Source organism: Oenanthe melanoleuca, chromosome Z (assembly GCF_029582105.1).
Source record: "Oenanthe melanoleuca isolate GR-GAL-2019-014 chromosome Z, OMel1.0, whole genome shotgun sequence".
In the NCBI taxonomy this organism is placed as follows: domain Eukaryota; kingdom Metazoa; phylum Chordata; class Aves; order Passeriformes; family Muscicapidae; genus Oenanthe; species Oenanthe melanoleuca.
Genome location: NC_079362.1, coordinates 546,664 through 618,041, shown reverse-complemented (window position 1 = coordinate 618,041; position 71,378 = coordinate 546,664). Strand labels below are relative to the sequence as shown.

The window sequence follows — 71,378 nt, the reverse complement described above, 5'->3', positions numbered from 1 at the left end:
TGAAACATTCTCCTGCTGCTTATTGAATAAGTTGTCCACCTCTTTGTCCTGGTTGGGTGGATGATAACAGACTCCCAGTAGGATGTCGGCCCTCTTGGCCATTCCCTTAATTCTTACCCACAGGCTTTCATCTTCATCATCTTTCGTTGCAATTTCCATGGCATCAAAATCTTCCCTAATATAAAGAGCCACCCCTTCACTTCTTCCCCATTTCCTGTCTCCTATGAAGAGCTTGTGGCCATCCAGTGCAGTGCTCCAGCTGTGTCAGTTGTCCCACTACATTTCCATGATAGTGACTGCATCACAGCTTTGCTGTGGCACCACAGCCTCCAGCTCTTCTTGTTTGTTACCCATGCTGTGTGCATTGGTGTATATGCACCTCAGCTGGGCTACTGATTTCATCTCTAGCTCAGGCTTACCACCCTTGTGTCTGCTTCCAGGCATCCCAGCTGCATTCCCTTCCTCTTCAAACCTAGTTTACAGCACTCTCAAGGAGTTCTGCCAGTTCATGAGCTACAAATCCTTCTGCTCTTAACAGAGAAATGGAGCCCATGCGATTCCATCAGGCCAGGGGCCTCCTAGGTGCATCTCCCTTTGTGATGCACAGATTCCTTGCTCGCAAATGTAACGATACTTAATTTTAAACATAATGGAGCAGTAAATTTAGTGCAAACAGAAATGTTCTGAGACTTTTTTCAGAAGAGAAAGGAAATGGGAAACGCTAACATTTTTCTCTTTGTTTTTTTTCTACTAAAGGCATATACTTTTCTTTCTCTTATAAATCATTAACATTTTTATAATAGCCTTTCCTTGCAAACACAACCATTTCAGTCCTGTGCATTTCCTTGCTTACAACATTGTCCTTGCCTGAAGTAAGTTTCCTCTTTCATGCAGAACCACAGTGAAGAATTTCCATGGGTTTACTGAAGATGCTGGGGTAATTCTACCATTCTCCAGTTCCTATAAATTGTGGCATGAAGTTCAGTGTCCTCGTTGAAGCCCTGGCATGAAAAACTCCCAGTATGTTTAGAGGCCTGGAGACCAATCAGAATCAGTCATCAGAATGATTTTACCCATCTTTGCAAGGGATCATTTGTTCAGGAAAGTGTTTTCATTATTTTCCTGCTCTGGCAGAGGGCAGCAGTGTGATGTCATTCCAATGTCAGCTGAGGAAAGGCAGAAGTTGTCCTTCTTGCTGCAGAGGAAGATTGCAGCTGCAGTGTTTCCCTGGGCTGTACTCCAGGTAATCTCAGTCCCTGTGTCACCTGCAAGGCTCAGTCCTGGCAGCTCCAGGCAGATTTGCTCTGAGGAATTCTCCAGTGGCCCCAGGCCTTGCAGGTGGGCTTTGAGCCCCCAGTCCTGTCACTGTTTGAGGGTTTCTTGTGCCTAAGACCACTTAGATGGACATAGGATGGTGGTTTAAGGCTCAGGGTATTCTTGAAGCTGCCGAAGAAAGGCTGCAGGAGACAATTGTCCGGTCTTAAGGTTTGTTTTTTATTTTTTATTGATACAGTGTTTACGCTTGCGAGCAGCAGTTTGATTAGCACCGCGTCCAGGACGAAAGTTTGCCCACGAAAGGCAGGACTTATTTTTTGTACCTTAAACTACGTATTTTATGTTTACACTATTTTTCCAATACTACAATACCTTATTACTATGTCTAGTTTTGTCCCTAACCAATTTGTGATTCCCAGCATCCCTCACCAACATGGAGAACAAGAAGAAGAAAAAGAAAGAAGACACCACACCCCAAATTCTCCATCTTGGCTTCGTGGCTGCTAATATAAACAATCCTAAAAACTACCTTTTCTACATGCTAACTATCTAATTCACACTTTAGATTCACTTAACGGTTGCATTTCTTCTCTGAGAGAAGGCAGATGTTCCCATGGTGCAGGACCCAGTTTTCTGACCCCCCTGGCTTTATTTGGGGTTTTTTTAGGGGTTTGACAGGGGGGTTTTCTCACCCACAGAGGGTTCAGAGGGACTTTCTGGACCCCCACATCTCCCCCCTCTGTTTGCACCAAAAACACATTTTTTATAGTTGTGTCCAAAGCCTTCCGAATACAGTGAAAAATGCAAGGTAAGATAATTAAGAATAGAATAAAGAAAATAGCAATCTCCACTAAAATGTAAAACCCTACTTTTAGAATTTTTCTCCAGAAGGAAGAAAGATTAAAAAAGTCAAACAGACCATCCATCCAAGATTCAGTAGATTGTCCAATTTTCGCCACTTCTTGCCTTAACTGTTTAATATCTTTATGAATCGATTTAGAATGGTTCAAGAGGTTTATGCAACACATTCCTTTAAACTTGAGACACCCATGCCCATGAGTTAGCAACAGATAATCAATTGCTGCCCTGTTCTGAAGGGTTGCTCTTCTCACACTGCTGACATTTGTTAACATGTCACTCAGTGCGTCAGAGATAGGTTTGGTGTTTTTGCTCAACCAGCAACCCAAACGATCCAACTGAGTCAAGGCCATCCCCAATGCTACTTGGGGAGAGAATATAGCTGCAGAAATTCTCTGGGCCTTGTTCAATGTATAAAAGCTGTCATCGCAGTTTGGATCGTATTTTTTGATGTCTCTTTTTTCTCTATTTCTCAGTTTTGTCAACATTTTCTTATTAGGTGATAACAACGAAAGTCTCCCAATGCTGCATGGACCTCTAGTGATGTTTGCAGGGATAGCAGGCCAAATTCTGTCCCCACAAATGAAAAAGATTCCCCGTGGCAATTTTGCATGAACTTGGAAGGATGGTTTGCTTGAAACCACCGTGTGATTACACCAAAAAGAACTATTTTTGTAAACCTCATGATTTGGAGTAACATTTAGAGTTTTGTTCTTTGTCACTCCTGGAAAACTGAATTTAATACAAAAATTTATTCTTGTTGAACCTAGAATCTTCAATTCCTTTGGTTTAACTGAAGTCACGGGGAGAAATTTGACTCACACATGCTATCCGTCCACAGGAGTTGTCATAGCTTGCAACACCTTTGGAGGGATGTTTTTCGGAATTGGCCATTTTCTCACGGGCAGTCCGACCAAACATGTTGAAAATGGTTTCCTTGGTTTGGAATGTGTCAGACAGATTGTGTCCAACCCCGCTGCGTGAGCCAAATTTTTCCACACGTTTGCTCTTGGTTGCATTATTGGTAATTTTGTTTCGATACCTAACATAACTGACAAAAAGATAGAATACAAAATTACATAGAAAAACATGGTGAATTTTAAATCTTTAAGTTCTTGTCGTTTTGTCTGAAGACGAATTCGCATCGCCTGCTTGTGACTCGGTCTGTGCGTTTCGTTCTTCACTCCCTGAGATCAGTCTCTGCTTGCGTTGTTGTTGGGGCCCGATATGGTTTGACACACTTTGCAGGCACCCACTTCAATCCTACATCTGTGGAGACACAAGCAAAACCCTTTCCTCAAGTGATTAATTTGAACGGTCTCTTAATTTTTCCCTGATTCTAAATTTTTTGTCATCACTAAAGGATTTTCCTTTAGCTTAGCTCTTTTATTATTCATAAAATGTCTTATGATCGGCGGAGTCGGTTTTGAGAATGAGCCATTTAGAAAGTTTAACACATACAACGCTTTGTTCAATCGCATGTGAGGCGTAGCCTCTGGCTCCCCCTTTTTTTGTTTTTCAAGGAGCGTTTTTAAAGTGTGATGTGTTCTTTCTATAATTGCCTGTCCTGTTGATGAATGAGGAATGCCAAAAGTATGTTTGACACCCCACCTTTTTAGAAACTTGTCTAAAACCTTACCTATGTAAGTTGGACCATTGTCTGTTTTGATCTCTTGAGGCACGCCTAAAGATGCAAATGCCTGTAGAAAATGTCTACACGCATGCTGTGCCATCTGTCCTGTATGCAAGGAGGCAAAAATTGCACCTGAAAAGGTGTTAACTGAAACATGAATATTTTTTAGTTTTCCAAAAGGTGGGTACTTTGTAACATTCGCCTGCCATAATTGAAGGCTTTCCAATCCCCGTGGGTTAACTGCTCCCATGGAGATTGGTGGTTGCACCATCTGACAATCAGGGCACGTTTGTACGTTTTAGCTTGTGTTTTGGAGAGTTGGAAGGATTTCATCAATGCTTGTGCATTTTGATGGAAAAATGCATGACTGATCTTTGCTTGTTGGAAAATGTCTGGTAAAGTTTGCAAGACAGTCATGGTTAGCTTATTTGCTCGTGCATTTCCTTTTGCTAGAAATCCTGGAAGTGAGGAATGCGCTCTGATATGTTTAATAAAATATTTTTCTGTCCTGCTTTCCAACAATGTTTTCATGCATGACAAATATGAATATAGAATATCGTTGTTGGTCTTTCTTAAAAGTGATCTTTCCAATCTCTTGACCACATTAGCTACATATTGTGAATCTGTAATTAAATTCAAGGGTTGTTGAAATAATTTAAAAACTGACTACTGCAGCCAATTTAACAATTTGCGGTGATCTCTGCACTATTTGTACATCTGATTTCCAATTTCCTGTAACTGAATTTTGCTACGTGATTGCTGACTTTTCTGTCTTTCCTGAACCATCAGTGAATACCGTGATCCCCTCCAATGGTTTTTCACTTGCCCTTGGTTTCTCTCTAATTTTTAACTTCACTTTCAACAATCTGTGACTCGGATAATGAATCGAACATTTACCTGTGTAATTTAACAATGCTATTGCCAAATCTTGTGACTTTTGAAATGCCCAATCAAAATAATCTTTTTTTAAAGGTATATAAATTATTGAAAAGTCTCTGCCCGTCATTGTCATTAGCCTTGCTTTTGCCTTCATGATTATTTGTGTCGTCATCTCCAAGGTTGTAAGAATTGTTCTTGGAGGCCTGTAAGGTAGAAAAACCCATTCTATAATTAACAGAGGGTCCTTCTTGTTTTCATCCCATTGAAAAATCAAACTATACAGCTGTGTTTCTTCTCCCAACACTGCCAAATGGAATGATAAAGAGTCTACATATCGGTGTGCTTGTCTTTCCTGTATAATTTTCGCAATCTTCTGTAAGTCTTCTTGTGCCTTTGGTGTAAGAGTTTTGGGTGATTTGATGTCACTGTCTCCTCTCAGGAGATTCAAACAAGGACGAAAGTTCCTCATTGGTGATTCCTAAAATTGGTCTCATCTAGTCAATTTCTCCAATGAGTCGTTGTAGATCTTGTAAATTGCAAACTCTAGAGCTGATTTCTAGTTTTTGTGGTTTGATCGTTTGTTTTGTGATCTTCCATTTAAGGTATTTCCAAGGCGCAATTTCCTGAATCTTCGAAACACTGATTTTAAGTCTTGCTTTTTTTACTTCTTCTGTTACACAAGCGCAGACCTTTTGCAGTTCTTCCTTTGTTGATGCTGCAATGAGTAAATCATCCATGTAATGGATTATTTTTGCTTCAGGATATTTTTCTCTTGCTGGAGCCAAAGCTTGCGCCACATACCACTGACAAATTGTTGGTGAGTTTTTTAGTCCTTGTGGTAAAACAGTCCAATGATACCTTTTCATTGGCTCTTCTCTATTCAAACTTGGAACAGAGAACGCTATTCGATAGGCATCATCTTCATGAAGTGGTATTTTGAAGAAACAATCTTTGAGATTGATGATCACAAGAGGCCACTCTCTGGGAATCATCGTGAGTGATGGAAGTCCTTGCTGCAGAGGTCCCATTTCTTCCAGAATTTTATTCAGCCTTCTAAGATCATGAAGCAATTTCCACGATCCAGAAGTCTTCTTCCGAATGACAAACACTGGAAAATTTCATGGGCTGTTGGTTGGCTTGATGTGTTCTTTCTGCAATTGCTCTTTCACCAAGGTTTTCAAAGCACTCAATTTCCTTTTTTTCAAGGCCCACTGATCCACCTAAAGAGGTGTGTCAGTTTTCCATGTCATTTTTGGAGTGGTGAGTGCCGCAGTGAGCCCCACTAAAAATCCACTTGAAAACTCATGTTCCATTGAGAAAGGAGATCCCTTCCCCAGACTGTAAATTGCTTCTGCACTATGAATGGACGAGTGAGAGCTATTTTTCCTCTGGGTCCTTCAAAGATGACCGCTTCTTCACTTTGCAGGCATACTGAACTTCCTCCGATGCCTGTGATCCTGCCCAGAGGTACTATTAAATTCCAGTCTCTCGGCCAGAAGATGTATGAAATGAGTGTGACATTTGCTCCCGTGTCCAACATGCCTGAAATTACTATTTTTCTGTCTCTGTGTGATAATTCACAAGTGATGATTGGCTTTTCTTGAGTTATATGTTTCAACCACAGGGCATGCACTTGTACATGATCATTAAAACATGGATGATCTTCACCCATTGCTGGCATGACTTGATGTTTTAGTGGATGAGATGGCAAAGCTATTGCTTTGGCCAGCTGGGTATTTTGGGGAATTGTCAACGGTGGTTGAAGAGCCTTTGCTAAAATTGTCAGCTCCTCAAAACAGTCTGCAGAAACAACAGTTGGAAATATTATCAAACCGAAAATGCTGCATCGGTCTCTGCCTATAATTAGGAAATTTTGTCTCTTCCGACAAGGTGCTTTGAACCCTGTTGGTATGGAAGCCGATTCTTCATTTAAAAAACAAGTTATTTTTGAAGCCGCTAAAATAAATTGTGTTCCCGGTGTCAATAGCTCTCTGTCACAAAGGATGTCCCCTAGTGCCCTGCTGAGGGAATCAGATTGACGCTCCCCGACAACTGTCGTGCTTGAGTCGGTGTTGTTCCCTGTGTCACCGCCATCACTTTTGTCGTTGCGCGGTGGGGTGTTGCCGCGCTCCCCTTGGGGTTTTTTGGAACTGGAAGTGGTTTTCCATCAACATCTGTTCGAGAATAACATTCACTTGCCAGATGTCTTCCTCTTCGACATCTTGGGCAAAGCCCTGATGGCTTGTAAGTATTTTTTGGATGAGGACAGTCTCTTTTAAAATGCCCAGTTCCTCCACAATTATAACATTGTCCTTTAGATGACTTATCTTTCTTTTTAAAATTTGCAAAAACCCTCTCAATATTTTCATTCTGTGCTTGAAGGGCTTCAGCCACCTGTTCTTTGACTAGTGATGCTATGTGTTGTGAAGACACAATTTTGCTGCATGCTTCAACCATTTCTGTCAGTGTTGGCTGACCAGGAAGAGCACTGATGATCCTCTTGCATTCTGAATTTGCATTTGCAAATGCAAGGCTTTGCAGCAAGAATGGTCTGACTGTTTCTTCCATGACTTGTCTGTCCACTGCCTGTGTGAGTCTATCTACAAATGCTGGAAAAGGTTCAGACACTCCTTGCTTTATTTCTGAATAAACATCTTGTGTTCCTGCTGGGGCTACTTGCAGAATTGCTCTATGTGCTGCATCCTTGATTTCTGCCAGTACATTTCTTGGAAGTCTGGTGGCTTGCTGTCTTGGATTGTCATTTGGAGGATCCCCTGCTACTTCTGCTATTGTGAGGTTTGCACTTGCTCCTCCTTGATATCTGTTTCGCAGCTCTTGTAAAGCTCTTCTCCACCTGTTGTCCCAGATGAGCACTTGTGTGTCTGTGAGGATCAGTGACACAAGTGATCTCACATCATGTGGAGTCAAGTCATATTCTGTAAAAACTCCTTTTAAAAGTTGTTTGAAATATGAAGATCTCAAACCATAATCTCTGATTGCTTTGATTAAATCTTTCACTATCTGGTGATTTAGCTTTTGCTATTTTAGGTTCTGTCCCTGTGGATTATAATTGACTAGCATTGCAATATTACCTGTGCCAATTGCAGAATATTCTCTGCTTCTGGATAATTGCATTCTGATATTTGACCAATCGACTTCAGTTTCTTGTCCTTCAGCAAATTGCATCCTTGTGGGACTTTGTTTGTCATAGGAAACCATTTATTGTGATGAAGACAGGGATGCTGCTTCATCCATTTTCTGATCCATGGGTGCTGGCTGAGGCATGGGCTGTTGCTTGTTAGGAGCCTTCTGAGAAGCTTGTGGAAATTCTGTTCCCTTTAAATGCTGAATAAAAGCATCCACAAGATCTTTGGGGATAAGAACCATAGGACTTTCACTATTTCCCGGATCTATTGTGTATGTTGGAATGCTTTCTGAAGCTGTAATACATATTGTATCTTCTTTTTGCTGTGGTGGTTGAGGTGGTTGAACTTTTTTTCCTGTATTGGTTTGTTTTTTGTATCTGACTGCGAAATAGTCTTGCAATGTTGCTTTTTTTTGCCGCTAGGTGGCGCTGTAGCTCTAGTTCGAGACGTCTTGGTTTGTTGTTGTGGTTGCTGTGGAGACGGCCTGGGTTCCGGTGTCCGGGTACGCCCCCCAGAGGCGTGGTCACTCCTCCCCTGGCCATGCCCCTGACTGACGCGAGCGGACCCTGCCCTGCTCTCTGCACTTTCCTCGCTTTCAGGATCGCTGTCACTCCCACTCAGTCCCTGTCCCTCCGGGCCAGAGCCTTCTCCCTCTGAACTAATTCTGTGTCTCACAGCCCGCCTAGCTGAGTCCTTTGGTGGGTCTCCCTTCTGCTCTCCTGACACTTCCGGGTTAAGGCTGTCTGCGTGCCACATGACACTGCCTGAGCATGCTCCCTGCGTTTTGGCCGCACCACGCATGCGTTGTCAGACACTTCCGGGTCTGACCGGCCTGGCTGGCCCCGTCCCGGGTCCCTCTTATCTTCCCCGGGTTTGTGAGCCGCCGCAGCCTCGAGTGCCCCCGCGCCCGCCGCTTCTGCCGCCTGCCCCGATGCGAGTGATTGAGCCGCTGCCGCAGTTTCAGGAGCCCCAGGCACTGCGCTGGCACCGCGGACGGGTAAAACTGTCTCCGCCCCCTCCCGAGGGGTGGCTCCCCCCTCTTCTTGGTCTCTGGCCACCGGCACGGCTGCGTTGTATTTTGAAACTGTCCCGTGCACTAGGATTTTGACTGGGGTTCCTATTTTTCTTCCCCCATTCCCCGTGACCGCGGAACGCGTTCCCGAAGTCAGAGATGATGTCACAGGCACCAGCTCGGTTATCTCACACCCCGAGGGCGTGGAAAACAGCCTCCCCTTGCCAATTTCACCCTTAATCGGGGTTATTGTCTGCTCTGCCATCCCAGAAGTATATGGTAGAGTGCGACCTGTGTCATTCTGTCCATCCCTCCCTCCTCTTTCTACCGTTCCTGGAGTAGAATGCAACTGCCTTCCCCCTGGTGGTGAGATTGCTTTTGAGGGATTATAAAAGTAGAAATCCAGATCATCAAAATTCTTTGGAAAAATTTCTGCCTTAACTTTTTCTGGTGTTGGTGTTGATGTAGGTAGATCTAAATATTTTGGTAAATCAGATGAATTTGTATTATCTGAAGCTGAACTGCTTTGTTTTACTATTGATTGTTGATTAGAAACTTCTTCCCCAGTCTTTGACAACCCCTCTATAGCATTCAGAGGACTGGATTTTTGCAATGTTCTTGAAGATAAAACTTCAAACATTATTTTAGCTGCGGTCAAAAGATCTTTGGCCTTCATATCTTTTTTTGTGGCTGCAATATACATATTTCTATTTACCTGTTCCCAGAATTCTGGCGTATATATTTTATTTGTTTCTGCATGAGGGTATTTAAGTCTTACCCATACCAATAAATCTCTGAGTTCACTCTTCGATAAAGTAATCGGATGTGTAGAAGCTATATATGTCATTGTGGACAATATTTTTGCTTGTTCTTGGCTGAATGCACCACCCATTTTGCTATGTGTGTGTCCCTATGTGTGTCTGAGATCTCAACCAGTCTTACCAAAAACTGAGATGCCGGGACCAAACTGGATTTCTCCTGGGCTTCCGACCAGCAGATGCACAGGGAGAGGGATTCCGCGGTTCCTCCCGTCCGAGACGAGCCTGGCAGCTGGTTTTTGGCCGCTGTTCAAGGTCTCTTCTTTGCAGTTCTCTTTCTTCAGGTAGCTTCTTTCTTCAGGGAGTTTTCTGGATCGGAGCTCTTCTGTATCTACCTTTATAGATCACAGCAGGAGCCTGGACGTCTGGGGCCGACGCCCACCCAGGGACGCCAGATGTCACTGTTTGAGGGTTTCTTGTGCCTAAGACCACTTAGATGGACATAGGATGGTGGTTTAAGGCTCAGGGTATTCTTGAAGCTGCCGAAGAAAGGCTGCAGGAGACAATTGTCCGGTCTTAAGGTTTGTTTTTTATTTTTTATTGATACAGTGTTTACGCTTGCGAGCAGCAGTTTGATTAGCACCGCGTCCAGGACGAAAGTTTGCCCATGAAAGGCAGGACTTATTTTTTGTACCTTAAACTACGTATTTTATGTTTACACTATTTTTCCAATACTACAATACCTTATTACTATGTCTAGTTTTGTCCCTAACCAATTTGTGATTCCCAGCATCCCTCACCAACATGGAGAACAAGAAGAAGAAAAAGAAAGAAGACACCACACCCCAAATTCTCCATCTTGGCTTCGTGGCTGCTAATATAAACAATCCTAAAAACTACCTTTTCTACATGCTAACTATCTAATTCACACTTTAGATTCACTTAACGGTTGCATTTCTTCTCTGAGAGAAGGCAGATGTTCCCATGGTGCAGGACCCAGTTTTCTGACCCCCCTGGCTTTATTTGGGGTTTTTTTAGGGGTTTGACAGGGGGGTTTTCTCACCCACAGAGGGTTCAGAGGGACTTTCTGGACCCCCACACAGTCCCAGCCCTTTGGAATCAGTAGAGCTGGTCCTTAGGGACCTGATTCAGGCACTGCTGGACATTGGCTTTTGGTGCACGCAGCTCCTGATGGACATGGATGGTTTTGGTGGGAGGAGTTAGATATCACCCACACCAAGGTAGGCTCACCTGCAGATGTGCAGGACCAGGTGGAACATTTTGAGGAACAAAGTGGAGCCTCTTATTGCCCAGAGACGCTCAGAGCATAACTACAAGACTAAGGAAAGGGATGAAAAAGCGTCTGGTGAAATGCAAAATAAAATCAGCTGTTTGGGACCCTGAGCAAGGAAGGCAAGGAAGCAGAAGATTGTATCCTAGAAACATTCTTGTTTCTTAAGGCTATACTTTTATCCTACAGGATATACAAGTCAGAGAGAGATTAATTATTTTCTAATAAAACACTTTTACCATTTGCTTACATCTTAAAAAAAAATTTCATCTTGAATTTCAGCAGTGGTCAGTGATGTTTAAACTGCCTTTTTGCAGCTGAAAATCTGGCTGATGAGATCAAACCCAAAGGCATCTTCTCCCATACCAGCACCTGCGACAGTGATGACAGCAGGCTAGCAAGCAGGGCATGTTTTCTAGCAAAGAAACTAGTCCTTTCCTCTCATGCACCAGGGAGATTGAAGTCAGGGTTAAATGTCTCTAAAATCCTTGGCTGCAACACAGGTTTAGTCCCCCAAAGCAATAGAGAGTAATGGAGTTATTAAGGAAGTGGTTTTGCTGTCAGCAGTAAGGTTTAAGGCTAAAACCTCCCCATCATTTTCTGCTTGGAGTAACAACCCTGAAATCTCCAGGCTTTCTGTTCCAATTCTCCTCCTGTCTCTAATTTTGCACTGTCCATGCCTCAGGTGCTGATGAATTGAGAGTAAACTGATGAATACTTCAAAACTCAGCTTCCTAGGATGAATATTAACTTGTCCAATTTATAACTAACATGCTTTCATGAGGATTTCTCTTCCCATTAGCTAACTGGTTGAGAACAAAACAAATAACTTTTATTTCTGCAGAATTCAGAGTGGCCTGTGGAAGAAGATGATTTTTTCTGGCACACTTTCTTTTTGAAGGAGATACTCAGTGTGATAGGGCCTGTGATTACTGGGCTCTAGAGTAATGGTGAGCTGCCACAAACAGATCTGCTGACTTCCAAATCCTCTGTAGCTGGGTCCTGTTGTGGAAACAAAACCTCCCCTATTTTGTATGCAAGAGTGGCTGTGCAGTTGCTCTTTAGTTTATTCTTCCTTATTTGCACCTGTAATTAATAGTGGCATTCTTCTCTTCCGGTATACAAAACTTCCATAGGCTTCTAATTCTTCTTATTTATGAACCTGTGGCGATCTCCAGAACATTAGCAGGCAATTTAAAAAAGGATTTAGAGAATGCAATGAATAGGACCAGGCAAAAAGGAGCGTGGTATGGCTGAGTCCCTTCTACTGCCAGCTGTGTGCTTATGTCTTCCCAATGAGACTCTCGCCAGGCCAGGTCAACATCCACAAATCCATGAAACAGGAAATCGGGAGCCTAAATAATGAGGAGGAGAACAACCAAGATGAAGCAAGACTGAGGAAAAGAAGAATCAAAGGCCTGGTTTATGTATTCTGAGGAGCTGTGATTGCAGTTTTGGCAGCTAAAAGGCTTAAAGCTTTAGCCCAGTCTTCTTGTTCCCCTTTGTCCTGGACAAGGGGCTTAAAAAAGAGGTGCTGGATTTCGAGTGTTTGTAGGAGAATCCAAACACAGGCATAAGCTGCCAGTTTGTGAAGAGGAAGAAACTGACTGCTTTGAAGCACTCAGCTGGTTTCCCAGTTAATTTCCATGTTGAAATAACCAGTTCCATGACTGAACTGCAGAATAGTTTTAACAAACCAAAGTCCTGGCTTTGTGAACACTTTCAAATAGGTGCAGCCAGAAACTTCTTTTCAGAATTATGGACAAGCTGAATGTAATAATGGAGACAGTTCCACTGGCTCACAGCAGGTGCACCACTGATCTGGAGAAAGACTCCTCGTCTGGAGTGTGGACTGTGTGACAAACTGTCCAGTATGGAAAACAAGCATCCTTGCAGAAGCCAATATTTGAATTTAAGGGAGGCTTCATGTAGCACAGATGGAACACCACTCACTGCACCTACAACTTGCAGAATTCAAAAGGAATTTGAATAAGATGAAAAAAAGACGCTGAAAAAGCCCAGAGTCTATGAGAGCAATTAAACATGCTTCAGCAGAAATTCATCACCCGTGAGAGGTTTGACAGCAGGAGGATTAAATAATACACATGTTAGAAGCATCAGGCACAATCACTTTGAATGAACAGGAGCAAGAGCACAGGAGTCCAACAAAAAACTAGAGTTGCTCCCCAGTGGAGAAGCAGATCAAAGCCAAGTCTTACATGAAACTCTAAAAGAAAACACATAGAGAACATCTGGCCATGGACTAGACCTTCTCCTCACAGAAGGAAAGAGAAGACAACTGTGGGAAGGTCTGCATTTTATAACTCAGTCTTTATTTCAGATATCCAAACTTAAACTTCACTTTTCTATGATTTGTCCATGGAGTTGGTTGTTGTCTTGCTCTCTACTTTATTATTTCATTTGTTTTAAAATCACAACTTTGTGGATTAAAATCTCTCAGAAATAATAATAAAAAAAGAAACAACACAACATACCCTCCATCCTCCCTTATTTTGTTTGGTACAATATATTTTAAATAACTACATGACGCAGAATTAACAAAACCACAGCTGAAAGCCATTTACAGAGATCAAGACACACATGAGAAATGAAGTTTTGAGATTTATCCTAGACACTGTGAAATGCTATGGTGTTTTTATCTCTTGCAATTAAAACCTTCAGTCTTAAGGATATATCCCAGGTATCCGGATGGATGTGGGCTGTAAGACAAAACCTGAAAGAAGCTCAGGATACAGTGGCTGGTGCCAGCAAAGAGTTAAATCATCTGCATGCTAGGTGTGCAGACAGAGAATTTATCAGGAACTTTAAAAACAGAGCTGCAGAAAGTAGAGCAGTGCTCAGGGTAGAAGCAAGTGCTTTTCCAGGATCCTGTAGGGTGCCGTTTATTCAGCTGTTGTTTGACATACACGCTCAGATCGGGGCTCGAAATCTCTCGGTTCAAGAGGTTCCACGAGAACCTTTCCTAATCCCTACTCCCTCCTCAAGGAGGGAATGAGCTCCTCTGGTCCAGAGAGCGCCCTGCTTTGAATTCTGTGCACAGACATCCGGAACTTTCTGGCTGTTTGCTCCTCTCTCTGGCCGAAGAGTGCGCTGTCCTGAGGATTCGCACATCTCAGTGTGGCTTTGGTGTCAGTCGGTGCTTTCAATGTCCTGCACTTTTACTGTCCCGTCGGGAGCCCTTAATCCTTAGCACAGTTTGGGAGGGCGGGAGAGCAGCGGGAGCCGGCAGAGCCCGGCTCGGTTCGGGGCATTGTGGCATCACCTGCGCGTCCGTGGCAACCGTGGAATTCCCGCTGCGGCTCCGCGTTTGTCGCAGCTGGTCCCAGCCCTGCAGTTCCTGCGGTGCCGGAGCCGCTGCCCTCCGACCGTCCAGCTCGTCGTGCTGGAGGAGGAGCAGCATCGCCACCGCTCCAGGCACCGCCGGCAGCCTGTCCGGTGAGTTCTGCGCTTCCACTGCCGCTTGTTGCTGCTCCAGGCTTTGCCTGCTTTAACTCAGCGCCGTTCGAGTTTTTAAGATCACGTTCAGGTTTACCCTTGAGTGGTGTCTGGCACCTTCAAATGTTCTGGCACCTTCAAATAATGTCCTGTTCCAGCCCTGCCATGGCAGGGACACCTTCTGCTCTCCCAGGTTGCTGCTCCCAGCCCTGTCCAGCCTGACCTTGGACCCTTGCAGGGATGGGACAGCCACAGCTGCTCTGAACAACCTATGCCGGGGCCTCAGCACCCTCAATGAGGAGAATTTCTTCCTCATATCTGTTCTAAATCAGTGGCTTGTTCTGAAATATTCAGCATATATTCAGAAATTTGCAAGAAGAAACTGACACAAGTTTTAACGACACATCAAAGAAAATTCCCCAAGCAGAAATTTTCTTTGCTGTTTTGGTTAATTATGGAGCTCCCATAAGCTGTTCCATGGCACTGTATTTTTTTTTTTCTGGGTGAAATAACATGTTTTTTGAATTTATCGCTATGTGTGCTAGTGAGGTATTGATATCTATTTTAACAGAGTTTGCAATCTGCTTAGGAGGATGTAGCTCAATCTACACAAACAAGACATTTTTTTATTGGCGTTCTGAAAACTCTAAAAGTGGATATTCTCCACTCTATATATTTATTTTGTCTACTATATTAAGGCTTGGAGGACTAGCAGTACAATTCTGTTTTCTAAAGCCGACATCAAATTGCAGTTGTGGTAATTGCTCAAGTGACAAATAGTAACACTGTTGGCTAACTGTTAATGAGTGGTTAAAAAATTAAAATTTTAGAGGGTTGAGAAATAAAGTAAAGCATGCCTCTCCTAGAGGCCTTAATGGTTTTATGATGTAGAAGAGACTAATCAAGGAAAAGTATATATGGTTAACTATGTTCTTAATTCCCCACAGTTTATAGACTTTATAAACTACATTTTGGCTACGAGTTCACGCTCTTCAACCAATATGTCTTCTGGGGAAGCTACTCGGTGAGCCCAGTTCTGGATTTTTAAGTCTAGCAGTTCATTTCCTGCTTTTGTGGCTTCTTTATTTTCTAGATGCCTGAAATGATGCAGTTCAGGCTGAGGAGGAACCAGATATGGTGTGATACATGCAAGCTGTCATAGAATCATCAGGAGGCAGAGAGAGTTTCTGCCAGCACATAGGAATCCTGCCCAGGAGGCACAGGAGGGTTTTCACATTAATTGAGGTGGTAGAGCTTGGCTTTAAGTCTTACCCATGACCCCTGTGTTTTATAACTTAATAGGAGTTTGATCTTTAGCACAAACTATTTGTCTCTCTTTAGTCTGTACACAACTGCCAGTTACATAGGAAGAGCCAAATTCCACAAATAAGGACTTTGGTTAGAAAATCAGACTGCAGTCTGCTCCTTCAGCTGCAGAAACTTAGCAAAATGACACTGCTAGGTAGTAAGTGAAAGAACATTTCTCTCTGTTGCAAAATTAGTCTGCATTTTCTGCCAGCTGTGGAATTGAAGCCAGTGAGAAGCTGGTCAATGCTGAGTGTAACCATCAGACTTGTGAACACTGAGAGTTTAGGTTTTGAGCTACAAAATCCCTCCTGCAGTGTAGGACTCAAGAGCTATTTCACCTGCTCATATGCTTTCTTGAAGATTCTTAAAGTCCTGCTAAAAATATTGTCTTAGATAAAAACTGTAGTTGGTAAAAACATGTTTTAGTTCAAAACCAGGAGTTGATGAACTAGTAACACATGAAAATGGAAGTAGAAAACATTCTCTGAAGTTTGTGAGGCTTTACATTGTGCATGCTTTGAAACTTTCTGCCATTTTGCGTGGTTTTTTTTCTTTGAATCTTCAGAGAGCAGCACTTCTAATTGTTACATGACGATGAAAGTAAAAATCTCCAAGTGGTAGCAGGAAGCTTTCATAAAGTACTGTATTTGTGGGCCATGCTGTGATAATTAAAGAAACTATCACAACAAAAATTCTTAATGCTAGTTTCTATTTTATTTGACAATATTTAGATAGACAACCAAATGTAAGTGGTTAACATAATAATAGTTCAGCAGTTTTGTTACTGGTTGGCTGGGGTTTTTCTGCTTGTTTGTTTGTTTTTGTTGGCTTAGTTTTCTTTGGTTCTATAGTAACAGAAAATGTAGAGTTTTCTGATATATATATTTTTAAGTTTCTACCAATTCAGAGTTCAGAAGCTATTCATAAAATGCTATTTCAAAAAGGTGTCTAATGCCTTCTTTTCCAGTATGTAATATAATGTTCTCTGTTTTAAGGCTCTAAGACGCATTTTTCATTTCCATAGCATCTTTAATTTGCTAATTCTTGTTGTGTCATATCATTTTTGTATTTAAATATTTATAATCAGCAGCTAAAAACTTGAAATTTTATCCTTTGATAGTAGTAATGTCTTTAAAGGCAGGATTTAATCAAAGTTACCAATCCCCTCCTTGATGGTATGTGTTTCTTTTCTGCCAGTCCAAAAAAAAAAAAAAAAAAAAAAAAAAAAAAAAAAGAGAAAATATATGTCATTAGGTAAATTCTTGGTCATGAAAAATGTTTATTTTGCCTATACAGAAATGTAGAAATAGAGTGGTCATTTTTTTATTTAGAAAGATCTATTCATTAAATGGCAGTACAATGATGTCATTTCTGTAAAAAATGCTTCATGTAGACAAAGGTATGGTACTTTAGTATTTACATTTCTGTATTATATGATACTAATTTAGTACTTAATTTAATCGTATTTCTTTTATCAGTGTATTTCATATTTATTGCTCATAAAATCTTGCAGTTTTGTGTGGAGAAAAGAGTTATTGCAATCTTTCTTACATACTTAAAATAGTATGAAAACCAACATATATCAAATATTGTGAATATTGATTTTCAATAAGTTAAATAACTTAAAGGTTTTCCAGTTTGAAGTTATAATATTTTCACTTAAAAGTTATTTAACTAGTTAATTCATATGTTTTTAATATGCATACATATATGTGTATGTATCTATGTGTATCTGTACATGTTTATGTGTGTGTATATATAAAAATTTGTATATTCTCTGTTTAAATTTTTTACTTCATATACAGAAACTTGCTTTTAATTCTTATTACTGCTTGGGGTTCTTGAGGACTGATTCTGCTAATTTCCAAGTAGATTTCTTATAGCTGAAATAATAGTGGAAATTAAGATAAAAACAGAGTAATTTGGAGGACTAAACCTTTAATTGGTGTTGTATTTGTGATCAGTTGCATGTCTGTAGTCTGAATGTGAGTCTCTGTGAAGACCAAGTACGTAAAAGAGAGGGTTTTTTCCACATCTGTGAGTTTGTTTCATGACAGAGATGGTTTTGAGATGGTAACTCATGTTAAGAAAAGAGACTTACTGTGGAGACAAAAAGCTTGCCAGTTATTTTAACTTGCATGATTGGAATGCTGTTTTTAAACCACCTGGAAACTAATTATCAAAAATCATGGAAGTTCATTATCAAAAATAAAGATACTGAAAAAGAATAATGAACACATTATGCTTACATCAACGTTGTTAATCCAAAGTGCATCTCTCTTCAAGTTCCTGCTGCTGTTGCTCTCATAACTTGCAAAATAAACAATTTTGTAGAATTCTTCCTTCAAAGAGCAATAGTAGATGAAAACTACATAAAATAATTTTACTTATGTGAATTTTTAAAACTCTGGGTCCTTCCTTGGGTAATTGAAGTAAAGAAACATTGAAACTTTAAAGGAATACTCATGTGTTCTGAAAACACATTTTTCAGCTCAGATAATGGTACACAAGGACCTCCTCAGGACAGAAATCAATCCAAAATGGACGCCATAGAAGATCTGAGAAAGAAACTCCAGGAGCTTGAGAAAAGAAACCTGGAATTAGCCAGTAAACACAATCAAGATGTAAGGAGTTTGTTTGTTTGCTTGCTTGTTTGCTTGCTTGCTTTTACCCTTGAAATAAATGTAATTTGTTTCCTTAAATGCAATGTGTTTCTTTGAAATAATCCTCTCATCAGGTGAATCAAAATCACAGTCACTAGTTGGAAAATAAGAAAGCAGCAGCACTGCACAGACCTCTCATGCCTGTCTGCAGGAACTGATGTAACTTTTAGTGTCATTGCTAATAGCTGAAGGTGTGTGTAAGAAATTGGAGCACTACACAACAGCAAAGTCATGCAGGAAAATATTTTGCATCCCCAGCTTTGGAATTCTCAGTGTAAGACATGGTTTGTTAGTTTGAGTGTTTTAATCCCGGTAATTCCAGGGATCAATTTTAGAGAATCACCCCACCATGGATGGAGCAACGGGAGCACGACAAGAGCAAATCACTGTGTAAGAAGCAGGAACTTTAAAAAATGGATATGGAACAACAAACTTGGTTTATTGGCTGCACTTAACCTAAAAGAGAGGAATGAGCAGCCACAGCAGCTGCCCCGAACAAACTGCTAAGAGCAGAATTGTTACTTGTAGCAGTAATCATAATTCAAACTAAAGAAAATTTTAACAAAGTATTTTCTCACTGCTACTTGATTTAGGTACTAGTTTGCCACAAGAGCATCAGGGAGAACCTTTTTAATGGGGTTAAATTATTTGCCATTAATGGTGCTCCTGTTAATAAGGATGCTGCTGCTTTGTAGATGTTGTGAAGAAATGCATGTTTTACTTTCCACCTTCTTGCATTCAAATGGCTTGAATGGGGTAATTTCTGGCAGCAATGACTAGACTATCTTTCTTATACCAGATAACAGCCTTTTTAGAAGTGTTTTCTTTGTTTTGTTTGTAGTGTTTAATAGCATTCTGCTTGACTGCTGAACATAATTGGACTGAAGTTTGTGTTTCCATGAGTTCCTAGGTGTCTGATAATCTAGAATCCCACCATGACTGTTTTTCTAGTTAACTGTTAAATACAGTTATCAGAGAATTGCCTGTGGAATATAATTATAACTTTTATTGTCCTATGGCAGAAGTATCTTTCAGAGAACAGAAGGGTATGTTTAAGGTACATGAAAATGGTATAAGAAGAGGATCATTTTGCATTTTAAAAAAAGTGTCCAAAATGCAAAGTTTCAAGATTGTATTTCAAATTCAGATGTGATAAGACAACAGCTGTGAATGCAATTTCTGAAATATTTATTTTCTAGATGTCACACTATGAAAAAGATTTAATGAAATTAAGGTTAGAACTGGAGAGAGGAGAGGCTCTTCGTCGAGTTCTGGAGAGTGAAATGTTCTTTGCTAGAAAAGACGCTCAGGTGCAGATGTATTCTGCAGAGGATGAGATATGTGAGGCAAAAGCCAAGCTTTTGGAACTGCAAGGTAAGTTTAAAAGAAAAAAAAAAATATATATATATAGACCAGAGGCTACATCAGTCCCAAGTCATTCAAACAAGCAGAGATTGCACAAAGTTTCATGGCTACTATGTTTTTTGGAAGCCTCTTATTTTCCCATGTCTTACTCATCTGCTTTTGTAAGTTCCTAAGAGTTTACAGAGCCCTTGCTGTCTCATGTGAATTAAATATAACCTGCTAAACCTATCAATCCCTCTTTTGTCTCTTGCTCCTTACCTTCTCTTACTCCTTTCTTTCAGTGTGTACAGAATTGGAATTAAGGGGTCCCTCTCTACATCCTGCTTATCACTATGTCCAGCAGTTCTTCCTTTTTCATTTCAGGGGGGAAAACAAATAAAATCTAGTCCTGCTTATTTGTTTGCACTCTTTCCATAAAATGTTTTTTTCCCCCCAGGAGTTCTCATCATACTGCCTTTTTTTTTAAATCTTTTTACCTATTTGTAGCTTTTATTTGTTTTTATCTGGCCTCTTTGTGTCATCTTTGCTTTTCTTTTCATATATATAATGTGTATTATGACAGTAGTATGTGGAAAGGAAGGGCTTTACCAAGACATTTCTTTCCCCTACTAATTCTGCATTCAGAAACTCAAATTTTCTTAATCTTCTCAAGCAGTGAGAGATTTCTCACATTTAAAAGCTGGAGTGATGCATTTTTTATTACCTATGTAAGTATAATACTCTTTAAATTTAGTATAGGAGGTGGATTTGTGAACCTTTAGTGTCCACTGAAAAGACTGGAGCAGTCCTGGAGTTTGTAACCTTACAAGGATAGATGGAGACTCTGAAACTTCCAAGTGCACTTATAATGCCAGATTTTTTTTAAAGATAATAAGAAATCTGCACTTTCACTCATTTGGAGAGCACACAAATTATAAAAATCTTCTTACCTGATTTTAGTCAACTGGGTGTCACTTGCCAACATTATTGCATAGCCAAGGAATGCAGGTCTCCTGGTACAAATGCTCTCCTTATCCTGTGGCTTTCCTTACACAAGCAGTACTTGTAACCAAATTGTATAAATCACACAGTTTAAAATAATAACAATATGAAACTTATATTATAAATCATATTATGTAACTTAGGACAAGGTGTTCAGAAACACAGTCGTTCAACTCCACACTTGCTATTTGGCAAACAAAGTGCCTTGCAACCATAACGATTTTGGTTGTGTGCATTTCCTTGCTTTTTCAAATTTACTTCTGCTGAAATAAATTTACTTTCCAGGAACAGATATTTTTCGGGTTACCATTGTACCCCAAGCAGCCCATACAACTCCTGCTCCTGCCCCTGATCCTGATGGCAAGTCTGTTTTTCTAGCAATTTTAGTTACTTGAATGTGTGTTCCCAGACACCATCTCCTTTCACACTGCACAGATTCTGTAGGCAAATGCAACACTACATAATTGTTAATATAATACAGTATTTAAAGTAGTGCTAACAGAAATGTTCTGAGACTTTTTCAGAAGAGAAAGGTGTTGGTGAAGGATAACACCGGGAATAAAATTACTTCTGTAATGTTTTTTTCTACTGATCCAAATTTCCTTGGCATTTTTCTGTTTTCTGTCTTAGTTTGGGTTTGAATGCTTGGTTTCTTGCATTTTTTTGGTTTTGGGGAGTAGTTAATGTGGGTGTGTGGATATTATGTTTTGTTGGTTTTTTTTTCTTTTATTACTTCTTTAAATTTCTTTTTTTTTCTTTAACCAAATGTTTTTTCCTTCCATTCTGTTATAAACCATTAACATTTTGCATTAGCCTTTCCTTGCAAACATAAACACTTATGTTCTGTGCATTTCCTTGCTTTTTAAAATTTCTTTTCCTGAACAGATACTTTTCAGCCTCCTGTTTCACCCTCAGCCTTCAATGCACCTGCTGCTCCTACTCCCACACCTGAAGGTAAGTCTGATTTCAGCAGATATGGTCACTTGGATGTGGATTCAGAAGAAGCATTTGCCTTTATGCTGCACAGCTTGTCTAGGCAAATGTAATGATATTTAACTGTAAACATAATGGAGGAATAAAATAATGCCAACAGAAACCTACAAAGACATTTTTCAGAAGAGAAAGAGGATGGTGAAAGCTAAGGCAGGGAATAAAATTGCCTCTGTAATTCTTTTTCTATTGGTCCTTTTCTTCTTGGGTATTTTTGGTGTGAGTTTGGGTTGGTTGTTTGGTTGGCAGGATTGTTTTGGTTTTGCACAGTAGCAGTAGTGGGTGGGTGGGTGTTTGTATTTTAGCTTTTCTATTACTTCCTTTAATGTCTTTTTTTAAACCAAAGACTTCTTTCTTTTTTTCTGTTATAAACTAGTAACATTTTATAGCAGCCTTATTTTCTACAGGTTCCTATTCCCTTGGCATTTTTCCTTTTTTGTTTTGTTTGTTTTAGTTTGGGTTTGAATACTTGGTTTCTTGTATTGTTTTGGTTTTGGAGAGTGGTTGTGGTGGCTGGGTGGATGGGTTTTTTCTTTTTTTTTCTTTTATTATTTCTTTTTTTTTTTTCTTTATCCCAAGGCTTTTTCTTTCCGTTCTGTTTTCGATCATTAACATTTTGCATTTGCCTTTCCTTGCAAACATAACCACTTATATTCTGTGCATTTCCTTGCTTTTTAAAACTTTCTTTTCCTGAACAGATACTTCTCAGCCTCCTGTTTCACCCCCTTCAGCCAGTGCACCTGCTGCTCCTGCTCCTGCTCCTGAAGGTAAGTCTGATTTCAGCAGATATGGTCACTTGGATGTGGATTCAGAAGTAGCATCTCCTTTCATGCTTCACAGCTTCTCTAGGCAAATACAACAGTACTTAAATGTTAACCTAATTAGTCAATAAGACAAAAGGTAACAGAAATGTTTTGAGGCATTTTTCAAAAGAGAATGGAGTGGTGAAATCTAACACAGATATTAAAAGTTTTGTTATTTTTTGTTATTAATTTTTTGCAATTCCTTTTTTCCAGTGGTCTCCATTTGTTTGGATATTTTTATTTCTGATTGTGTTTGGTTGCTAGGTTGGTTGGATATTTTTGGTTTTGGGGAGTGTTGGTGGCAGGTGGCTGGGTATTTAGTTTTTGATTTTTTTCTTTTATTGCGGATTTTGTATGCTTTCTTTCCTTATTTTTTTTTTTTTAAATGTTCCAAAGGCTTTTTTCTTTCTTTCTGTTTTAAATCATTAATAATTTTGTAATTGCCATTACAATTGCCTATTGTATTTCCTTGCTTTTTAAACTTTAATTTCTCTGATATTTTAGAAATTTGTCAGACTTTTTTTTTCATTTTACCCTCTGTCTTGCTTTTTTTCCTTGGAAATAGTGTGGGACAGAATTAACTCAAATAATTGTAACTTTTCTTAGTACTGTTAGTACTGGATGGTTTATTTGCTTTGAAACACGTGAATGTTCTTTCAGAGACAGTAAGTCAAGTAAAATCTGATAGTGTAGTGGGTTTGACATCAGCTAAACACCAGTTCACCCATGAAAAAATAATTTACTTCTTCACCTCTGCCATAGTTGAGCAGAAGAGGAGGAAAGGACAATTTAAAAGCTAATGGAGTGATACAAGGATTAGGAGAAAAATATGTCACGGGCAAAGCAGGGTCAAAATTTAAAAATTTGTAAAATGTATAATGCAAAATTTATTGACAGAATTTTAAAAGAATAATGATGACTAAAAACACTTCTCCCCTCCCTCAGCCCTTCTTTCTTTCCCACTGACAACACAGCAAGACAGAAACATGGGGTTTTAGTCAGTTTGTCCCTTCTAAAAATATTTCTTCAGTTGGCTTAGGAAGAGTCTTTGTCTATGCCATGGGGTCTTTCCCACGAGAGACAGCTCTCTGTGAACTTTTTCAATGTGGTTTTAATTTTTAGGCTTAGCAGTTCCATCCAAATCTGCTGCAATATGAATCCCTCCCATGGGCAAAGCAGTCTTCCCACAACTGCTTTTTTTGTGAGCCATTTACTTCATGGGGTTTTATTTTAAGGATCAGCTGTACTAGTATAAAAGCAAGGGTCTTTTTCTTCTATTTCTGGAAGCAAGGGTTCTCTCTCTCTCTGTTCAAGTCTTTCACCAGATCACAGCTTCTCAGCATCCACACATGCTAGCGTGGGCACCTTTTCCTCACAGGCTGCATTCCCCCATGCACTTCATGAATTACAGGGAAATAGATTGTTCTGTTACAGTCCATGGCATGCAGGACAATTTCAGCTCTGAGGCCCAGAGCACCTCTTCCTCCCTCTCCCTCTTTTCTACTGACCTTAGTGTCACCATGTTGTTCTCCTCACAGGTCTTCACCTTTTTCTTTTCTCTGACTTGGGAGAGGACTGGTGTCCATAGGTTCACTTCTTCTCAAGTTCTATCAGTTGAAAAGTTTTTGTAGAGTTCTGCAGCATTAAAAGGTTGATCCCTTTTGGGCTCCACACTGGGGAAATTGCTCGTCATGCCTCTCACAGCCACTCCCGCGGTTCCCGCTGGCACCACGCGGGCCGTGCCGGCTGCCGGCTCCACTCAGCACCTTTCTTCAAGCTGAATGCAGAAAAGGAAAAACAAAGCAGCTGCTACCACTTTGCCCTTGTGCTCGCAGCATGTCTGGCTAAACGCAACTAAACAAATGAAGTTCCTTGCAAGCCATCCCAAGATAGCCGTGGCCGCATGGCGCCACCCTGGCTGTGCCAATCTTGGCCACATGGTCCTGGCCACACGGCCCGCTCCGGACTGGGAGGGTTCTGCTGCCTGTCAACCACTCCAAGGAAGAAAAAGAGAGTTCCCAAGGTTTTGTCTTTTGGAAATAAGTTATCATAGAAGCATTATCAGCATTTCTAATCAGCTTAGCAGTGTGCCTATTCTCAAAGGCAGACAGCTTTGCCAAAGGAAGCTTTCAGCTCCTCACAGAAATATCACTTCCATGGCTGGCTTCTTCCCTCCTCACCAAAATTAACCCATGTGAAACCAACAGATAGGCCACAAAAGAGAATTTCCCAACTATTGAGATGATCACAGACATCAGTATTTGCCTGTATGAGTACAGACAAAACCAGCAAACCGTATTAACAATGTTTACAAAGATGGAAGTGTCTGTAATGCTGAATATACCAAGCAATGATGTCTCTCAGAAACTACTTTTTTACTGAAGAATTTGCAATTCTTACCTGATTTTAATCAACTGGGCGTCACTTGCCAACATTACTGCATAGCCAAGGAATGCAGGTCTCCCAGTACAGATGCTCTCCCTGTCATGTGGCATTCCTTACACAAGTACTACTTGTAACCAAATAGTATAAATCACATAGTTTCATAACAATATGAAACTTATTTTATAAAACACATTAAGCAACTTAGGACAAGGTGTTCAGAAACACAGTTGTTCAACACCACACTTGCTATTTGGTAAAGAAAGTGCCTTTTCTATGCAAAAATTGTTTGGCCCTCTATATTCTAGGTATGGGAACTTTTAACTTGTCAGGCTATTGTAACATGTTTGAATCTCACAGTAATTTAATTTAAATGTTGCCTGTAACAATACACCTGATTAATATTTGAAGAGTATGAAGTGTTGATTTCAAATGACAGTGAAATATGTCTAAATGTAAAGGACCCCCTTCTGTGGCTAACAGAGCATGTGTTCCCTAATAACAGTGAAAGGGAAACTTGATTTAAAAACACAACCTTAAAATTGTAATGATGAGGGATAAAAGATGTTGGTAACTATTTGTAGCACTTCAAAAAAAGTGCTGTTGTTTTCCAGCACTTCCTAAGTAGGATATTTTTGCTATTGTCTTTTGTCAATTGTGTTTGTATGTCCTTTGTCTGTGTGTTTCAAATAAGAATAAGATAAGAAGCAAACAGTTTTAAGTACGTTAAATGAAGATTGTGTTGTGATTTGGTTTTTATTCTTATTTTATTCCAGTACATCAGGGAGACCCGAGACACAGAACCTATGCTTTGTCAGCAACTGACATACCCTCTGATGGGACACTCTACATAACCCGCCCTGAGCCTGGAACCGATGCAACCATTGGTGTGTCACCCTACAGAACCTATGCTGTCCCTGGAACCAACACAGCCTTTCCTTCCAACCACAACAATATCAATTCCATGCAATTATTGCATTTTAAAACTTACATTCTCTGAACAGAATCCTTTCAGCTACCATTTGTACCACAAGAAATCAGTACATCTGAAGGTCCTGCTCCTGATGGTAAGTCTCATTTTCAAGGAATTTTTAATCACACAGATGTGAGCTCAGAGCCAGCATGTCCCTTCATGCTGCACAGTTGTTCCAGGCAAGTAACAACAGTTATGTGTAAGGATAATTGAGTAATAAAAATTGTACTAACAGATATGTTCTGAGACATTTTTCAGAAAAGAAAGGGGGTGGTGAAAGCTGACACAGGCATGAAAATTTTTGTTATGGCAACTGTTAAATTAGTTTGTTTACTGGATTAAAAAAATACACCCTAGCAATTATAATGATGAAGAGTAAACTATGTCAGTACATATTTGTAATGCTTCAAATAAAGTGCTGTTGTTTTCCAGCGCTTCCTAGGGCAGGATACTTGTGCTAATGTCATTTGTCTAATAAAGATTAATATTTACTATCACATGCTGTCTGTTTCAAGTAAGCATTTAAGAAAAGAAGCAAACAGTTACAAGTACTTCACATATGTGTCTTTGTGAGAGGTATTTAACAGCAAATGTAGATTCTTTCTTGAGTTGCTTTTTATTCTTTTCTTCTATTCCAGTACACTCGGGACAGCCTGGACACAGGACATACGTTTTGTCAGGAAGTGACATACCCTCTGGTGGGACACCCTACAGAACGTACACTTTGCCTGGAACAGACACAGCCTCTGGTGTGTCATTCTACAGAACATATATTGTGTCTGGAACTAACATAACCTTCCCTTCCAACCATAACTATTTCAGTTTTTTGCATTTTCCATTATTTTAATATTTGCATTCTCTGAAGTTAATTTACCTTCTCTGGCAGAATCTATTCGGAGTTACTTTGTAACCCAAGGAATCAGTACATCTCGTGGTCCTCCTTCCGATGGTAAGTCTGCTTTTCAAGCAGTTAGAGTCACTTAAGAAAAGGGTTCAAAGCAAGCATCTCTCTTCATGATGCACAATTACTCCAGGCAAGTAACAACAACAGTTATGTGTAAAGATAATTGAGTAAAACAAATTGTACTAACAGATATGTTCTGAACATTTTTCAGAAAAAAAAGGGTGTGGTGAACGCTAACACATGCATGAAAATTTTTGTCATGGCTCTTGTAAAATTAGTTTTACTGGATTAAAAAATACACCCTAGCAATTATAAAGATAAAGAGCAAATATGTCAGTACATATTTGTAAAACTTCAAAAAAAATCCTGCTGTTTTCCAGCAGTTCCTAGGGCAGGATACTTGTGCTAATGTCATTTGTCTAATAAAGATTAATATCTATAATCAGATATTGTGTGTTTCGAATAAGCACTTAAGACAAGAAGCAAACAGTTATATGTACATTACATATGTGCCTTTGTGAGAGAAATTTAACAGCAAATGTTATGATTCTCTCTTGAGTTGCTTTTTATTCTTTTCTTTTATTTCAGGACGCTGGGGACAACCTGAACAGAGAACCTACATTTTTTCAGGAAGTGACATATCCTCTGGTAGGACACCCTACAGAACGTACACTTTGCCTGGAATGGACACAACCTCTGGTGTGTGACCCTACAGAACCTATAGTGTGTCTGGAACTGTTGCCCGATGCCCCAAACAGAACACAAACTAACAGAATTAGTTTATGCGGTGCTTTATTCAGGGCCCGGGGAACCTGCGGTCTAGCATCCAAAGTCAGGATCCCACAGTTCCCTTTTTCGTCAGGTTTTTATACCTTTTTACAAAGTAGTCTACGTGCAGAGTTACACATTCTTCAAGACAATACAGATACATAAATCTTGTAGATATCATTCCTAAAAGTTATAAATTCTGCATGCTTGTCTATTCAAAACTATAGGCTACCCCCCCCTTAATCCCCCTTGCATGTTTTCCCATCACCAGAACCCTTTATTTATTATTATACTTTAGCCTTATCTTGAAAGTTTCTAGATGTCCTATATGCTCTACTAGATTCTTTAATTATCTTTAATTATTGCTTTCACAGTCCCCAGCTCATTCCCAGGGCTGGTTCCCAGGGCCTGTCCGAGAACTGCAGTTTTCTAAGCCTTAGCATGACTACTACTATATCTACATTAGTCCTTTTTCTCATTATTTCGGTATCAACTCCCCCCTTTTGAGCATTCTTCAGATTTTCTGCAAGGATGCTCAATTCTTCAAGTTATGGTTTCTAAGTAGGATGGTGAGTCTTCTTTTCGAGTTGGCAGGATTACTTCTTTCCGGGTCAGGTCTCTCATAACACGTCGAGTATGAGTTCCTTCTCTGGCAATCATTCCTAAAAGACATCTATACATAATCATGCATACTACAATAATCAATACAATCATTATTACATATTGTACAATTGATGATATCCAACCAGAGACTTGGATTCCTAGGGAGCTAAACAGTGCTCCTACCCAGTTATGTTCAGCTTCCTCCTGGACTTCATGCACTTTTGTTTCAATTTGTTCTAATTGACTTATGTCTTTTTCTACTTCTTCTGTGACATTTGGGATATGTACGCAGCAATGGTCAACCTTTCCTTGGAGGTACCCACAGACTCCATTTTCTTTTAATAAAAGCAAATCTAATGCCATTCTATTTTGGATTGTCATTCTTGTCGTTGCCTGCAACTGTAAGTTTAGATCCCTAAATCCTTTCTTTGTAACTGCGGCCAGCCTCTCAGTTTGTCCTAATAATTTGTACAGCATCTCCCGGTTTCAATATGTAGAAATTGGTGCAAACAAGGATTCCAGTACCCATCCAAATTTAACTCCTGATGAGGGTTCATGCCATTCATCTTCATCTCCCAGTCCTAGTTCTTCTGCTACTTCATTTGTTTCTCTCTTTGTTCGTGACTGCATCTCTTTCTGTGTTAATTTAGACTGTTTCCAAAAAGGACAAAGTGTAGGGACTCCTAAAGTAATCTGTGTGACCGGGCCGTTAATAGGCATATGAGTAGTCCACTGTCCGTGCCCCATTACCCACACTGAATGCCCTGGACTCCTGATGGTAGTCGCCTGACAATCTTTCCATGCCCCTTTTATTTCACCTGTTATTGTATGATTATACCTTTGACATTCACAGCCCCATTTTAATAGTATCCGTACTGGCACTAAACCAATTTGGGATTCAGGGGTATCACAGGTGATGATTTTGCTACAATTCCAGCTAGGTGTGAGGGTCACTCGATCCCGTCTTACTGTTTCAGCTCCTAACACTCCTAGATGTTCTTGCTCTCTCTGGCCTGACCATTCGACACACCAATGTACTGGTCCTATGTAACTGTAAGGTTCTAACAAACTAGGACCCCAAATCGTTTTCCAATGTTCCCATTCTTCCTTCCCTTCTTGACATACTATCTCATAAGAAAATTCTGTGACTGGTTTTTGTCTTTTTTGTCTTATGTCATAAGTACACCATCCTACATTCTTGAACCGTCCAATTCTTGTAAAAACTGGATTTAGTAATTTTAGGCACTCACTCTTTTGTCCCGGTGTTGACCATTTCCCTCGAACTGTATAGGTTTCCTCTATCCTCTTAGTATGATTCCGTATTTCTTTATTACATCTTTTTGTCCCATTTATAGTTACTGGAGGCATTTCCCCAACGGGAATGATGCCCCATGGTATTGGATCTCCTGCCGCTTTAGGTAAAGGTAAACATGCAGTGATGGACGTAGTATTTTGTACTTGTCCAAAATCTCTAACTAATCCCACTATTAAATTTTCTTGTCCCAATTCTTGTTGTGTTTTTCCAGCTTCTGTCACCTGCCATGTTCTCCCATTCTCTTTTAGAATACCTACATTTATGTCCCCATAATTAAAACTTTCTCTAATCCGCACAATGCATGAGAATTGTCCTACCTGATCAGCTTGCATATGAGATATTGTCAATGTGGTGTTACCTCTTTGCTGTTCCATATCCCAAAGTGTCACGATTCCTTCTGTAAATACCTCGTCTGTGGTGATTTGTCTCCAGGCTGCATGTACTTCTTTTAATCCAGCTCTCTGGTTGTCAGAAAACAAACAGGTTAAATTTACTCCCGCACCTTCAGGCACCATTACATCTGGCTCCGGAACTGTAATTTTAACAAATGCTTCTCCCACCTGCATTATACAGACTAATGTTAAAAGAACTAAGTCCTTGCCCTGAACACCAGCTTTGTTGCTGACAGAGGCTGTACTTCCCATCTTGACGGGACCTTCTTGATTCGAGTGTAGTGAATCCAGTTTTCGATCCCTTGGACTTTCACTGCCGTGTAGGTAGTCATGATCACCTGGTGAGGACTGTCCCATACTTCTTTCAAGGGTTCCGTATTCCAGTTCTTCACATATACTTGATCTCCTGGCTGTATGTCATGGACAGGATTCTCCAAGGGCAGAGGCCGGTTCCACTGCAATGCTCCTCGCAGCGCTGTAAGGACTTTATTTAAAGACAAAATGTAACTCAACAATACTTGATCTCCTACTAAGTGAGGGTCCCCTTTGTAGGTTGTAGCATGATATGGTTTGCCATACAAAATTTCGTATGGACTTACTCCTATCCTTTCTCTGGGCTTAATCCTGATTCTTAGCAAGGCTAGAGGTAGTGCCTGAGGCCACTGTATCTTCGCTTCCTGACAAATTTTCTTAATCTGCCCTTTTAATGTCTGATTCATCCGTTCTACTTGGCCACTAGATTGTGGTCTCCAGGGCGTATGGAGATTCCAAACTATCCCTAACACTCTGGCTACCTCTTGGACTACTCTAGCTACAAAGTGAGGTCCTCTATCTGAGGACATTCCTAAAGGGATTCCAAATCTAGGGATGATTTCCCATAGTAAAGTTTTAATTACTTCCTTTGCTTGGTTAGTCCTGCATGGGAAGGCTTCTGGCCACCCTGAAAAGGTACACACATACACCAGTAAATAACGGTACCCTTGTGCTTTTGGTAGCTCTGAGAAATCTATTTGCCAATAGTCTCCTGGTTGCGGCCCCACTTGTAACTTTCCTAGTTGTATTTGCCTTCGTGTCACTGGGTTATTTTTAATACAGACTGGACACATGGCGTTAATCCGTTTTGCCACTGTTAACATCTGATTGGAAATCACCTTACGTTTTAAAAATTGTACCAATGCGTCTGCTCCCCAATGGCACTTGTTATGTTCGATTTCTAAAATTGTTTTCATTACTTTTGTTGGCAGTACAACCTGACCTTCAGCTGTGACATACCATCCTTTTTCGTTCTTCTGGGCCTGAACAAATTGAGCAAGTTTCTCATCTTCATGTGTATACCATGGTTTCTGCTCAAGAAAAGAAGTGGCAGGGTTAATTCGCACTGGCAATAAAGCTAATTGTGTCCATACCTCTCGAGAAACCTGTTTGGCAACTCTGTCAGCCAGCTGGTTTCCTTGGAACGCTTTTCCCTCTTCATTTTGATGTCCTTTTACATGCATCACTGCTACTGCCTGAGGTTTATGCACTGCTTCCAATAGTGCTAATATTTGTTCTTTGTGCTTAATTTCTGATCCTTGAGAATTTAACAGTCCTCTTTCTTTCCACAGTGCTCCATGTACATGTATTACTCCAAAGGCATATTTTGAATCAGTCCAAATGTTTACTCTTTTCCCCTGACTCAATTCTAAGGCTCTTACCAGAGCTTGTATCTCGGCTTTCTGGGCTGAAGTTCCCGGAGTTAAAGCTCGAGCTTCTATTATTTGTGTCAAAGTCACTACTGCGTATCCCGCATACCTGGTTCCGTTTTCCACAAAGCTGGATCCATCTGTAAACAGTTCCCATTCCGGATTTTCCAAAGGCTCATCTTTCAGGTCTTTCCGGCTGGCATACACCTGTTCAATGATTTCTACGCAATCATGTGTCAATTCGCCTCCTTCTTCCTGGCTGCTGCTCCTAAGAAATTCTGCTGGATTGAGATGATTGGTTATTTTTAATTCAATGTCATCCTGTTCTCGGAGGAGTGCCTGATATTGTAACATGCGACTCGACAAGAGCCAATACCCCCCTTTTTATTCCAAAACTGCAATGACCATATGGGGAACAAATACTTCCATCCTTTTTCCCAAAGTCAATTTTCTGGCTTCTCGAATTAGGAGCACTGTTGCTGCCACAGCCCTAAGACAACTGGGCCATCTGGCACTTACAGAGTCTAGCTGCTTTGAGAAGTACCCCACCAGGCGCTTCCATGAGCCCAGTTTTTGGGTGAGAACCCCTATTGCCAGTCTCTGTCTCTCATTTACGTATAGTTGAAAAGGTTTTGTGAGATCTGACAATCCTAGTGCTGGGGCTTCCTTTAAAGCTTGTTTCAAACTCTGAAATGCCTTTTCTTGCATTTGTCCCCACTGAAACACAGGGCCTTTGGCTGCTTCATACAGGGGTTTTGCTTTCAGTCCAAATTCTGGAATCCACAAGCGGCGCCACCCTATCATGCCCAAAAGGATCTTAACTCTTGCGGATTTCGTGGTGTGGGTATGGTGCAAATTGCTTGTACTCGATTGATTCCTAACTTTCGCACCCCTTGTGAAATTTCGCAGCCTAGGTAAATCACTTGGGCTCTTACCAGCTGAGCTTTTTCTTTCGATACTCGGTATCCAGCCTTGTCCCAGCATATTAAGTAATTCAATGGTGAGTCTAAGGCAAACATCCTTTTCTGTGGAGGCTATAAAGATATCATCAACATATTGTAGGAGAACATATAAAAAAGGTGATTCTTTTACCTGAGTCATCTTCCATTCTTCTAACTCTCGAGCCAATTGATTTCCAAAAATAGTTGGTGAGTTTTTGAATCCTTGTGGTAAACGCGTCCAGGTGAGCTGCTTCTTGCGTCCCATGTCTGGGTTCTCCCACTCAAAGGCAAAGTATTTCCTACTTTCAAGTGCCAAGGGGATACAGAAAAATGCATCTTTCAAATCAATCACTGTGAACCACTTAAACTTTTCCGACACAGCTGTCAACAATGTATACGGATTAGCTACTACTGGGTGTATATCTTTAGTGATATTATTAATTGCTCTTAAATCTTGAACTAATCTATACTTACCATTTGGCTTTCTAACTGGGAATATCGGAGTATTGAATTCTGACTCACATTCCTGTAAAATTCCTAAGCTAAGAAATTGTTCAATCATAGGTGCTATTCCTATTCGTGCTTCCAATTTCAAAGGATATTGCTTTACCCTTACTGGGGAGACTCCTTCTTTTAGTTCTATTACAACTGGTTGTGCCGCTTTTGATTTTCCAGGTACTCCTGTTTCCCATACCCATGGTACTACAGCTTGCTCTATTTCTTGTGGTATTTCTACTGCTTCTACTTCTTTCACTACAAACAGCTTAGCAATATTCTCCTCGGGAAATTCCAATCTTACTCTACCTTTTTCAAATATTATCTTTGCTTCTAAGATTGACAATAAATCCCTCCCACATAGTGATTCTGGGCTATTTGGCATATATAAAAATCGATGTTCAAATTCCTTCCCCCCAAATTCTATATCTAATGGTCGCAAAAATGTTCGTTCCTCAACTTGTCCCGTAACTCCCACTACTTGAATAGTAGAATCACTCAAAGGTTCTATCTTAGTGTTGACAGCTGAGAATGATGCCCCCGTATCTACTCTAAATTCTAACGGTTCCCCATCTACTTCCATTATTACCTTTAAATCCTGGTCTAGTCAGCTCTGATTCTGGTAATTCCCCATCATAAAGGCCTGGGCGACACCTTGTGGATTTCCTGGGAGAGCACCTGTATTCATTAATCCCTGATTTCCATCCCCACTGGCTATAATTCCTCCCCCAAAACCCATTTCTTGGTTGAGAGGACACTCATTTTTCCAATGTCCTCTATTTTTACATAGAGCACATTGGTCTATCCCCAGCTGCATTCTTCCTCTTCCCATATTCAATTGACCCATGAGTCCTCCCGCCCCCATTGGCATTTCCCCCTTTGCTATTCCTCTTCCCCTTCCTCGTCCACGGCTCCCTCCTCTCATATTATTTCCAGCCACTTGCTGTAGCACCGCTAACATAGTAGCCTGTTGTTTCCTGGCCGTTTCTTTTTCCCTGTTATTATACACCTTCCATGCGACTTCCAATAGTTTATCTAAATTCCGAGTATCTTCCCCCTCCAATTTTTGTAATTTCTTTCTAATATCTTCCTGGGACTGGCCCATAAAAATTAATGCTAGCTGTCATTTTCCCGATTCTCCCTCAACTTCTAAATTAGTGTATCTACGAGCTGTCTCCTTAAGCCGCTCTAAAAAGGTTGATGGAGACTCATTCTTTTCCTGTCTGACCGAATATAACTTAGACCAATTCAAAGTTTTTGGTATTCCATTCCGTATTCCTTCTGTTAACAAATCCTGATAAGCTTTTGTCCTGGGTTGGTGTTTTGTCTGCTCCTCTCCCGCTCCCACACCTCGCTGTCTGCATGGAGCTGCCGCCGGTGCCCTTTCTCCCCCCCTGGGGGGGTGGTGCCCCGGGGCTGGGCTTGCTTGGCTTGCCCTGCTGCCCCGGCCGCTGCTTCTGCCCCGCTGCTTTTGCCCTATTGCTTCTGCCCCGCTGCTGCTGCTGCCCTGGCTCTGCCCTGGCTGCTGCTGCCTTCCCCTCCCCCTTTCTCTCCTTCAGCTCCAAGATCTGTAGGGGCTCCGGACGGGACCTGAGCATCAGAGACTGCCTCCGGAGCCTGCCCAAGAAGCTTCTCGCCCTTCCCAGCAGCGACCGTCTCTCACTTTGGTGAAAACAGTTCTTTTGTCATCTGGGATTGTACTTTCCTGTTGCTGGGAAGTGTTTTTCTTGTGTTTGTTAATAAACAAGTTTTTTCCACTTTTCCCCCCGAGTAAAATTCTCTCCGAGCCCAGTGAGGGGGAGGAATTGTGAGGGGGGTTTATTTTGGGGGGCTCCTTTGGAGGCTTTCCCCCAGTTTTGTCCTAAACTTGGACAAATAATTTGGTGGCCTGGCACATCGAAACCACAGAAGTACCGAGCTTTAGTTGATACAGGTGCCCAATGTACGATAATTCCATCAAGATATGTGGGGGAAGAATCCATTTCCATCGCTGGTGTAACAGGTGGCTCGCAGGACTTCACCCTGGTGGAAGCTGAAGTGAGTTTAACTGGAAGGGAATGGAAGAAACATCTTGTTGTGACTGGTCCAGAGGCCCCATGCATTTTGGGCATAGATTACCTTCGGAGTGGGTATTTTAAGGATCCAAAAGGCCTTAAGTGGGCATTCGGGATAGCGGCTGTAATGGCAGAACACATCCAGCAATTGAACACCCTGCCTGGACTAGCTGAGAATCCCATTACAGTAGGACTTCTGAAAGGAGAAGAGCAACGAGTACCAATTGCCACTTCAATAGTACATCGCCGGCAATATAGAACAACTCGAGATGCTGTGATCCCCATTCACAAGATGATCCGTGAGCTGGAGAGCCAAGGGGTGGTTAGCAAAGCCCACTCACCCTTCAACAGCCCCATCTGGCCTGTGCGAAAATCTAATGGAGAATGGAGACTAACTGTGGACTATCGTGCCTTGAATGAAGTGACTCCACCGCTGAGCGCTGCCGTGCCGGACATGCTGGAGCTGCAGTATGAGTTGGAGTCCAAGGCAGCAAGGTGGTATGCCACCATTGACATCGCCAATGTGTTTTTCTCCATTCCTCTGGCCGCAAAGTGCAGACCTCAGTTTGCTTTCACCTGGAGGGGCGTACAGTACACCTGGAACCGACTGCCCCAGGGGTGGAAACACAGTCCCACCATCTGTCATGGACTGATCCAGGCTGCACTGGAAAAGGGTGAGGCTCCGGAACATCTACAATATATTGATGACATCATCGTATGGGGGAACACAGCAGCAGAAGTGTTTGAGAAAGGAGAGAAAATTATCCAAATCCTCCTGGAAGCCGGCTTCGCCATCAAGAAGAGTAAGGTTAAGGGACCTGCACGTGAGATCCAGTTCCTGGGAGTGAAGTGGCAAGATGGACGGCGTCAGATTCCTACTGATGTCATTAACAAAATTACAGCTATGTCCCCACCTACCAACTAGAAAGAGACCCAAGCTTTCCTAGGTGCCATAGGCTTTTGGAGAATGCACATCCCTGAGTACAGCCAGATTGTAAGCCCTCTTTACCAGGTCACTCGCAAGAAGAACGATTTCCACTGGGGCCCTGAACAACAGCAAGCAGCAGCAGCAGCCGGGGCAGCAGGGCAAGCCAAGCAAGCCCAGCCCCGGGGCACCACCCCCCCAGGGGGGGAGAAAGGGCACCGGCGGCAGCTCCATGCAGACAGCGAGGTGTGGGAGCGGAAGAGGAGCAGACAAAACACCAACCCAGGACAGCTTTAAGTCTCCGAGACCCGCCCGTCGAGTTGGGATCCCACTCCGGATCTTCCCTAGGCACTAAGTCATTTACTGTACCATCCGCAAGCCGCAACCTAATCATTTCCCGTGCTTTCTCTGTCATGGCTTTAAACACCATTTCCTTTTCAGTAGAATCCATTATTGTGTCTAACAAAACTTGTAAATCATTCCAATCCGGGTTCTGAGTCTTAATTACCATTTTTACCACCCGCGCAGTTCGTTCAGGATCTTCCCGATACGCCCCTGCTGATTGTTTCCAAATTAGCAAATCATTTGGAGAAAAGGGAACTTTCACTATGACCCGTTCCCCCTGCGGCCTGACTGCTTCACGCAGCGGCACCATTAAATGAGCACCTCCCTCCTTTTTCTTCCTTTCTACCTCCCACCACCCTCTCCGAGTCCCTTCGCATAAGGGGGTTCGTGGTATATCTGTGGTTTCTATTTTTGCTTCTTGATCCTCCCTTTCTACCTCTAGCATACTTTCTCCACGTTCTTCCATCGGAGGGGCACTAGGGGCTATTAGCAAAGAAACATCCTCTTCAGGTTCTGAAAACTTAACCGAGCATTCCTTCTCTTTTTGCCACCCCTTACATCCTTCACAATTCAGTTTTAATGTTTTCAAAACCATGATCCCACACTCCTTTTGCCACTCCGGTTTATCTTTCAAATAATAAAAAAGGTCTAGATACGGTATTTCATCCCATTTTTCATTACTTTGGAGGAAATGCATCAAAGGTGTAATAATGTCAGGATTCAGTGTACCGTTCCTAGGCCATTGCATACAATCGGGTTCATATAAAGGCCATACATGATTACAAAAATCAATCAACTTCTTTTTACTTAATTCTTGACCAAAATTCCCCACATTCCAATGTTGTAATATACAGCCCAAAGGTGAATCGTCCGGGATTTCCATCCCGGAACTTGCTAAAGTTTTAAATGTTTTTAAAGGCATCATTACACTTTTTTTTTTTTTTTTTTTTTTATACAATACACACCACACACAACACTCACACCCTTTCCACAAATCTTGCCTTTCTCGTCTCCGCGAGTGGCAAGCGCTGAACCTGCGCAGTAACTGCTGCATCTGACGGTCAGCGCCTAGGCTTTTCCACAACCTTAAAGACGTCTGTGACCCCCGTGCGGAAACACCGTTCCGACTTAATCGGCAGGCCCCCCTTTCCCTCGATAAAAGGAATAAAGCACCTTCGGGCTTACCTCCTGGTCGTCCGTCAGGCGCGGGGTCGGGCACGGGTTGATGTCCTCCCCAGAAATCACCTGGTGCCGGCGTGGAGTGGATCAGCCCACGAACCGCCCCTGCCGCCTCCGGAGTCCCGTCTGGGTCGCCAGAAAACTGTTGCCCGATGCCCCAAAAAGAACACAAACTAACAGAGTTAGTTTATGCGGTGCTTTATTCAGGGCCCGGGGAACCTGCGGACTAGCATCCAAAGTCAGGATCCCACAGTTCCCTTTTTCGTCAGGTTTTTATACCTTTTTACAAAGTAGTCTACGTGCAGAGTTACACATTCTTCAAGACAATACAGATACATAAATCTTGTAGATATCATTCCTAAAAGTTATAAATTCTGCATGCTTGTCTATTCAAAACTACAGGCTACCCCCCCCTTAATCCCCCTTGCATGTTTTCCCATCACCAGAACCCTTTCTTTATTATTATTATTTAGCCTTATCTTGAAAGTTTCTAGATGTCCTATATGCTCTACTAGATTCTTTAATTATCTTTAATTATTGCTTTCACAGTCCCCAGCTCATTCCCAGGGCTGGTTCCCAGGGCCTGTCCGAGAACTGCAGTTTTCTAAGCCTTAGCATGACTACTACTATATCTACATTAGTCTTTTTTCTCATTATTTCGGTATCAGAACCAACATAACCTTCCCTTCCAACCATAACTATTTCAGTTCTGTGCCTTTCCTTGGTTTTAATATTTACATTATCTGAAGTTAATTTACTTTCTCTGGCAGAATCTTTTCAGAATTACTTCGTACCCCAAGGAATCAGTACATCTCGTGGTCCTGCTTCCGATGGTAAGTCTGCTTTTCAAGCAGTTAGAGTCACTTAGATGTGGGTTCAGAGCAAGCATCTCTCTTCATGATGCGCAGTTACTCCAGGCAAGTAACAACAACAGTTATGTGTAAAGATAATTGAGTAAAACAAATTGTGCTAACAGATATGTTCTGAGACATTTTTCAGAAAAGAAAGGGGGTGGTGAACGCTAACACAGGCATGAAAATTTTTGTCATGTTGACTGTAAAATTAGTTTGTTTACTGAATTAAAAAAATACACCCTAGCAATTATAATGATGAAAAGTAAACTATGTCAGTACATATTTGTAGTGCTTCAAATAAAGTGCTGTTGTTTTCCAGCACTTCCTAGGGCAGGATACTTGTGCTAATGTCATTTGTCCAATAAAGATTAATATCTATAACCAGGTGTTGTGTTCTTCAAATAAGCATTTAAGAGAAGAAGCAAACCATTATAAGTACTTCACATATGTTTCTTTGTGAGAGGTATTTAACAGCAAATGTAGATTCTTTTTTGATTTGCTTTTTATTCTTTTCTTCTATTCCAGTACGCTCGGGACACCCTGGAAACAGAACCTACGTTTTGTCAGGAAGTGACATACCCTCTGGTGGGACACTCTACAGAATGTACACTTTGCCTGGAATGGACACAACCTCTGGTGTGCCATTCTACAGAACATATATTGTGTCTGGAACTAACATAACCTTCCCTTCCAACCATAACTATTTCAGTTCTTTCCATTTCCTTGGGTTTAATATTTAGATTCTCTGAAGTAAATTTATTTTCTCTGGCAGAATATTTTCCGCTTCGCTTTGTACCCCAAGAAATCAGAATATCTCGTGATCCTGCTCCTGATGGTAAGTCTGCTTTTCAAGCAGTTACAGTCACTTAGATGTGGATTCGGAGTCAGCATCCTCCATCATGCTGCACAGTTTCTCTAGGCAAGTAACAACAGTTATGTATAAAGGTAATGGAATAATGAAATTTGTGCTAACAGAAATGATCTGAGACATTTTTCAGAAAAGAAAGGGGACATGAAAATTTTTGTTATGGCTCTTGTAAAATTAGTTTGTTTACTGGATTAAAAAATACACCCTAGCTGTTATAAACATGTAGAGTAAAAGATGTCGGTACATATTTGTAGCACTTCAAATAAAGTGCTGTTGTTTTCCAACAGTTCCTAGGGCAGGATACTTGTGCTAATGTCCTTTGTATAATAAATATTAATATCTATAATCACGTGCTGTGTGTTTCAAATAAGCACTTAAGAAGGAAATAGTTATAAGCACTTCACAAATGTGTCTGTGTGAAAAGAATTTAACAGCAAACGAAGATACCCTCTTGATTTGTTTGTTTTTTAATTCCAGCTAGTTGGAGAGGGCTTAGTGCTGAAGTTTTTCCTGACAGGTCAGAAAGTGAGTTTGACCAGAGTTACAGCCAATACTTCCAGCCACTGCGACCTACAACTCTCCCATCCGCTGCTCCGATGCGCTACAGAGTCAGCGGCTCTGACTCATATGACTCTTCTTGGGTATATTGCCGACCTAGTGAGATTAGTAGCCCCATCCCCAGTGGCAGGAGTGACAGGACTTACCATTTGCCACGACAAACACTGACCACATATGTCCCAGTTATGCCAAGCAGAATAGAAACTCTTTCATGGCTGGATGATTCCTCCCGTATTAGGCCATTAAGTACTTTTACCATGTCCACTCCCTCCTGGGAAAGGATTAGAGCTCCAGTTGGTGCTCCAGTTCATCCCCCTGCTCCAGTCAACACATCCTTCAGTGTCAGACGACGTAGATCCCATTCTTTGCCTCCATTCAGATCTGACAGCCAGGGTAGCTCACCCAACACCAGAAGAATTCAGGAAATTTAATTATCAGACTCTTGGCTGTGACAGTTTTCCTAAGGAATATCCCAGCTTCAGAAGGGAAAAAGCTCTAGAAATGTAAAAAGAGCTAATTAAAATACAGCTTTACTTACGTTTGTATTGTAGTTCACTGTGTCTTTTTGTCTGGAATTTCATATTTTTATGAAAATATGCATTCATATCTTCACATTTCTCTGTTTCTAATTATTTATATACCAAAACAATTTTTAAACTCTTATTTATTGCAGTTGCTAATTTTTATGTAGTCTATTTTAAAATGCTCTAAAACAACACAATTTGGGTAATTTTCTTTAAAAAAAAAAAAATCCACAAGCCCTTTTAGTCACTGTCTCTGAAAGTTGTTTCATACGTGTCTATTTTAAACCAGGACTACAATACTTTAATAGGGTTGAGAGGGGTCCATGAAATGTACACCAGTGATTCCTCTTGTGGAATGTCACGGCCCTGCCATGAGTCTCTTTTTTTTTTTTTCTTCTCTCATCAGCCTAGCTGCAGACACACATTTAGTTGCAAACTTAAGACAGATGAGCAAAATAAAAACAATATGATGGGCCTTTGGAAGCACCCTTGCTGATCTTTCTGCTTTTTCAGCTGAGCAAGACTCTCATCCAGGCAAACAGATTGCAACTTACTAATACATAATCATTTGGCAGGAGCTCTATTGATTTTTTGTAACAGTGGTAGCAGTCCCATTAAATGGTGGCTGCATCCTCCTGCAGTGACAGATGTGGTTCAGTTGAAGCAGTGTTCCTGTAGAAGGGTGCAGTATTCCTCTGAAGGTCCAGGGATGATTTGGAAATGTCTGGCTTTCCTCTGGAATCCAGTGGAACAAAACCTGCTTTGGTGTTTGTCCAAATTTAGGACAAAATTGGGGGAAAACCTCCAAAGAAGCCCCCCAGAGAATAAATCCACCACGATTCCTCCCCCCACTGGGCTTGGAAAGAATTTTCCTCAGAGGTAAAAGTGGAAAAAACCTATTTATTAACGAACACAAGAAAAAAACACTTTCTAGCACCAGGAAAGAACAACCCCCAGATGACAAAAAACGTTTTCACCAAAGTGAGCGAGGATGGACGAGCTCAGACAGTCGCTGCTGGGAAGGGCCAAAAGCTTCTTTGGCAGACTGAAGAGGCAGTCTGTGATGTTCAGGTCCCGTCCGGAGCCGATACAGATCTTCGAGATGAGAGGAAGAAGGGAGGGAAAAAAAAACCAGAGGCAGCAAGCCAGCAGCAGCCACACAGCAAGCCAGCAGCCTGCAAGCAGCAAGCAAGCAGCCAGCAAGCAGCCTGCAAGCAGCCAGCAAGCAGCCACGCAGCAGCCTGGGGCCACCCCGGGCCGGGGAGGAGCGGCAACAGCGGCAGGCAGCTCCGTACAAACAGCGAGGGGGGCAGGGAGAGGAGTAGACATAACACCAACCCGGCACAGTGTTCAAAGTCTCATTTTTTATTTATGTAGGAAAGGCTTGGCTCCTTCTCCTGGCTAGAGCATCCAATGGGATGATATAATTTTATCAGTTACACAGTAGGACTTATTGGCCCAGCAGCAGATGATATCTTCCTGGAGGGAGGATGGATTGTGGAAAAGATAAAGATGATTGCCCCACCTGGTCTTAAAGATGGCCCATTAGCAAATGGTATGTGCCACGGAGATAAGGGTCACTACCCCACCCAGCTTCAACAGATGGTGATACAATACACATTCCTGGTCACATGCTATATTGCAACCCAACACATGCACACGGGATTTTCTTTGCCCTAAGAGTGATCCATTCCTTAAACATGGTGAAAATGCAAACAGAGAACATTTTGGTGCCAGGAATTCTTTTGAAAATTTAACTGGATGAGTACTTGCTTAATGTTCAGAAATGGTCCTTTGACCACGCATTCCATTCTCTAGATTGTTTTCGCTTTAAACCTATTTCATTTTATAACTGATAAGATGCTTAACTGTTGCATCAGAGCAGTTAGTCTAAGTTTCAGTACAGCTGGCTTATTTCCATGTCATACATCCTTTAATACATATAAAACATAGTTTAAAATTTTCAGCTCCTTGAGCCACACTAACTCTCTGGGACACTGCGGTAATCCCAGTACCCTGATGGAGCGTTGCACAACTATGACTGGTTGGAATGTAGTAAACTGGTGATGTATAAGAGAGCCTAGAAATGAGCTGGCATTTTGCAGCTGTGCTTGCTCTGCTGGAAGAGGAAGTAAAACCAGAAAAAAGTCTGCTTTTGTGGTACTATCAGCAACTGTAAATCTGAATGCTTATGAAAATCAAGGAACATGTGCTGAATAAGGAAGTGGTGTTTTTTTCCTTGATGGTTATTTAATTAATTTTTGATGGTTTGTTATTTCTCTGAAAAATCTATCTCAGATTCCTTTGTGGAAAAACATGATGTGATTATGTGAAAGTGAAGATCCTAGCACTGGATGATTGCAAAAGCCTTTGCCTATTTTGTTTCAAAAATGCTTTCTGGAGGCAGTGATCATTGAGACTCAAAATATACCATAGCTTAAAGATGGATGGGCACTGCTGTCCATGTGGGAAAAGACTCTTGTATATGCAGTAAATTAAATAGAAATGTGAAGGCATTTAGGAATGGGAAAACCAGCAAATTTCTTAGAGAAAATTTTTTATCCTTTTTTAAGCTACCGAACTTGGAGATCAGATCCAAATATATGTTTCATTTTCTGTCACATAGTTATCATATATATAATGTCCTGGAGAGCAGCCTCCAATCACTGACATCAACAGTTTACACAGCAGTTGAACTAAGAATAACCCTGGAGAACTGACCTCTATCAACCTCTTAACAGTGTAATGTAGCTCACAACAAGCTTTGTTTTTTCATGGTCACAGAAGGGCCTCAATTAGATAAAAGAAGAATGGTGTTAAAAAAATACAAAACTGTTCTGCTGAATGTTCACTTTATTAAATCTCAGAAGATGAGAGGAAACAAAACGGAAAGAATGATACTTGGCAAAGAATTTTTGCTCCCCTGTAAAAAGGATGAGACAACATCAAAAACACCTTTCCTAGAAGAATGTGAGGAAGATACATGATAAGTGGCATCAGTTTGGGAGAGGGTTCAAAAGTCTTTCTTTAACTACTTTTACTAATGACATCTGTTAAGCAAATCCAATTCAGAGCAGTTTCAGAAATGCCAACATTGTTATCTTTTTGTACACTAATGGGAAGGCATGATCAGTGTCTGTCTAGCAGTGGACATCTGTGGTCACCATGCAGGTACTCGAGTCGCATCCTGTTTCCCTTTCCTCTCTCCCCATTCCTGCAGTTCCATTTATAGATGAGTTCCCCAAAGAAGGGCTGAGCATCATCTCTCCTATACTCACAGAAGATAAATACACAAAGAGACAGCAGGAAGAGACAGAAGTTCCTTTATCAGAGAGATTGGCTAACTCTGTTTAAGGGAAACAATTTTGAAGATGATGGGAGTGACAGAGCTACATCTTTGCACAAATTTGAAAAAGACAGACATTCTACTTTCTGAACAAAATCCTGGCTGTACCAGAATTTTGCAAATTGTTGAACCATGGAGTTTGAGAGCTAAGAGGTTATTGAAGACCCTGAAATTTTGTAATTAACCTATTTGGTCTTTTTTAGGATGGTATTAAATCTTCCTGTGCATCATCCAAGCAACCTGGATTTCTTTCAGAAAGATTCCTCTCTAGGTCTGTAACATAACATTAGCCTATATGACATCCTGCCCCAAAAACAGTAAGTATAAACAATAATAAGAAAAATGTCCCTCTCTGGTATTAAATAAAAGCCTACACCTGTATACTGAGAACATCTATGGGTCATGTCACCCAATTTATATTTGACAAGGGCTGTGTGGCAGCGCACTCGTGCCTGCTCGGTAAAGGGGAGCTCTGGGGCTCCCAGGCTGCCGAGGGACGGGTCTGCACGTGGTGTCTGTTGGGGCTCTGGGTGCCCAGGGCCACGCTGAGCTCCCTGCCCGGGCTGGGGACGGCGGGCAGGGCTGGGCTGTGACAGCTCGGGGGCTGTGACAGCGCAGGGGCTGTGTCACCACGGGGCAGCTATAAAAGGCCCCAGCGGGTGCCGCTGCCCCAGTAGAGCCTAGGCGAGCAGTGAACACACACGCAGTGAGGAGAGGGGCTGGAGGAGGGCTGGGGCAGCAGCGCCGGCCCCGGGCCGTGTGTTCTGCCCCTGCAGCCGGGCCCAGCCCCTGGCGGGAGCGCCTTGCTCAGGGCACGATGCTTGAGGGCCTGCAGCTGCCGGGGCCTCTCCTTCCTGCGCCACGTCCTGCGGCTCCTGCCCCCGCTGCCCGTCTCCATTGTGGCCCCACTGAACCCCTGCTGCGTGTCCTCCTGCAGACCATGGCTTTATTGTCACTGCCCTTCGTGCTCGTGCAAAGCCTGGTGCGGTATCCCCCGCCAGCCGGGGATGGGCTGGATGAGGCCACGCACCGGCGAATGCAGGATTGTCAGGAGCTGCTGCACCGCGAGATGGCTCGGCTGCTGCAGGAGCTGGAGCAGGGCCCGGAGCAGCAGGACGAGGGCTGGGGAGCCGTGCTCTTGGTGCTCTGCAGCAGGGCCGTTCTGGGCTCTTGCTGCAGTCCTGCTCCTCTTGGGCCTGTGCTGTAGCTGCAGGACAAGGAGCCATGAGGCCAGCAGCAGTGGCAAGGACAGAGCTCCTGCAAGACCTTGGCAGACGTGAGGGGAAAAGAACAGGAAGAAGACAATGTTGATCCAAAGGAAGGCAGAGAAAACATTGATGTGACATTGATGTGGAGGCAGACAAGAGCAGCAGCAGACATGACAGAGAAGGAAGTCCTGTGGCTGCTAGGAATGAAGGAGATGACGATGATGCCATTGAAGGCAACAGTGATGGGAAGGTGAAGGAAGACAGTGATGTTAAGAGTGACAATGGCCATGACTTAAAGAAAGATGAAGGATGGAGCGATGGGAATGTGCCAGGAGACAATACTGCTGAGGGAGATGAAGACGAACCTGGCAATGTTGCTGGCAATACAGAGGGCCTTGATGAAGGAAATGAAGCAGGAAACAAGGATGTGCAGGTGCAGCAAGACAAGGGCGCTGGAAAGGAAGAAGAAGGAGATGGAAATGAAGAAAAATCCCATGGTGCAAATATGCAGGCAGGCAACAGTGATGATGTAAATGAAGGTGAAGACAATGTAGATGGAAAGGAATACACAGATGTGAAGGTGCAGGAAAGCAGTGATGCCAGTGAACAAAGAAACAGCGATTGGTTTGGGCAGGAAGATAGCAGTGAGCCTGGGAATGAAGTAGGCCATAGTGGTTTTGCTGCAACTGAGGAAGAAAATAAGGAACTTATGAAACAGGATGACAATGATAGAAACGAAGATGAAGAACAGGGTGCTGTAAATGTGGAGGGAAACAAAACTGAAGACAGAAAAGAAGCCGAACAAGGTAACATGGCTGCCAGTGAAAAAGCAGGCAGTGATGGTGACAAGGAAGAAAGCAGCAGTGGTAGAATCAAAGACAGAGAAGACACCCAAGATATTGGGAATAAGGAAAGCATCCTTTTAGTAGATCACATACAGTGGCCTGTGCAGGACCTGGAGAGAGGTTGCTCAGTGACAGCTGAGCTGATGGAGAGCTTCACGTGTGTCTTTGTGGACAGCAATACTTTCTACCTGGTGCCTCAGGAAGCCATTGGGGTGGGCAGTGCCTTTGAGGGTTGGAGTCCCCAGGAGTGGGATGGGCTGTAGCGTGTGCTGGTCCCACTGAATCCCTCGCCAGGGCACGCCTTCCACTAGAGCTGAACAGCGCAGGGCAGATGGCAGCAAGGACCTTCAGTGTCCGTGTGGAGCTGGTGTGCACGTGCAAGAGGCGCAGCTGAGTGGGAAGCTGTTGTTTTTCCTGCATCACTCTCAGGAGGAGCTGCGGCAGAAGCAGAAGTGCAGCCCCCTAGAGACACGCTGCACTGGCTCCTACCTGGATGTGGAGAAAACCTCCCATTGGTTCTACCAGTTGGTGAGATCCTTGTGGCTGCATGTGCCTCAGTCATACTCATGGCACTTGGTGTTTCAGCCTTGCAGCCAGTCCTGCCAATCCAGCTGAGCAGAGGCAAGAAGAGCCTGATGGTGGAGATGCTCTTTGGGCTGTGCCAAGGGGACTCCGACATCTTTGTGGTCAGCCAGTCCCTGAGGCCCAGAAATGTGGCTCCAGCATTTTGTGAGCAGCCAGCCTGTTGAGGCCAACTTCCCTGCAAGCACAGCGCAGCCTGAGATGTATCCTGTGGCAGAGGTGAAATCCTTCTGGCACATTGCCAGGCAGGTGCCGTGTGAGAGCTTGCACCTGAAATGCCTGCAGGTCTTCACCTGCATCCTGAGAGGCACAGGTTTTTCCAGCTCTTCCTGGAAGGCTGTGGTCATGCACGTGCTGACCACCGTACCGCTGTCCCGGTGGAGCAGGAGGGAATTTGTGCTGTGTCTGTGGGACATCATGGCACACCTGCATCGCTGCCTGCAGTTGAAATGCCTGGAGCACTTTGTGCTAGGCAAGGAGAGGCTTCCTGCAGAGATCAGCCTGCCACCAGCCGTGCAAAGGGTTGAGCTGCTCAAGCTCTTTGAGCACCTGGCCCGAGATCCGGCAGCCCACAGAGAGGCGATGCAAGCTCATGGTCGGCTGCGATTTCGCCTCTGGATGCTGCTCTCCAGCCACTGAGAGGAGTTCCAGCAACAGAGCTGTGCTGGGGGCTCACACCCGATGGCAGCCATGTGAACCCTGCATAGTTGTTGCATTTGCCACTGGCAATCCTGAAGCTGCTTTCCTGCTCCAGTGGAAGATGCTGTGGCACGTGGATTCCTTGTGCACACACATCTCTGCCTTGCCCTTCACCTTCCAGTTACAACAGTGCTGCTGCCTAAGTCTGTGAGGCAGAAACTGGCTCCACCTGCACATCCTCACAGAAGAGAGTGAAGCTGATGGAGATTGCTTGGAGCACCTCAAAGACAGAAACCTAGCCTGGTAGGGACTTAGTGTAGTTATTCCATGAGCTGTGGTTTTACACAAAACAAAGCTGTGGCTTTGTAAGGATGTACTTCATAGTATATGAAAGCACAACAGGAAATTTCCATAGGAAAATTAGGTAGCCCCAGTTTTCATAATGAGACTTGTTTATTAGAATCCCTTCCAGAGACCCTTTAGTGTTGACTGTGTGTAACTATTTTGCAATTACCCTTAGTTTAGGGAATTGAACTACTCTACTGTAGATGCTTGCCTGTTTTTCAGTAATATTTGAACATCAGTGTTTGAAAAATTAATTAAAGGAGAAAAATTTCTCAAATTGCCTGAAATGTATTTGTATTTAACCCTCTTCATCTAATGTCCTTCCTATACCCCCACCTGAAACAATTATTTCTTGCAAACAGAGATGTTGGATTATTAAGTATACTGTCCCTCAAGCATTCCCATAGAAATGCTGTAAGCTTGAAGTGAAAGTACCCTGAAGTGCCTGAAATTTTGCAGCAGAGTTCTCCTGGATTTTTTAGGAATTTTTGGAAAAGTTTTCTTTACATAGTCACTTTTACAGGCTCCTGGGGAAAAACTTAGTCCTAAAAGATGAACAGAGAAGTCCCTAACTGGAAAACTTGTGGTTTAATGCGTAATTCTATTTCTGGCTCCTCATAACTAAGGTTTTGACATAATATTGTGACAACAGAAAGTCATGTTTTCTCTATTCCTGGTTATGTGTATCCTTCTGGAGAGGCCCAGCTGTTCTATGGATATTACCTTTACCACCAGGCCTAATAATATTGTTGCGCAGGTTTTCCATGAAAGGAGGAGGAGCACAGAACACAAACACACACAGGGGCTGTTTCCTCTATGAGAACTTCCTCTGTGAGCTGCAGGGACCAGTCGCAAAGTTGATTTAATAATTGACAGATTCGGTAACCAAAAGTTACTTCACTTTCATGAATCACACTGGTAAAGTGACGCTCCCTCTTTTGTCCTCCCGTCTCCAAAGAGGCAAGGCCGGCCTGGCCAGGCCCCTCCACATGCGACCACAGGCAGGGCTGGGGGAGCCACCAAGGCCCCCTCCCCATTTTCAACTAGGGGCCCTGATGGCCAGGGGATAGGGAAACCTTTGCCATGATCCTAGTTTCTCCTCCAGCTGCCCACACAGCTTGGGAGAAATGCAGCTGGAACAGAGTCCAGCCGAGTCTCCCCCACACAGCCTGCATGGCCTGGCACATCTCCAACAGGGCCTTGCCCGGCTCCCTTCACCTTCTGTCTGCAATTTTAGCTCTTCTAATGCTCGGATAAGACTGCTGATCTCCTGACCTCCCTCGAATGAGAGGAATAAAGCAGGAAGTATACTAAAGTCAGTCCAATGGGAGCCAAGTTTCCAGATGGGAAAAGATTGAGGAGACGCCCTGAAAAGGTTGGCTGAAAAGAACCCTTTTTGTATGTGGGACTGGACTACACTGAAAATTCCTTTAAATTGTGGAGAACTACTTGGGAGGGTTGAAGTGCTTGAGAAAAAAAGATCCTTTGCCCCGAGGGAATGGGGGTCTCTGTTCTGGAGACTGGAAAGATGAACAGAAACATTTGATGGAAAAAGAAATGAAGATAACTTTTTGCCTTTAAACAGCTTGTCCTTAAAAGTAATATCCCAGGAGTTTTTTGACATAAGCCATAACACGGCTCTGGAAAGACTGTGAAGATGGGAGGAGTTACACGATTTTCAGATTTTCTGGGGCGGATGCAAATTGTGAAAGTGAAGAAACACCCTATGGCTAAACCAAGAAGGAGCTTCTCTCTCTAGAGTGTACTAAAATGATTATTTAAGTGAATGACTGACTGAAGTGTCTCTGTATGTTGTTGTTAAGAAATATGGAAGGTGGAGGCGAGGAGGGAGTGGTCTCGAAATCTTATTCTGAATCCCTTATTCTCTCGGTATTATTAATAAAGTTCTTCTTTCTACTCTTTTAAATATTAGGCCTGCCTTGTTTTTGCTCCTAAATCCTATCTCCAAGAAAAATTGAGTACATTATAATTGGCAAACCCAAATCAAACCTAGACAATTGTATAGCACTGAGAGCCACTTTGCATGCACAGCTTTGTCCATGGCGAGATGCAGCTGGAAGTATTTCTTGTCTTTGCCTTCATACCAATACATCTGGGATCAACTGGTCAATTTTAAACTCAGAATACCTTAGGAATTGGACAAATTGCTGCAGTCATGCTATAAATACTATTCTTTATCTCAGAAGTTTGGTTGAGAATTTCTACAATGCTCTCACAAATCTTCACACGTATTCTCCAACATGAGAAAGGACTTGCTCCTACCTAAAGAAAAGTGATGTGGCCTTTGTTCTTTGCTGTACATGAAAATTATACAGCCTTTTATTTCAGAGTCCTTCAAAGGTGTCATTAGGTGTAACTGCTTTGGAAGTGGTTGAGATGTTCCCTTTCTGCTAATTTAGGCATGGTTTGTCATTTAAAAAGTCTGTAACTAGTTGCAAAGAGAATTCTGAGTCTCAACCAAGTTGGGTCAACATTGCTGCATCCTTGTACCATGCTGGAATTAAGGAATGGTAGCATGGTCACCACACATGTGACCTGATGCTAAGAAGTCTCAATGTGTTTTATAAATGCAGATGCCTATTATCAGAACAGAATGACATTTTTGCTTTTGAAGGCTTTTTGCTGTGGCTCTGCTGCTGGAGGTTTTTAAGTAAGCAATTCTGCTGTTGTAAGCCAAGTCCACTGAGACACTGTGCTAAATGAATAAAACCCAGTTGCTATTCCAGCTTCTATCACTCAGCAGTGAAATATTAACCCAGAAGGGGAGTTAGCTGGATGCTCCTTTAATCACCAGGCTGGAAAAAACTATTTATTTTTGAGGAAAATAGCAAATAGAGACTATAAAACTGAGTGCTGAACATGTACTCAGGAAAGACCATCCCTGTACCTAGCTTTGTTCCTGTGCCTTGTGAGAATGCTACAGAGGCTACAGAGATGCAGTGATTCAAATTGACAGCTTGCTCTAAGCTTGAAAATCATTGGGAAATGTGCTTTTCACAGTAAATTTTTCCAGTGTAATATCCTTGGTGATAGTAAATATGTGTCACTGTGATGGGAAGTTTCAGTGTATAAGATGGGATTGTGTTGTTTTATGGAGTGAGAGCAATGATTCATTTGGCTGAAATTTAATCAATTTTCTGTTTACTTGTGGAATTTTATTAGGTCATGGCACACTTACAATCTTACCAATGGTCATGCTCAGGGTCTTATTTCCAAGCTTTTTTCAATAGTAAATGACCGACCAAATCTGATTCTTCACCACTTTGCAGCTTGTGTTGTCATCTGTGTCAGTAAGGAGTGTGCAGTGTTGTCATTTCAATCTGGAATATTCTACAAATGTTTTCCTTATGATGTAGTGAAATAAATGATGGCACAAGGATTCAGACAGGGCTCATTCCCACTTTTAGTCACGAGACAGCGTTTTCCCTCACTGTTAGAGCTGCTCTAGGTGTTTTTTTTTTACTGAGAAATTCTAAAACTCTTAAACAACAGAAGACAAATATTCATTTGGAATGGTCTCTTCAGAGATCATTCCTTTCAATTAAGAGGGAAATGGGAAGAAGAGAGCAGTCTCAGTCATCATCCTTCATGTATGTGGAAAATCAAATCCACATACGTTTGTATTGCTGTTTACTACGAGTGGCAAATAATAGCAACACACTTCTTGGGGAAGGAAAAAAGCACTTTATTGAAACCTGACCTATATTTATAGAAGTGCTCGTGAATCTCAAACGGGACAGCAGTTCATTGGACAACAGGAGAAAACATCCCATGTCACGTACATTATACACTGTCCCACAGTCAAGACCGGGTGCTAATCTTATGTTTATTAATTCCTTTCTATTTGCAAGAAAGCGCTCACCCTCGGAAAAATCCTGGCCGGAGCTGAGAAAGTGTCACAGTCTGAGAAAAAGACTCAGAACCTGAGAAAAGGCTGAACTTTGCCTAGGCCTTCAGCAGTGTCCACAAGTCCCCCTAGCAGTTTAAAAAAGAAAAGAAAGAGAAGTGTTTGTAATCCCCCGCAGAGCCCTTTGCAAAGGAGAACAAACACAACTCAGGAGACCTGAGGACACCTAAAGTGCCCAGGGAAATCTTCACACCTGCTGCTTTTTCCCTGCAAAATTAATTCTAATACAATAACAAAAACCCACCACCATTCACCAGACTTATCATTTCTAATACATCCCAGAAAAACCTATCTAACAATGTCTCAAGGACTTAAAACAGTTCCAAAGGAACAAATGAATGCTCATGCTCTGCTTGTAGCGGGACGGTCTGGCTGGTGATCAGCACGTCGGTCAGCATCTGAAGGCTGTGCATCGGCGGCGTTCTGTCTCTGGTGCTGCAGGTCACACCTCGCAGGCAGCCAGCGAACCCCGGTGTCTGTCGAGATGCACCCGCGGCCCGAACGACGAGTTCATGCACTGCCCACTTGTTCGCGGTCAGGTCCCGTATAGAGACCTAAGCTTGTCTCATCTGCAGCCTGTAAGGAAGAGAAATGATTCACAATAACAGGATTATTGGAATCTTATGGCACAGTAAGGTGATCGATGGTGCAAAAAGCTTTTCCTAATCGGCTGTGCGGTGTTTCACCAGCCACTCCCCTTTTCTTGTCCCCTTTTTTTTTCAAGAACGCGATTTGACCAAATTCAAAGGTCCAGCCCCCCGGCCGCCCCTCCCCGCCGCCGGCACGACGGGTCACAACGCGGAGCCTCGTTCCGCCGCCAAAAGCGCCCTCACCGAGCCCGATCCCCCGTCCCGGGCTGTCTCTTCCCGCCCTTTCCCGTCCCACGGATACACGAGAGGAGGCCGCGGCCGGCGCCACCCCGGACTACAACTCCCAGAATGCTCTGCGGCGCAGCCGCCGCGCCATGCCACGTCTCTCACAGCCGGGTCCAACGGTCCCTGGCGGGGGGGCCGCACCCCCGTCCTCTGCCCTCAGCTTGGTTCGCTCCGGATTTCTATAAAGGTGGCGCGGGGGCGCGATCCAGGCACTGCCACGTTGGAGGCGTGGCGTGATGGTTGTTCTGCGACTGAATTACGTCGTGCCATTAATTCTCCGCCTTTGGATGACAGTTTTAAGAAGCCGTCGGGCACCCTGTGTACATCTCTATTTGTAGAGATTTGAAGTACGTCTCGGTTGAAGCGATTTCTGTTCACAGAGTGAATTAGGTTGGGAAAGGCCTCTCAGCTTATGGAGTCAAGCCTGTGACGAGTTCCCTCAGATACCCCTGGTGCTCGAGAGCCTTGCCCAGCTCCGTTCCTTTTTCTGGACACACTCCAGCCCCTCAATTCCTGTCGTAAGGGGCCCAGAAGTGGACACAGCACTCGAGGTGTGGCCTCAGCAGTGGGGAGTAGCTTTCGCTAACGATGTCTCACTGTTTTATTTAATAAAGGCTGCACCGATTTAATAGCTGACTTCGAAATAATCAGTATAAATTTTAGGCTTTAAATACAGCAGGCGTTATTAATTTTCAGCCCATGGAATTCAAAATAAATTCTTTTGACCTAAGTAACCTCCAAGCATGTATTTTGTGAGGGAATTACTTTACCACACATGGTGCACCTTCCCTCCTTTACTGCTAACAAAATCCCAGTGTTTGATACAAACAGCTCCAGGATATTTTCATTAATAGTTCATAAAACAGCTCACAATCAGCCTCTTGAGAAAAGCAAAGTGTGTTTTCTAATACAACCAATTAGTTTGAGTTTTGAATGTTTGCATTTGCAACTGAGGCAAATGCAATTCTAGTTGTTGTCAGTAGGTGAGATACTTATGAGCAATGAATTAAATTTTACATGGCATTTCCTAATGAATAATGGTCATAAAAAAGAATGGATGTTTGGAGAGTGTGTTAATATAACATGGTATATTCAAGGTATGACACACACATACACACACAGAGCATACAACATTGCTCCTTTATACTTTTTTTTATAAATGCATAGTTCTAAGAATTCATAATTGTTATTGGCATGAAAGGTCAAAGAGTTGGTATTAAACACCTGTCTAGCCTCCTGGACCTCAGTTCTGGCCATCCAGGGACATAGGGTGCTACTTCAAAAGATATTTTTCCATCCACAGTAGCAGACAGGCTCCAAGACATCAACCTGCCCTCTTTGTGTGTCATCAGCAATAGAAATTAGTTCCTTCCTATTCCCAAATGTCAAGAATTATGTATCTTTGCATGCAAAATATGTTGATTTCACTGGGCCAAAGATGATTAAGATTTCTGAGGTTTTATAAAATAGAGATGCAATTGTCAGAGAAAGCATAGCAAGGATGAAGGTGTAATCATCCTTAAAAAACCCACTCTTGCTGAAGCACCCATAGCTTGATCCAGGGTCCACTGATACCATCTCACCCTGTCAATGAGCTGTTCTGGAAATGCAGAGCTTGTCAGCCCCAACTCTGGTTCTACTAAATGGTTTTATTCACAATTGTCTGCAAAATCTGCAGCAGGACAAGCAAAGTCACAGCAAAGCCCATTCTGAGAATGGCTTGGGGGATGCTCCATACCTATTCTGAGTGCACAGGAAACGCAGGTTCCTCCAGCAGCAGATTGGTGAGTCAGTGTCCCCTCAGCCTCGTGCTGTCACTGTCCTGTACCTTCTGTGCCTGAGCCCAGGAAATGTGACACTTTGGTGCTACCAGTGACACGATTTCTGCTTTGGCCAGACACTGTCCTGTCTCCAGACTCCCCTGGCTCTATCCAGCCCAGGCCGCTCCTGCCCTGGGGAAGCTCTCCCACATGCAGGAGAGCACAGCCCGGTTTGGTGCAGCTTCTCTTCGGCTCACAGTGGCAGGAGCAGCCCCACGGCTGCACTGGCACTGGGGCAGAGAGCAGGAACAGCTCAGGGAAAGAAGCCAGCCTGGGCACAGGTCACTGCAGGGTCCCTCAGCTACATCGGGTACAGACAGTTCTGGAGACGGCAGAAAGCCCAAAAATCTGCAGGACTGGGAACGAGGGGGATAAAAAGAGCTTGTGGGAGGACTTTGAGGTGAAAAACAAACTCGGTTGGACCCAAAACTGGGTAGGAAGGGGTTACCAACATTGCTGTGCTCCTCCTCCCAAGGGAGAGGAGGAAACCCCCACCAACATCACAAACATCCCAGCAAGAGACCCAGGACACTGATGGTTCCCTGTGAGCCCCAGGCTGTGCCTGTGAGCTGTGGGAGCTGAGAAAGCTTTGGAATGCCCAGGACAGCACAGAGAGGTGCAGGGGGTGTTTCTGTGCTGAGTGCTCACTGCACCACTGGGGCTCCTGAGCATCAGTTCATCCCAGGGGTGTGTGATGGACAAAAGTCCTCCAGGGTAACATCATTGCTGTGTGTCATTACAGTTCCTGCACAAACTCATAGCTTGGATGCGTGACATTTTATTAGGCACTTCCTATTGGTTTTGATATTAATGAATTTAAAGGGTTTAATGGTCATTTATTTGATTAAGATGTTTTAAATTAGACATAGTTAAGAGGTTCAATATAGGTTCAATATAGATTCTGTAGGGTGACACACCAGAGGTTGTGCTGGTTCCAGACAAAGAGTAGGTTCTGTAGGGTGTCCCACCAGAGGGTATGTCAGTTCCTGACAAAGTGTAGGATCTGTATCTAGGGTCTCTCTAGTGCACTGGATTAAAAGAAAAGAAAAACCAAATCAAAACAGAAACTAGATTTGCTGTTAAATACCTCTCACAAATGAATATATGTGAAAAACTTTTAATTGTTTGCTTCTTGTCTTAAGTGCTTATTTGAAACACAGGCCACTGATTATAGATATTAATCATTATTAGACAAAAGACATTAGCACAAGTATCCTACCCTAGGAAGTGTTGGGAAAAATAGCATTTTATTTGAAGTGAGACAAATATTTACAGACGTCTTTTACACTTAATCATAGTAAATCCTAGGCTGTATTTTTTTAACCAGTAAAAACCCCTAATTTTGCAGTCTCCTTGAAAAAAATTTCAGGTCTGTGTTAGCTTTCACCACCCCTTTTCTCCTCTGAAACAAATCTCAGAAGATTTCTGGTAGTACTTACCTTATTGCTGCATAACCTTTGTACTTAAATACTATTGTTATTTCCCTGCACATGCTGTGCAGCATGAAGAGAGATGCTGGCTCTGAACCCATAACCAAGGCTCTCTAAATACTTGAAATGGAAACTTACCATCACTACAGGACCACAAGGGGCATGGATTCCTTAGGGTACAAATGAAAGCAGAAAGGATTCTGTTGAGAAAAAGCAGATTTCAAAAAGCAACAAATGAACAGAATTGATATTATTATGGTTGGAAAGAAAGGCTGTTGGTTCCAGACACAAAATAGGTTCCGTAGGGTGTCTCAGCAGAGGGTACGTCATTTCCTGACAAAGTGTAGAATCTGTGTCTAGATTATCCAAAAGATATTGGCATTTAAAAAAAAAAAAAAAAAAAAAAAAGAATAAAAACGAAATCAAGGGAAAATCTACATTTGCGGCTAAATACCTCTTACAAAGGTACATATGTGAAGCACTTAGAACTGTTTGCTCATTGTCTTAAGTGCTTATTTGAAACAGAGGGCGCCTGATTAGAGGTATTACCATTTATTGGACAAAAGACATTGCAACAAGTATCCTACTCTCAGAAATGTTGGAAAACAATATTATTTTAATATTATTATAAATAACAAAATTTATTTGAAGTGCTACAAAGACTTAGAGAAATTTTTTACACCCCATCATTATAACTTCTAGGGTGGGTTTAGTCAGTCCAGAAAACAAACTTACTCTACATTCTCCCTGAAAAAAATATTCAGGCCTGTGTTAGCTTTCACCACCCCATTTCCTTTCCAGATAAATGTCTCAGAACATTTCTGTTAGCACTGAAACACTAATCTTAGATCATTAGGATTTCAGTTAGCTGGCTAAAAATAACACTCAATTATTGTTGTTTTATGCCTAGAGAAGCTGTGCAGCATGAAGGGAGATTCTGGCTCAGAACACACATCTAAGTGACTGTAACTGCTTGAAAAGCAGACTTACCATCAGGAGCAGGATCAGGAGGAGTACTGGCTCTTCGGTGTACAAAAGTAAGCGGAAAAGGTTCTGCCAGAGAAAGACAATTTACTTCAGAGAATGTCAATAATAAAACTAAAGAAATGCACACAACTGAAACAGTTATGGCTGGAAGGAAAGGCTGTGTTGGTTCCAGACACAGTAAAGGTTCTGTAGGGTGACATACCAGAGCTTGTGTCAGTTCCATGCAAGTTGTAGGTTCTGTAGCGTGTCCTACCAGAGGGTATGTCACTTCTTGACAAAGCGTCGGATCTCTGTCTGGGTTCACCCAAGGATGCTGGAATTTAAAATATAAATAAATAAAGAACTACCAAATCAAGGCAGCATCTGCATTTGCTGTTAAATATCTCTTACAAAGGTGCATATGAGAAGTATTTGTAACTGTTCGATGCTTGTCGTAAGTGCAAATTTTAAACACGTAGCACCCAAAATTCGATATTAATCTTTAAAGGACAAAGGACACTAGAACAAGTATATTGTTTTTAGGAAGTGCTGGATAAAATAATAGCATTTTATTTGAAGCGGGACCAGTATTATACCGACATCTTTTACTCTTCATCATTATAATTGCTAGAGTGGGTTCTATTAATCCACTAAACAAGCTAATTTTCTAGTCTGCCTGACTAAAATTTTCATGCCTCTGTTAGCTCTCACCACCCAATTTCTCTTCCAGAACAAGTCTCAGAACATTTCTGACAGTACTTACTTTACTGCTGCATTATCTTTGTACTGAACTACTGTTGTTACTTGCCATAGATGCTGTGCAGCGTGAAGGGAGATGCTGCTGAGGAAACCATATCCAAGTGACTGTAACTGTTTAAAAACGAATCTTACCGTGAGGATCAGGACCACGAGGTTTACGGATTCCTTGGGGTACACATGGAAAGCGAAAGTATTCTGTTCAGAGAAAGTAAATTTTAAAAGGAAAATGAAGAGAAATGAAATATTTATGGCTGGAAGGAAAGGCTGTGTTAGTTCCAGACACAGTATAGGTTCTTTAGAGCGACATACCAGAGATTCTTCCAGTTCCAGGCATAGAGTAGGTTTTGGAGGGTGTCCCACCAGCGGGTTTGTCAGTTCCTAACAAATTGTAGACTGCGTGTCTAGGCTGTCCACAGCATGCTGGAATAACAAAAAAGTATTAAATCAAAGAAGAATATACATTTGCTGTTAAATCCCTCTCACAAAGACACATATGTGAAGTACTTATAACTGCTTGCTTCTTCTCTTAAGTCCTTATTTGAAACGAAGGCATCTGATTACAGATAATAATCTTTATTGAACAAAGGACATTACAAGTATCCTGACCTTGGAAATGGTGGAAAACCAAAGCATTATATTTGAAGTGTTACACATACTTAGAGAAATCTTTTACACCCCATCATTATAATAGCTAGGTGGATTTATTTAATCCAGTACACAAACTTATTCTGCAGTCTCCCTGGCAAGAAGTTTTCATGCCAGTGTTAGCTTTTACCACTCCATTTCTTTTCTGAAAAGTGTCTCAGAACATTTCTGTTTGCACGAGTTTTATTAATCCATTATCTTTATACTTAACTAGTGTTGTTTTTTTTTGTCTAGAGAATCTGTGCAGCATGAATGGAGATGCTGGCTCTGAACCCACATCTAAGTGACTAAAACGGCTTGAAAAGCTGACCTACCATCAGGAGCAGGATCAAGAGGAGTACTGGCTTCTCGAGATACAAAGCCAAGTGGAAAAGATTTTGCCACGAAAAAAAATATTTACTTTAGAGAATGTAAATATTAAAGCCAAGGAAATGGACAGAACTGAAATAGTTATGGTTGGGAGGAAAGACTGTCTTGGTTCCAGACACAGTAAAGGTTCTGTAGGGTGACATACCACAGCTTGTGTTGGTTCCATGCATGTTGTAGGTTCTGTAGCGTGTCCCACCAGAGGGTATGTCACTTCCTGACAAAGTGTCAGATCTCTGTCTAGGCTCCCCCCAGCATACTGGAATCAAAAAGAAACAATGAAAATCATATCAAGATTGAATCTGGTTTTGCTGTAAATACCTTCCACAAAGGCACATACGTGAAGTTCTTACATCCGTTCGCTTCTTGTCTTAACTGCTTATTTGAAACACAGGGCACCTGATTATACATATTAATCTTTATAGGACAAAGGATATTAGCTCAAGTATCCTGCCTTAGGAAGTGCTGGAAATCAATAGCACTTTATTTGAAGTGGGAACAATATTTACAGGCATCTTTTACTCTTCTTCTTCATAATGGCTAAAATGTAGTTTATTAATCCAGTAGGAAAACTAGTTGACAGTCAAACAGACAGAAGTTTTCATGCCTCTGTTAGCTTTCACCACCCAATTTCTCTTCCAGAACAAGTCTCAGAACATTTCTGACAGTACTTACTTTACTGCTGCATTATCTTTGCACTTAACTACTGTTGTTATTTGCCATAGATGCTGTGCAGCGTGAAGGGAGATGCTGCTGAGGAAACCATATCCAAGTGACTGTAACTGTTTAAAAAGGAATCTTACCGTGAGGATCAGGACCACGAGGTTTACAAATTCCTTGGGGTACATGTTGAAAGCGAAAATATTCTGTTTAGAGAAAGTAAATTTTAAAAGGAAAATGAAGAGAAATGAAATATTTATGGCTGGAATGAAAAGCTGTGCTAGTTCCAGACACAGTATAGGTTCTTTAGGGTGACACACCAGAGATTCTGCCAGTTCCAGGCACAGAGTAGGTTCTGGAGGGTGTCCCACCAGCGGGTTTGTCAATTCCTAACAAATTGTAGGCTGCGTGTCTAGGTTGTCCACAGCATGCTGGAATAACAAAAAAGTATTAAAACAAATCAAGACAGAATCTACATTTGCTGTTAAACCCCTCTGACAGAGACACCTATGTGAAGTATTTATAACTGTTTTCTTCTTCTCTTAAATGCTTATTTGAAACAGAGGGCATCTGATTACAGATAATAATCTTTATTGAACAAAGGAGATTACAACAAGTATTCTGACCTCGGAAATGGTGGAAAACAAAAGCATTATATTTGAAGTGTTACACATACTTAGAGAAATCTTTTACACCCCATCATTATAACTTCTAGGATGGGTTTATTTAATCCAGTATGCAAAATTATTCTACAGTCTCCCTGGCAAGAAGTTCTCATGCCAGTGTTAGCTTTCACCACCCCATTTCTTTACTGAAAAGTGTCTCAGAACATTTCTTTTTGCATGAGTTTTATTAATCCATTATCTTTACACTTAACTAGTGTTGTTTTTTTTTGTCTAGAGAATCTGTGCAGCATGAAGGCAGATGCTGGCTCTGAAGCCACATCTCAGTGACTAAAACTGCTTGAAAAGCAGACTTACCATCAGGAGCAGGATCAAGAGGAGTACTGGCTTCTCGAGATACAAAGCCAAGTGGAAAAGATTCTACGACGAAAAGAAATATTTACTTTAGAGAATGTAAATATTAAAGCCAAGGAAATGGACAGAACTGAAATAGTTATGGTTGGGAGGAAAGACTGTCTTGGTTCCAGACACAGTAAAGGTTCTGTAGGGTGACATGCCAGAGCTTGTGTCGGTTCCGTGCACGTTGTAGGTTCTGTAGCGTGTCCCACCAGAGGGTATGTCACTTCCTGACAAAGTGTCAGATCTCTGTCTAGGCTCCCCCCAGCATACTGGAATCAAAAAGAAACAATGAAAGTCATATCAAGATTGAATCTGGTTTTGCTGTAAATACCTTCCACAAAGGCACATACGTGAAGTTCTTACATCCGTTCGCTTCTTGTCTTAACTGCTTATTTGAAACACAGGGCACCTGATTATACATATTAATCTTTATAGGACAAAGGATATTAGCACAAGTATCCTGCCTTAGGAAGTGCTGGAAATCAATAGCACTTTTTTTGAAGTGGGAACAATATTTACAAGCATCTTTTACTCTTCTTCTTCATAATGGCTAAAATGTAGTTTATTAATCCAGTAGGAAAACTAGTTGACAGCCAAACAGACAGAAGTTTTCATGCCTCTGTTAGCTTTCACCACCCAATTTCTCTTCCAGAACAAGTCTCAGAACATTTCTGACAGTACTTACTTTACTGCTGCATTATCTTTGCACTTAACTACTGTTGTTACTTGCCATAGATGCTGTGCAGCGTGAAGGGAGATGCTGGTGAGGAAACTATATCCAAGTGACTGTAACTGTTTAAAAAGGAATCTTACCGTGAGGATCAGGACCACGAGGTTTACGGATTCCTTGGGGTACACGTGGAAAGCGAAAATATTCTGTTCAGAGAAAGTAAATTTTAAAAGGAAAATGAAGAGAAATGAAATATTTATGGCTGGAAGGAAAGGCTGTGTTGGTTCCAGACACAGTATAGGTTCTTTAGGGTGACACACCAGAGATTCTGCCAGTTCCAGGCACAGAGTAGGTTCTGGAGGGTGTCCCACCAGCGGGTTTGTCAATTCCTAACAAATTGTAGGCTGCGTGTCTAGGCTGTCCACAGCATGCTGGAATAACAAAAAAGTATTAAAACAAATCAAGACAGAATCTACATTTGCTGTTAAATCCCTCTCACAAAGACACATATGTGAAGTATTTATAACTGTTTGCTTCTACTCTTAAATGCTTATTTGAAACAGAGGGCATCTGATTACAGATAATAATCTTTATTGGACAAAGGAGATTACAACAAGTATCCTGACCTCGGAAATGGTGGAAAACAAAAGCATTATATTTGAAGTGTTACACATACTTAGAGAAATCTTTTACACCCCATCATTGTAACTTCTAGGGTGGGTTTATTTAATCCAGTATGCAAAATTATTCTACAGTCTCCCTGGCAAGAAGTTTTCATGCCAGTGTTAGCTTTCACCACCCCATTTCTTTACTGAAAAGTGTCCCAGAACATTTCTTTTTGCATGAGTTTTATTAATCCATTATCTTTACACTTAACTAGTGTTGTTTTTTTTTGTCTAGAGAATCTGTGCAGCATGAAGGGAGATGCTGGCTCTGAAGCCACATCTCAGTGACTAAAACTGCTTGAAAAGCAGACTTACCATCAGGAGCAGGATCAAGAGGAGTACTGGCTTCTCGAGATACAAAGCCAAGTGGAAAAGATTCTACGACGAAAAGAAATATTTACTTTAGAGAATGTAAATATTAAAGCCAAGGAAATGGACAGAACTGAAATAGTTATGGTTGGGAGGAAAGACTGTCTTGGTTCCAGACACAGTAAAGGTTCTGTAGGGTGACATGCCAGAGCTTGTGTCGGTTCCCTGCACGTTGTAGGTTCCGTAGCATGTCCCACCAGAGGGTATGTCACTTCCTGACAAAGTGTCAGATCTCTGTCTAGGCTCCCCCCAGCATACTGGAATCAAAAAGAAACAATGAAAGTCATATCAAGATTGAATCTGGTTTTGCTGTAAATACCTTCCACAAAGGCACATACGTGAAGTTCTTACATCCGTTCGCTTCTTGTCTTAACTGCTTATTTGAAACACAGGGCACCTGATTATACATATTAATCTTTATAGGACAAAGGATATTAGCACAAGTATCCTGCCTTAGGAAGTGCTGGAAATCAATAGCACTTTATTTGAAGTGGGAACAATATTTACAGGCATCTTTTACTCTTCTTCTTCATAATGGCTAAAATGTAGTTTATTAATCCAGTAGGAAAACTAGTTGACAGCCAAACAGACAGAAGTTTACATGCCTCTGTTAGCTTTCACCACCCAATTTCTCTTCCAGAACAAGTCTCAGAACATTTTCTGACAGTACTTACTTTACTGCTGCATTATCTTTGCACTTAACTACTGTTGTTACTTGCCATAGATGCTGTGCATCGTGAAGGGAGATGCTGGTGAGGAAACCATATCCAAGTGACTGTAACTGTTTAAAAAAGAATCTTACCATCAGGAGCAGAATTAAGAGGAGTACTGGCTCTTCGGTGTACAAAAGTAAGCGGAAAAGGTTCTGCCAGAGAAAGACAATTTACTTCAGAGAATGTCAATAATAAAACTCAAGAAATGCACACATCTGAAACAGTTATGACTGGAAGGAAAGGCTGTGTTGGTTCCAGACACAGTAAAGGTTCTGTAGGGTGACATACCTGAGCTTGTGTCAGTTCCATGCACGTTGTAGGTTCTGTAGCGTGTCCCACCAGAGGGTATGTCACTTCTTGACAAAGCGTCGGATCTCTGTCTGGGTTCACCCAAGGATGCTGGAATTTAAAATATAAATAAATAAAGAACTACCAAATCAAGGCAGCATCTGCATTTGCTGTTAAATATCTCTTACAAAGGTGCATATGAGAAGTATTTATAACTGTTCACTGCTTGTCGTATATGTAAATTTGAAACACATAGCAACCAAAATTCGATATTAATCTTTAAAGGACTAAGGACATTAGAACAAGTATATTGTTTTTAGGAAGTGCTGAATAAAATAATAGCATTTTATTTGAAGCGGGACCAGTATTATACAGACATCTTTTACTCTTCATCATTATAATTGCTAGAGTGGGTTCTATTAATCCACTAAACAAGCTAATTTTCTAGTCTGCCTGACTAAAATTTTCATGCCTCTGTTAGCTTTCACCACCCAATTTCTCTTCCAGAACAAGTCTCAGAACATTTCTGACAGTACTTACTTTACTGCTGCATTATCTTTGCACTTAACTACTGTTGTTACTTGCCATAGATGCTGTGCAGCGTGAAGGGAGATGCTGCTGAGGAAACCATATCCAAGTGACTGTAACTGTTTAAAAAGGAATCTTACCATCAGGAGCAAGATATGGAGTTGTACAGTTTCCTTGTGGTACACATGAAAGGCGAAAGAATTCTGTTCAGAGAAAGTAAATTTTAAAAGGAAAATGAAGAGAAATGAAATATTTATGGCTGGAAGGAAAGGCTGTGTTAGTTCCAGACACAGTATAGGTTCATTAGGGTGACACACCAGAGATTCTGCCAGTTCCAGGCACAGAGTAGGTTCTGGAGGGTGTCCCACCAGCGGGTTTGTCAATTCCTAACAAATTGTAGGCTGCCTGTCTAGGCTGTCCACAGCATGCTGGAATAACAAAAAAGTATTAAAACAAATCAAGACAGAATCTACATTTGCTGTTAAACCCCTCTCACAGAGACACCTATGTGAAGTATTTATAACTGTTTTCTTCTTCTCTTAAATGCTTATTTGAAACAGAGGGCATCTGATTACAGATAATAATCTTTATTGGACAAAGGAGATTACAACAAGTATCCTGACCTCGGAAATGGTGGAAAACAAAAGCATTATATTTGAAGTGTTACACATACTTAGAGAAATCTTTTACACCCCATCATTATAACTTCTAGGGTGGGTTTATTTAATCCAGTATGCAAAATTATTCTACAGTCTCCCTGGCAAGAAGTTCTCATGCCAGTGTTAGCTTTCACCACCCCATTGCTTTTCTGAAAATTGTCTCAGAACATTTCTGTTTTCATGAGTTTTATTAATCCATTATCTTTACACATAACTAGTGTTGTTGTTTTGTCTAGAGAATCTGTGCAGCATGAAGGCAGATGCTGGCTCTGAAGCCACATCTCAGTGACTAAAACTGCTTGAAAAGCAGACTTACCATCAGGAGCAGGATCAAGAGGAGTACTGGCTTCTCGAGATACAAAGCCAAGTGGAAAAGATTATGCAACGAAAAAAATACTTACTTTAGAGAATGTAAATATTAAAGCCAAGGAAATGGACAGAACTGAAACAGTTATGGTTGGGAGGAAAGACTGTCTTGGTTCCAGACACAGTAAAGGTTCTGTAGGGTGACATACCTGAGCTTGTGTCGGTTCCATGCACGTTATAGGTTCTGTAGCGTGTCCCACCAGAGGGTATGTCACTTCTTGACAAAGCGTCGGATCTCTGTCTGGGTTCACCCAAGGATGCTGGAATTTAAAATATAAATAAATAAAGAACTACCAAATCAAGGCAGCATCTGCATTTGCTGTTAAATATCTCTTACAAAGGTGCATATGAGAAGTATTTATAACTGTTCGCTACTTGTCGTAAGTGCAAATTTGAAACTTAGCACCCAAAATTCGATATTAATCTTTAAAGGACAAAGGACATTAGAACAAGTATATTGTTTTTAGGAAGTGCTGAATAAAATAATAGCACTTTATTTGAAGGGGACCAATATTATACCGACATCTTTTACTCTTCATCATTATAATTGCTAGAGTGGGTTCTATTAATCCACTAAACAAGCTAATTTTCTAGTCTGCCTGACTAAAATTTTCATGCCTCTGTTAGCTCTCACCACCCAATTTCTCTTCCAGAACAAGTCTCAGAACATTTCTGATAGTACTTACTTTATTGCTGCATTATCTTTGCAATCAACTACTGTTATTTTTTGCCATAGATGCTGTGCAGCATGAAGGGAGATGCTGGTGAGGAAACCATATCCAAGTGACTGTAACTGTTTAAAAAGGGATCTTACCATCAGGAGCAAGATATGGAGTTGTACAGTTTCCTTGTGGTACACATGAAAGGCGAAAGAATTCTGTTCAGAGAAAGTAAATTTTAAAAGGAAAATGAAGAGAAATGAAATATTTATGGCTGGAAGGAAAGGCTGTGTTGGTTCCAGACACAGTATAGGTTCTTTACGGTGACACACCAGAGAGTCTGCCAGTTCCAGGCACAGAGTAGGTTCTGGGGGGTGTCCCACCAGCAGGTATGTCAATTCCTAACACAGTGTCGAATGGGTGTCTAGGCTGTTCCCAGCATGCTGGAAAAACAAAAAAAAATTAAATCAAAGAAGAATCTACCTTTGCTGTTAAATCCCTCTCACAAAGACACCTATGTGAAGTACTTATAACTGTTTGCTTCTTCTCTTAAGTCCTTATTTGAAACGAAGGCATCTGATTACAGATAATAATCTTTATTGGACAAAGGAGATTACAACAAGTATCCTGACCTCGGAAATGGTGGAAAACAAAAGCATTATATTTGAAGTGTTACACATACTTAGAGAAATCTTTTACACTCCATCATTGTAACTTCTAGGGTGGGTTTATTTAATCCAGTATGCAAAATTATTCTACAGTCTCCCTGGCAAGAAGTTTTCATGCCAGTGTTAGGTTTCACCACCCCATTTCTTTACTGAAAATTGTCTCAGAACATTTCTGTTTTCATGAGTTTTATTAATCCATTATCTTTACACATAACTAGTGTTGTTGTTTTGTCTAGAGAAGCTGTGCAGCATGAAGGGAGATGCTGGCTCTGAAGCCACCTCTAAGTGACTAAAACTGCTTGAAAAGCAGACTTACCATCAGGAGCAGGATCAAGAGGAGTACTGGCTTCTCGAGATATAAAGCCAAATGGAAAAGATTTTGCCACGAAAAAAAATATTTACTTTAGAGAATGTAAATATTAAAGCCAAGGAAATGGACAGAACTGAAATAGTTATGGTTGGGAGGAAAGACTGTCTTGGTTCCAGACACAGTAAAGGTTCTGTAGGGTGACATACCAGAGCTTGTGTCGGTTCCGTGCACGTTATAGGTTCTGTAGCGTGTCCCACCAGAGGGTATGTCACTTCCTGACAAAGTGTCAGATCTCTGTCTAGGCTCCCCCCAGCATACTGGAATCAAAAAGAAACAATGAAAGTCATATCAAGATTGAATCTGGTTTTGCTGTAAATACCTTCCACAAAGGCACATACGTGAAGTTCTTACATCCGTTCGCTTCTTGTCTTAACTGCTTATTTGAAACACAGGGCACCTGATTATACATATTAATCTTTATAGGACAAAGGATATTAGCACAAGTATCCTGCCTTAGGAAGTGCTGGAAATCAATAGCACTTTATTTGAAGTGGGAACAATATTTACAGGCATCTTTTACTCTTCTTCTTCATAATGGCTAAAATGTAGTTTATTAATCCAGTAAGAAAACTAGTTGACAGCCAAACAGACAGAAATTTTCATGCCTCTGTTAGGTTTCCCCACCCAGTTTCTCTTCCAGAACAAGTCTCAGAATATTTCTGATAGTACTTACTTTACTGCTGCATTATCTTTGTACTGAACTACTGTTGTTATTTGCCATAGATGCTGTGCAGCATGAAGGGAGATGCTGGTGAGGAAACCATATCCAAGTAACTGTTTAAAAAAGAATCTTACCATCAGGAGCAGGATCAGGAGTTGTACAGATTCCTTGTGGTACACATGGAAGGCGAAAGTATTCTGTTCAGAGAAAGTTAATTTTAAAAGGAAAATGAAGAGAAATGAAGTATTTATGGCTGGAAGGAAAGGCTGTGTTGGTTCCAGACACAGTATAGGTTCTTTAGGGTGACACACCAGAGATTCTGCCAGTTCCAGGCACAGAGTAGGTTCTGGAGAGTGTCCCACCAGCAGTGGGTATGTCAATTCCTAATAAAGTGTAGAATGGGTGTCTAGGCTGTTCCCAGCATGCTGGAATAACAAAAAAGAATTAACAAATCAAGACAGAATAGACATTTGCTGTTAAATCCCTCTCACAAAGACACATATGTGAAGTATTTATAACTGTTTTCTTCTTCTCTTAAATGCTTATTTGAAACAGAGGGCATCTGATTACAGATAATAATCTTTATTGGACAAAGGAGATTACAACAAGTATCCTGACCTCGGAAATGGTGGAAAACAAAAGCATTATATTTGAAGTGTTACACATACTTAGAGAAATCTTTTACACCCCATCATTATAACTTCTAGGATGGGTTTATTCAGTCCAGAAAACAAACTTACTCTACATTCTCCCTGACAAAAATTTTCATGCCTGTGTTAGCTTTTACAACCTCATTTCCTTTCCAGATAAATGTCTCAGAACATTTTTGTTAGCACTGAATCACTGATCTTAGATCATTAGGATTTTATGTACTTGGCTAAAAATATTGAAAAGTTAGAAGTTAAAAGGAAAACCAAGCTTGAGGTAGTTATCTGAAGCTTAAATAATCAATTGTCTGTCATTTATGTTTCCTCAGCTGTGCTTATAATGGGAAAAGATGAGACAAGTAAGTGGAACCGAAGAAACATAGACAATGCAACCAGAAACCCAGACTTTGTAAAACTGGACTATTCCCAGAAATCACTGATATTGTCATTGATAGCGAAGGTCGAGAGTTCCTCCTTTTAAGACCCCTCCCAACAAAACACTACCCCAGACTTAATTTAAAAAGTCAATCACTCATGTTTAATAGCTATTCCACTAATTACCATAGGAAGCAGGGGATGGGAGGGGCTGTTGTTATCAATATGTATTTGTTTGAACCCTTTGTCACTAAATAAACTCTGCGATCACCAGTGATTTTGCAGTGCATATTAGAGGATTACGTCACGCTGCTGCCCAGCATTGCATAAACATACACTTTCTAACTTTGAACTGTTAGAGAGTCTTCTCTCCATCACAGTTGAGCATCGCAATGAGACCAATATTCCTATTTTGGTAAATCAGCTTGAATTTTATTACTCCATTGCCTTTACACTCAATTATTGTTGTTTTATGCCTAGAGAAGCTGTGCAGCATGAAGGGAGATGCTGGCTCAGAACACACATCTAAGTGACTAAAACAGCTTGAAAAGCAGACTTACCATCAGGAGCAGGATCAAGAGGAGTACTGGCTCTTCGGTGTACAAAACGAATCGGAAAAGGTTCTGCCAGAGAAAGACAATTTACTTCAGAGAATGTCAATATTAAAACCAAAGAAATGCACACAACTGAAACAGTTATGGCTGGAAGGAAAGGCTGTGTTGGTTCCAGACACAGTAAAGGTTCTGTAGGGTGACATACCAGAGGTTGTGTCAGTTCCATGCAAGTTGTAGGTTCTGTAGGGCGTCCTACCAGAGGGTATGTCACTTCTTGACAAAGCGTCGGATCTCTGTCTGGGTTCACCCAAGGATGCTGGAATTTAAAATATAAATAAATAAAGAACTACAAAATCAAGACAGCATTTGCATTTGCTGTTAAATATCTCTTACAAAGGTGCATATGAGAAGTATTTGTAACTGTTCACTGCTTGTCGTAAGTGCAAATTTTAAACACGTAGCACCCAAAATTCGATATTAATCTTTAAAGGACAAAGGACATTAGAACAAGTATATTGTTTTTAGGAAGTGCTGAATAAAATAATAGCACTTTATTTGAAGGGGACCAATATTATACAGACATCTTTTACTCTTCATCATTATAATTGCTAGAGTGGGTTCTATTAATCCACTAAACAAGCTAATTTTCTAGTCTGCCTGACTAAAATTTTCATGCCTCTGTTAGCTCTCACCACCCAATTTCTCTTCCAGAACAAGTCTCAGAACATTTCTGACAGTACTTACTTTACTGCTGCATTATCTTTGTACTGAACTACTGTTGTTATTTGCCATAGATGCTGTGCAGCGTGAAGGGAGATGCTGGTGAGGAAACCATATCCAAGTGACTGTAACTGTTTAAAAAGGAATCTTACCATGAGGATCAGGACCACGGGGTTTACAGATTCCTTGGGGTACACATGGAAGGCGAAAGTATTCTGTTCAGAGAAAGTAAATTTTAAAAGGAAAATGAAGAGAAATGAAATATTTATGGCTGGAAGGAAAGGCTGTGCTAGTTCCAGACACAGTATAGGTTCTTTAGAGCGACACACCAGAGATTCTGCCAGTTCCAGGCACAGAGTAGGTTCTGGAGGGTGTCCCACCAGCGGGTTTGTCAATTCCTAACAAATTGTAGGCTGCCTGTCTAGGCTGTCCACAGCATGCTGGAATAACAAAAAAGTATTAAAACAAATCAAGACAGAATCTACATTTGCTGTTAAATCCCTCTCACAGAGACACCTATATGAAGTATTTATAACTGTTTTCTTCTTCTCTTAAATGCTTATTTGAAACAGAGGGCATTACAGATAATAATCTTTATTGGACAAAGGAGATTACAACAAATACCCTGACATTGGAAATGGTGGAAAACAAAAGTATTCTATATGAAGTGTTACACATACTTAGAGAAATCTTTTACACCCCATCATTATAACTTCTAGGGTGGGTTTATTTAATCCAGTATGCAAAATTATTCTACAGTCTCCCTGGCAAGAAGTTTTCTTGCCAGTGTTAGTTTCACCTCCCCATTTCTTTTCTGAAAAGTGTCTCAGAACATTTCTTTTTGCACGAGTTTTATTAATCCATTATCTTTACACTTAACTAGTGTTGTTTTTTTTGTCTAGAGAATCTGTGCAGCATGAAGGGAGATGCTGGCTCTGAAGCCACATCTCAGTGACTAAAACTGCTTGAAAAGCAGACTTACCATCAGGAGCAGGATCAAGAGGAGTACTGGCTTCTCGAGATACAAAGCCAAGTGGAAAAGATTCTACGACGAAAAGAAATATTTACTTTAGAGAATGTAAATATTAAAGCCAAGGAGATGGACAGAACTGAAATAGTTATGGTTGGGAGGAAAGACTGTCTTGGTTCCAGACACAGTAAAGGTTCTGTAGGGTGACATACCAGAGCTTGTGTCGGTTCCCTGCACGTTGTAGGTTCCGTAGCATGTCCCACCAGAGGGTATGTCACTTCCTGACAAAGTGTCAGATCTCTGTCTAGGCTCCCCCCAGCATACTGGAATCAAAAAGAAACAATGAAAGTCATATCAAGATTGAATCTGGTTTTGCTGTAAATACCTTCCACAAAGGCACATACGTGAAGTTCTTACATCCGTTCGCTTCTTGTCTTAACTGCTTATTTGAAACACAGGGCACCTGATTATACATATTAATCTTTATAGGACAAAGGATATTAGCACAAGTATCCTGCCTTAGGAAGTGCTGGAAATCAATAGCACTTTATTTGAAGTGGGAACAATATTTACAGGCATCTTTTACTCTTCTTCTTCATAATGGCTAAAATGTAGTTTATTAATCCAGTAGGAAAACTAGTTGACAGCCAAACAGACAGAAGTTTTCATGCCTCTGTTAGCTTTCACCACCCAATTTCTCTTCCAGAACAAGTCTCAAAACATTTCTGATAGTACTTACTTTATTGCAGCATTATCTTTGCACTTAACTACTTTTGTTATTTGCCATAGATGCTGTGCAGCATGAAGGGAGATGCTGGTGAGGAAACCATATCCAAGTGACTGTAACTGTTTAAAAAGGAATCTTACCGTGAGGATCAGGACCACGAGGTTTATGGATTCCTTGGGGTACACATGGAAAGCAAAAGTATTCTGTTCAGAGAAAGTAAATTTTAAAAGGAAAATGAAGAGAAATGAAATATTTATGGCTGGAAGGAAAGGCTGTGTTGGTTCCAGACACAGTATAGGTTCTTTAGGGTGACACACCAGAGATTCTGCCAGTTCCAGGCACAGAGTAGGTTCTGGGGGGTGTCCCACCAGCAGGTATGTCAGTTTCTAACAAAGTGTAGAATGGGTGTCTAGGTTGTTCCCAGCATGCTGGAATAACAAGAAAAAAATTAAAACAAGTCAAAGAAGAATCTACATTTGCTGTTAAATCCCTCTCACAAAGACACATATGTGAAGCACTTATAACTGTTTGCTTCTACTCTTAAGTGCTTATTTGAAACAGAGGGCATCTGATTACAGATAATAATCTTTATTGGACAAAGGAGATTACAACAAATACCCTGACATCGGAAATGGTGGAAAACAAAAGTATTTTATTTGAAGTTCTACAAATACTTCGATAAATCTTTTACACCCTATCATTATAATAGCTAGGTTGGGTTCATTCAATCCAGTAAACAAACTTACTCTGCATTCTCCCTGACAAAAATTTTCATACCTATGTTAGCTTTCACCACTCCCTTTCTTTTCTGAAAAATATCTCAGAACATTTCTCTTTGCACGAGTTTTATTAATCCATTATCTTTATGCTTAACTATTGTTGTTATTTGTCCACAGATGCTGGATAGCATGAAGGGAGATGCTGGCTAGGAACCTAAATCCAAGTGACTCCAATTGCATGAAAAACAGACTTACCATCTGGAGGAGCAGCAGGAGGCGTAACAGCTGCTTCAGGTTGAAAGTGAACTGGCAAAGATGTTTTTTGGAGGGAGTAAATTTTATAAAACAAGGAAATGCCCAGAGCTGCAATGGTTGTGATTTCAAAGAAAGGCTATTATAAATTGTTATTTCCTTCTAAGTGAAACAATGGAAAA

General features: G+C 41.5%; 3 protein-coding genes, 1 long non-coding RNA gene and 1 pseudogene across 4 annotated transcripts in view; 2 read left to right on the top strand and 3 right to left on the bottom strand.

Moving 5' to 3' along the window:
* Nucleotides 1-14,211: 14,211 nt before the first annotated feature.
* On the top strand, nucleotides 14,212-40,199 carry LOC130265554 (uncharacterized). Its single transcript, XM_056514706.1, has 15 exons — nucleotides 14,212-14,308; nucleotides 15,256-15,332; nucleotides 18,108-18,240; nucleotides 19,479-19,653; nucleotides 21,511-21,579; nucleotides 22,314-22,382; nucleotides 25,577-25,687; nucleotides 25,805-25,867; nucleotides 26,412-26,522; nucleotides 26,660-26,722; nucleotides 27,266-27,376; nucleotides 38,147-38,209; nucleotides 38,756-38,815; nucleotides 39,003-39,065; nucleotides 39,576-40,199. The coding sequence occupies exons 2-15, from the start codon at nucleotides 15,310-15,312 to the stop codon at nucleotides 40,085-40,087; spliced, it is 1,626 nt and encodes a 541-aa protein (XP_056370681.1). The 5' UTR covers nucleotides 14,212-14,308; nucleotides 15,256-15,309; the 3' UTR covers nucleotides 40,088-40,199.
* Nucleotides 27,671-37,505, bottom strand: LOC130265555 (uncharacterized). The gene is made up of 2 exons (XM_056514707.1): nucleotides 37,383-37,505; nucleotides 27,671-30,239 (listed from the first exon to the last, which is right to left on the bottom strand). Exon 2 carries the CDS (start codon nucleotides 30,110-30,112, stop codon nucleotides 28,535-28,537), a length of 1,578 nt encoding a protein of 525 aa, XP_056370682.1. The 5' UTR covers nucleotides 30,113-30,239; nucleotides 37,383-37,505; the 3' UTR covers nucleotides 27,671-28,534.
* Nucleotides 40,200-44,466: 4,267 nt separating the features above from the next.
* On the top strand, nucleotides 44,467-46,800 carry LOC130264905 (uncharacterized; annotated as a pseudogene).
* A 7,696-nt stretch (nucleotides 46,801-54,496) lies between these two features.
* Nucleotides 54,497-57,945, bottom strand: LOC130265565 (uncharacterized). Its single transcript, XR_008842624.1, has 3 exons — nucleotides 57,883-57,945; nucleotides 55,337-55,398; nucleotides 54,497-54,796 (listed from the first exon to the last, which is right to left on the bottom strand). It is a non-coding gene; the product is annotated as an uncharacterized LOC130265565 (long non-coding RNA).
* Nucleotides 57,946-66,529: 8,584 nt separating this feature from the next.
* LOC130264902 (uncharacterized) overlaps nucleotides 66,530-71,378 on the bottom strand; it is a 22,269-nt gene continuing 17,420 nt past the window's right edge. Inside the window, exons 6-7 of the mRNA XM_056513523.1 lie at nucleotides 71,200-71,250; nucleotides 66,530-66,657 (exon numbers count right to left, since the gene is read on the bottom strand). Of these exons, the coding sequence (XP_056369498.1) occupies nucleotides 66,530-66,657; nucleotides 71,200-71,250 (179 nt within the window). The remainder of the gene's footprint in view (nucleotides 66,658-71,199; nucleotides 71,251-71,378) is intronic.

Excerpts from the sequence above, each read along its gene's own strand:
- LOC130265554 (XM_056514706.1), top strand. The coding sequence starts at position 15,310 with ATGTCTTCTGGGGAAGCTACTCG. Across the intron at positions 22,383-25,576 it reads TCCTGCTCCTGCTCCTGAAG|TACATCAGGGAGACCCGAGA; the intron begins GTAAGTCTGATT and ends ATTTTATTCCAG. Across the intron at positions 26,723-27,265 it reads TCGTGGTCCTCCTTCCGATG|GACGCTGGGGACAACCTGAA; the intron begins GTAAGTCTGCTT and ends CTTTTATTTCAG.
- LOC130265555 (XM_056514707.1), bottom strand. The coding sequence starts at position 30,112 with ATGGGACAGTCCTCACCAGGTGATCATGACTACCTACACGGCAGTGAA.